The sequence below is a fragment of the Euphorbia lathyris genome, chromosome 10 (assembly GCF_963576675.1).
Source record: "Euphorbia lathyris chromosome 10, ddEupLath1.1, whole genome shotgun sequence".
NCBI lineage: Eukaryota > Viridiplantae > Streptophyta > Magnoliopsida > Malpighiales > Euphorbiaceae > Euphorbia > Euphorbia lathyris.
The window spans coordinates 56,266,827-56,338,915 of record NC_088919.1 but is presented as its reverse complement, the minus strand read 5'-3'; the positions used below and the strand labels follow the sequence as shown (position 1 = coordinate 56,338,915).

The window sequence follows — 72,089 nt, the reverse complement described above, 5'->3', positions numbered from 1 at the left end:
TTTTTTTACGAAAAGTATTTCTTAAGCCTATCAAGATTGGTAGGTTCGGAGAACTCCATGCCGTCCATAGTAGCAAGCTTCACCGCCCCCTTGCTCAGGATCTTCTTCACGAAGAACGGTCCTTCCCAGTTTGGCCTAAACTTGCCCCTAGGGTTAGTGTGCGTCATTCGGATCTGTTTTAGCACCATATCCCCTTCTTTGATAGGGCTGGCCTTGACCTTTTTGTTGAAGGCCCGGGCCATCCTTCTTTGATATAATTGCACATGGTAAAGAGCCTCCATCCTTTTCTCGTCCACCAACGCCAACTGTTCATATCGCTTCTTCACCCATTCCGTCTCGGGAATCTCTGCTTCTACTGCGATTCTCAACGATCGCTTTTCAACCTCAATTGGGAGAACGGCCTCTGCCCCATATACCAAAGAGAACGGTGTTGCCCCAGTAGACGTTCTAACCGTCGTGCAATAAGCCCATAAAGCGAGCGGAAGTTGCTCGTTCCAATTCCGATGCGACTCCACTGTCTTTACGAGAATCCTCTTAAGGTTCTTATTTGCGGCTTCTACTGCCCCATTAGCTTGCAGACAGTATGGAGAAGATCTATGATGCTCGATATTGTACTCCTAGGAAAGACTTTTTACTTCTCCTTGAAACTGGACCCCATTGCCCGTGATCATGTGATGAGGCACCCCGAACCTGGTGATTAGATGCTTTTCAATAAACTTCCTCATCTGCTTTGATCCCAGCTTACTAAACGATTCTGCCTCTACCCACTTGGTGCGGTAATTAATGGCAACTGTGATGAACCTGTGTCCATTAGATGCATTAAGCCTCACCTCGCTGACGATATCAATGCCCCAAGCTGCAAACGGCCAAACGGGTGCCAACATGTGTAGTTCCATAGCTGGCAGGTGGTTATAATCCCCGTTGATTTGACAACCATGGCATTTCTTCATATATTCGTTTCAATCTCTTTCCATGGTGAGCCAATAGAAGCATTGCCTTACGATTTTCTTTGCTAATATTGCTCCTCCCATATTGGCTCCACAAATTCCTGAGTGTACTGACTTCATTGCCTCACGGGCTTCTCCCTCGTCCAAGCATCTCAATTGTAATCCATCGGTGTGCCTTTTGTAAAGCAAATCATTGTGGATGACGAACTGATGAGCTAACCTCCTGATCACAGCCTGATCCCTAAGTTCTGATTCTGCTGGATAAGTCCCGTTTTTCATGAAATTCACAATTTCGAAGTACCAAGGCTTCTCGTCTACTCCTAACAACATTACATCTTCATAGCACGGTTTGTGGGACCTTTTTAGCACCAAAGGCTTTGAGGCAAGATTCCGTGGATTATCCCACACCGACACCAAGGTGGCCAAAGCATCCGCTGCTTGGTTCTGTGCTCGGGGAATGTGATAAAAGCGGCACTCGCTGAATCTCTATGCCAACCCCTCCAGCTGGTCTAGGTATGGGCGCAACCTTTCTTCCCTTACTTCCTAGTTTCCTTGTGCTTGTTTGATAATCAGCTTTGAGTCGCCCCAGATTTCAACGTACGATGCTCCCAATGCTGCTAAAGACTCTAACCCGTGACGCACGCTTCATACTCGACCGTATTATTAGTGAGAGGGAATGATAACTTCTTTGCCATTGGGATCCTTTCTCCTTCTGGCGAGATAAGTAACACTCATACCCTTGCTCCACTTAAATTAACTGCGACGTCGAAGAACATTTTCCACGGTATAACCTCTATGGCGCTCAAATGCTCGTCGGGGAAATCATAGTTCGTCTCCTCTTCTTCCGCACTTAGGGGCTGATTGGCCAGAAATTCTGCTACGGCTCTCCTCTTGATAACCTTCTTCGTTACATATTTGATGTCGAATTCTGACAGAAGCAACAACCATCGGGCCAGCTTTCCGATTAAGGATGGAGTTCGATACAAATACTTCACGGGATCCATCCGGGAAATAATGATCACTTTGTAAGACTGAAAATAGTGTCACAGCTTCTTCGTTAGGCATACTACTGTCACGCATGTCTTTTCGATCATATTATACTTAAGCTCGTATTCCAGGAACTTCTTACTCAGATAATACACCGCATGCTCCACACCGGTGTCCCCTTCCTGGGCCAACATTGCTCCAATGGATCGCTCCTCGATCGCTACAAAAAGGAGAAGTGGTTTTCCGAGTTTAGGCGGCCTCAAAACCGGTGGAATAGTCAAATAGGTCCGGACACTTTCCAACGCTTGCTGGCACTTATCGTTCCAAACCGTGGGTTGATATTTCCGTAGCAGCTTAAAGATTGGTTCGCAGATTGTGGTGAGTCATGTTATGAATCCACTGATATACTGAACCTGCCCCAGGAATCCTCTCACTTCTTTCTCATTCTTCGGTGCCGGCATTTCCTGTATGGCTTTCACTTTATCGGGATCCACCTCAATCCCCTTGTTACTGATTACGTAGCCTAGGATTTTCCCCGACGAAACGCCAAAGAAGCACTTCTTCGGGTTCAACCTTAGCTTGAATTATGCGATTCGGGCCAAAAACTTCTCAAGTGCTACGAAGTGCCCTTCTCTTGTATCCGAATTGACCATCATGTCATCCACATAGACCTCCACCTCTTTGTGTATCATGTCGTGGAACAGTGCCGTAGCCATTTGCTGATAAGTTGCCCCGGCGTTTTTTTTAACCAAATTGCACTACTCTATAGCAACATGTCCCCCACTCAGTAGTGAACGAGGTCTTTGCTTTGTGCTTCTCGGCCATCTGAACCTGCATGTAGCCCATGAAGCCATCCACATTCGTGTGCAAGACGTTTGATGCTGCACTGTCGATCAATACATCGATGTGAGGCAATGCGAATTCATCTTCAAGCCTTGTTGAGATCTCTATAGTCGACGCACATTCGCACCTTACCGTCCTTCTTTGCGATTGGCACTACATTTGCCACCCACGGCGGATATTCAATTACTTCGATGAAACCTGCCTCTAACTGTTTCTTCACTTCTTCCCTGATCTTATCTACCCCTTCTGGCCTCATGCGTCGGAGCTTTTGCTTTACGGGTTTAGCATCGGGGTATTTTGGAATACGGTGAGCTACGATGGATTTATCGGTTTCAGGCATGTCTTCGTACGTCCAAGCAAACACTATTTCGTATTTTTTTTTTAATTATTCTCTCAAATTCTTTCCTCTCTTCAATAGTTAATTCTTGAGCAATTTGTATAAGTTTAGGATTTTCATCCGTGCCAAGATTGAAAGTTGACATTTCTATTGTATTGATTTCAAATGTAGGCATGTTATATGAATGAGAATGCATGGAATGATCAGAATCAACATCAAGCAAGTAAGAAAAATCAGAATTCATTTCATTGATAGTATTGGTGAGTACATCATCAGATTCAAACAAAGCGGTAATCTAGTTGTCATCAACAGGGTTCTCGAGTTTCTCATAAGTCTTAGAGGTACTGGGCTCATCCACCGCTCCCACAGTGGCCTCAATAGTGATCACCTGCTCCTCAGCATTCAGGTCAAGCATCATGATCCCCTCTATGAAGCAGCTTGCCTTTCCTTTGCCCTAGTCAGTAACATCGTTGAAGATCTTAAATCCGGGCAGATTCTTTCCCTCGGTGCCTCGGCCCGACTCTACCATTACGGCAATTTCCGACTCGTCATCAGACTCATCCCAGATATGGATTGGATCTTTCTGATTGATACCTTCCTCTTCCGAGGAACTTCCCCAGATATCCACAACAATCAGATCCATCACGTGAGGGACGTTCGGATTTACGTAGGAAGGGTCCGACGATCCATACCGAGCCCATCCTATAACCTAATCATAATCCTTCAAGAACACCCTACTCAACCTCTTTGCCACAAGTGGAATAGCACCCTTTCGGATGCACATGAGTTGCTCCTGATCGCTCAAGGTGACCTGACGTGAAGCATACTTGAACCTCCACCTTCTTGCGTAATCCACAAATGTTTCTTCGGGAAATTGCTTGATCCTTTCTAAATCTTCCAACGACCCCGTCCACGGAATGTACATCTCATACCTTTGCACAAAGGCCTCCATGAGGGACCCCCAGTCCCCTTTTGTCTTTGCCGAGAGCATTCGGTGCCACATCAAAGCTTCTCCTATGAGTGTCTTTGGAAAATGCTGAACCAACTCACTTCGATAGAGTCCCGCGTCAAACATGTAGGCACGGAAACGGTTTACATGATCGATGGGGTTCTCATCTCCCTTGTACTTAGCCATGGTTAATACTGCCTCAGGTGTCTCCTCATCGAGTGACTCAGGCATTTCCTCTGGATGTCCCCATGCGGTGAATTTCTTGATGAATCTCTTAGTCATTTCAGCCCAGTTCACCTTAACATTCATCGGAAGAGACATATACCACACCAGCGATTCTCCTGCCAACGAGTTGCAAAACAAACTCGTGATTTCCTCCCCTTTGAAGCCCAACGGCCCCATCACTGACAAGTAGAAGTGCAAATGCTCCATAGGGTCTTTGTTGCCGTTATACTTACTAACTGCTGGCAACGGGCGCTTGATGGGCCCAACCTGCATTGCGCTACTTTCTGCCGCTCTCTCTTTAGCCTTCTTATACTTTTCCAAGAATAAACTTGCCAATTGTGACCAATCACCCTTGATGGAATCAAGCAAGGATCGGAACCACTCCAAAGGCTCGCCTATCCACGAAGGGTGGAACCACTGAGCGATCTCATTAATCCCAAACGGTTCAATAAACATAGCACACATATACTCATACAAGTGGACCTCAGGGTCCTCCACCCCACTGAATATCTTTAACTCAAGAATAATTCTCCGAGATGACCCCTGCTCGGTCTCTTCGGTGTCATCTTCGTCATATGGCGCTCTATCGCCCAATTCCTCATCTATCATCTCGCCCGCTGTTTCCTCTCCCAGAAAAGACACATACAATCTGCTTCCAATCGTCATTTTCTCATCGGAGTCCAACAGCTCCTCTTCATCCTCCTCAAAGGATTCTACCACCGTACTCTCCTCGAGCCCGGATTCGATCATACTTACCCTATGATTAGGAAATGGATTACGCCTAGTGGAAGGGTTTGCTGATGATGGATCAGCTATTTTTTTCTCCTCAATCAAATTTTGAATCTCATGCTTCAACCTCTCACAGTTCTCAATAGTGTGCCCGTAGTTGCTATGGAACTCACAGTACCCCCTAGCTTGCATCTGAGGAGTAGACGGTGCTTTGCCATTAGGAGTGAGGGCTTTCAACAATCCCCTTTTCTTCAATCGTTCGAAAACTTTTGCGTAGCTTTGATCAAACTTGGCGAACTGCCTCTTCTCGATAGTGTTAAGTTCAAGCACTTTCACTGCGGCTGATTTTGTACTCGCACTTGGCCCTCCGGCACTATATCCAGACTTCGTCCACTTAGTGTAAGCTTTCTTCGGCTCTCCATCCCCCTCAACTGTCAAGGCACAACTATACATCTGATTGAAATCGGTAAAAGGCATATACCGCAGCTCATTCTTAATATACGGCAACGTGTTACCAACTACCATTCGGATCTGATCCTGCTCAAGCGGCTTCTGCTTCATGATTGCCGCCTTGGCTCTCCACCTCCTCACAAAATCGAAAAAAGACTCACCAGTTTGTTGCTTAGTACTCTCCAGCTCCTTCAGAGTAACCTCAAGCATAGTGTTGAAACTATATTGGGCGATGAATGACTTTGCCAACTCCTTCCAATCTCTCTTCGTCACCAGTGGCAACGCATGAAACCATACGAGGGTCGCTCCCTCCAGATAGGTATTGAATAGTCCCAGGACTTAATCCTCAGTTAGGATCGTATGCTTCATTACTGCGACATACTGATTCATGTGAGCCGTGGGATCCCCGGTTCCATCGAACTTCTTCATGTTCGGGAGCCGGAATTTCAAGGGCAAAGCCGTTGCCGATAAGCAGTTCTTCAAATTATAAAAGTCTTGACTCCCGGAACTTTCCCCACGCAGATCCTGCACTTCCTGAGTGATGTGCTGCTTCCACTCCTCTTCCTTAGCCTTCTCTTTCTCAAGCTGTTTCTGGATATAATCCTGATAGTCATCCTCGTTCCCGAAGCGGGGACCGATGTTCACTTTATTCTCAGCATGTTTGCTACCACTCTTGTTATCCTTCAATGCTAGCTCAGCGAGCTGGGCCAAAATTGCGGCCAACTGATCATTAATGTTGTTCACAGAGTTTTCTAATTCGGCCACCTTTTCGTCGGTCGCAGACATACTGGCAGAAGACTGAGTATACTCGGACGAAGATGATTCAGAAGCCACAACTGCCGATTCGGAATTGTCAATTTCTAGCTGATCAAACTGCCTGACTAGCCGGTTACTCTCGCGAAACCACAACCGCTTAATGATGAAGTCTGCGTGAACGGTATCCATTAGTATGTATGCATGATTTTATATGCATGATTCGTGGTGTGTGCGTTTATTATTTATGGATATATAAGATAAGAAGAACAAACGTTAGTCTAATTACACGTATCACAACATCTCTCTTCCACCCTTATTCCTCCACACACTCGATGGTCCAAGTCTCTTTCCTAGGATTTTGGTTTGGGGCTCACATTGCGGTCCAGGGGACGCGTGACGCCGTCGATTATTGCAGAAAAAGTAAATCATCCATCAGACAATACAGTTCGTTTTGACATATCAACGTTCAATGACTAAGATATCGACCAAATGGATTGTCCTTTCGAATAACTCGTCTCTTGTTATTTCGCGAGACGCATTAGTTCGGGTTTTGACTCCCTTTGAACGCATCTCGGATTTTAGACGTGGTACGAGTTATCTTTCAGTTCAATCATTCGTTATTGACAATGACTCATTCCTTTTTATTCGCGTGGGTTCATGTCTCGATTTTTGGATTACAACGGGATATTTTGGATCTATCGAGAGACGCAACCACGTGTTTGTTTAGTGATGAAATTACTTTTTTGGATTTATTTTAGGGAACGGACTCATCGCGTAACGTGTTTGTTTTTAGCGTCAAGAATCTGTTTGCTCATTTTTGCTACGTGAAAAGACGGCGAGTCTTATTCGAGCGCACGATAATCTTTCGGCTAGTAACACTCTTTATTTTCTTCCAATTTACGGGATATATCATCCTAGCGTGGTTATAGAAAATCAACGTTTCGTTTAATCGCATGCTTATTCGAATCGGGGATATTACCGTTCTTTTCATTTAGGCACAAGTTAAGCAAACACGCAGATCGGGCCATATTTCTTGTAGCTTTGGTAACGGTCAAAATGATCGAGCCATTAGTCAAACCCACAGTCTCGTCCATATGGTGCATTCATGCGATTTAGCTTAATTCGGCTTCGTGATTTTTAAGCGGCGTATACACCAGTTCGAGGCACGTATTTAACGGCATTGGTTCATTTTCTTTAACTACTCTCGGGATTGACATATATCGTAGATACGGAATAATTTTGGTCGTTTTTATTTTCTTAGTCACTTTTGCTGATACGTCCATTTCTCCTTAGAATAACGCAAGGTGTAACGTAAGAGCTCGTTTTTCATTCGGAAGAGACGGGCCACGTTTATGAAACTCTTTACGTTACAACGGGGTCGTTCAAAATAGAAATGTTTTTCGTTTTCGTTTTGTCATAATCTCGTTTTATCCCAACGTATTTAAAGAATGTGAATAACGACTATCGTTAATATAGTCTTTTGAATCGAGATATAACTATCCTTAATACCAAAACGATTTGTACTAATACGTGCTTACGTCAAAACGTATTTCCTGAACATGTGCCTTCTTCGGGACACGGAAAGGGACCAGGTGGGTCGCACAAGTCCATTCATACGAGATGACTAAGTCGTCTTTAGTTCGAATCGTTTCGATGCTTTGGGGTAGTTTGTATATCGGTTCAAGAGTATATATTAACGTATCGTTTCATTTTCTTTACATAGTTTAGGATTAGATACGTATCATGGCAATTTGAAAACACGAACTGATTCATTCATCATGTCAAAAATAGTAACGGGTAATCCTATGGCAACTTCTAAGGCTACTATATGCTGACACGGCTGATCGTGGAACCTCACAGGACCGCACAAATTTGCCCCTAACGAATGGATGGGGACCCTTTGGCGCCTTACTGTAAGGGGGAACTTACACTAGCCTCTTTCGAGCGACGAATGGACTCTCGCTAGAGGTTTCGCGGAAATTACCCAAAAGGTTTGCAATAATGCTTATGAATGCATACGAAAAGAAATAATACGATCCATCCCCGTTAAGGGCTTAATACACGCCTTCCGGAATCAAATTTCTCGCTTCCCCAGCAGAGTCGCCACTTGTTAGACAAGGTGCCGAACGGCCTCACCCGGGCGGACCGGGGGGTGGACACCTCATGGCGACGCAAGCGGTGATTGGCGCCGAAAGCAACCAATCGTGGAATCAAGCTGCTCGGCAGGACCGGAGCTCGGAGTATGGAAGAGTCGCCACCCACGAATGGGAAAATGAACACCGATCCCTTGTGGGAGACCGGTGAGGGTTCGGGAAACTTAGGTACGAGCCGAGAAGGCTAGCTCCTTTCCGGAGAAAGGCTACTAGGCACCCCGACCTCGCCCGGTTATGAACCACCGGCCTCTTACTCAGCGTGTTAGGCGATAACGGACTAATCGCATATTTCTTTAAGTTTTTAATTCATTTGAAACCTTTTCTTTCTCGCTTTGAAAACCGTTTTGAGCATGTTATTGAAAGCCATTTTAGTAAAGAATCACCCATTTTGCATAAATTTAAAGTATACAGGAGATAGAGGGGGAGAAGAGAGAATTGATTTATTCACAGTGTGATTTTATGCTTTAGACTATACACTAACTCGAAGCTAATCTCACTCCCCGAAAAACGAGTTTATTTACATGGTTCGTACCTTAATCGCCGTTGGAACGATTTAGGTATGTTTCAAAACCCCGTTAATTTACATGACATCGACTCGAATCGCCGTTGGAACGACTCGAGCGTTTGAAAACGTTTGAACAAGAAGTTTTAACCAAAAACGTGATTAAGCATACAAGTTCATTCATTTTGTATAAAACTGTTTAGTTAGGAAAACGATTCAAAACTTTATTATTTACAATGAAAACGATTTTAATTACAAGGTTCACTTAATCCGTCGTTGGAACGAATTAAGGTTTTAAAACGTGATGTTTTAGGAAATCGTTTGAAATGATAAAAAACCTTTTATTTACACTTTAAGAATATCTAGAAAAACTTTAGTTTGAATAACCAAATTGAAATCTCTTTTTTGTGGTTTATTTTCCCCTTTTTCACTCAATTAACCTTCATTTTAACATAATCACAACAATTAACAAATTAAGCCCAAATTCACCCAACCAAATACATTTGAAATATATACATATATACAAAAAGGGTAATAATACTTATTAAAACAAAATAGAGAAGATAATATATATTAATAGGTAGAAATAGTGATGAAAATAATATTAGATATAATACATTTTTTTTATCTTAATTAAAAACATGTAAAAACGATGAACAAGGTTCATAAATAAGAAAATAACTTTTAACTCCAAATAGTTTTTACATAATAAATATATAGAAAATAACCCCCAAATGTACATCTAAATATTAATACTTAAAATAGTGTTTAATGAATCCAAAAATATTTATTAATTAATTACCCCAAAAGGCCCAAATAAACAATCTCCAAAATAATCACTAATATAGCTCAAATAGACTTAAAGAAATATATATATATATATATATATATAATTTTACAAAGCTAACTTAGTATAAATGATATTTAAATAGGAAAATAACTATTATACTATACATAATAAGTAGATTATTATTAAAAATAGTTAGGAAAACAAAAAGCATAAAGACTATATTTAATGTTCTAATATACCCCTATATACATATATGACCTCCAATTTAACGGGTTAAATGCACCATTGGTCACTCAACTTACATGGTTGTCTCAAAATAGTCACTGAATTTCAATTTGTCTCAATAAAATCACTGAACTTTGACCTTTATCTCAATTAGGTCACTCCGGTCATTTTTCTGGTCTGAGGTCGCCGGAATGATGACGTGTCCGACATGTCATCTTACCGGAAGTCAAAACTTGGACCAAAATGACTCCATTTAATTTTTTACCTATGTGAAACTCTAATAAAAACACTAAATTATATATTTTATTTATCAATAATTGTCTTTAAACTCATCAAGAGTAATCAAATAATATTTATATAAACAATAACAAAAATCTCACGCATATCTACCAAAACAAAAAATTTGCTAAAAAATAACCCCATTGAATAACCTTCTGACTTATTAAGTCACGAAGAGTTTTTTACACAAAATATCAGCAAAATAACCCAGCAAAATTCTTCTATCTGCTCAAAATTCTGCCATTTAGCAAAATAACACACCATTAAACCCACCATTATATATGAAATCAAACCCACCATTATATATGAAATCAAACCCAAAAGCTGAAAAATCACGGTTTAATGGTGGTTCAGTTCCTTCTAATTAATTATTTAATTCACAAATTATATTCCAACAATCACATACCAGTTGTTTGGTTTTTTTCCATCGTTTCCCCCAAAAACTTAAAAACCGAACTTCACCAACGGAATACTTGAAAGCAGTGCGACGTTGGCTATCAGAACTGACTGGCGTTTGGGAATGGAAGAATATGAACAAACTTGAGGGGCGGAATACTTAAAAGCATTCCAGTGTTGGTGTTGGAATCGTAATGGTTAGGGTGAGAAGAGGAGAATGTTCTGGATTTTGAGAATGAAGAAGTCTAAGGGTTTTTCTTTCTTTTTTTGAGAATCTAGAATTAGAATTTTAAGTTATCGAATTATTGTTAATTTGATTTTAACTCTAATTATATTTAGATAATTTTGGAAGAGTTAAAAGTTAAAAAAAAATTTCATAAAAAAGACATGTGGCAGCCAGTTGGAAGTGACGTGGCAGCCACGTGTCATTAGTAAGATGACATGTCGGACACGTCATCATTCCGGCGACCTCAGACCAGAAAAATGATCGGAGTGACCTAATTGAGACAAAGGTCAAAGTTCAGTGATTTTATTGAGACAAATTGAAGTTCAGTGACCATTTTGAGACAACCATGTAAATTGAGTGACCAATGGTGTATTTAACCCCCAATTTAACCCAAATATATCTATAAACACAAATAATGTACTAATAGCCCATAAACCCCCAAAATCATTTATCAATTAGTTATTTCAAAAAAACTAAACAAGCAAAACCTATATATATATATATATATATTTTTTTTTTTTTGGTAGAAAAGGAAAAGAAAAATGAATAACAACAAACTACCCAGGAATTAGCCTAGGGAAGCTAACCCCAATCCTATCTTCTAAGAGAAGATGAGAGATGAAACTAGGGGAAACAGGAAGGGTAGTAACGCCTAACGTCCCTTCATGGCCCGCCGCCGCCAAGCGATCAGCAACACGATTCTGCTCTCTAAAAATGTGTCTGAACTCTACGAACTCAAAGGAGGAGCAAAGCCTTATAATAGCTTTGATGAGGTTGCGACTGTTAAGACCCATAGAATGATTCTCAGAAATCATTTTGATTGCTTCCAAATTATCAGACTCCACAGAGAGCCTCTTAACACCCAGCCTTTTAGCAAGATTGATTCCAGTAAGAATAGCCCAGAGCTCCGCAGAAAAGGAAGAACCCAACCCTAAATTCTGGGAGAACCCAGAAAGCCAGACGCCCCCTACATCTCTAAGCACACCTCCAGCCGCAATCTTACCGTTACTGAGGCAGGAACCATCAGTATTCAGCTTCACAACCCCCTCTCTTGGCCTGCTCCATCCCACGAGATGGACATCACAACACTGAGAGGCTCTGGCAAGGGACTCTCCTTTGAAACTATCGATAATAGAGAAAAGTTTTTTCGAGAAGAAATCAGCTAAGTTTGTCATAAAAACAGTTTTATCTCCAAAAATCTCCTCGTTTCTCCATTTCCAAACTTGGTGACAGATAATAGCAAAGAAAATGTCACCATGCTCCATGTATGGAAGCAACTTTCCTCTAACACCATCAGAGAACCAGTCGACCTCAGAATGTGCCATGAAGGAAGAGAAAATATGGTGTGGGAGAATTTTCCTCCAAACCTCTTTACCATTAGAGCAATCTCTAAGAGCATGGCACAAAGTCTCAACATGGCCTCTGCATCTACTGCAAGCTCCAGAATCAGCCAAGTGCCTTCTGTGCCTATCCGAATTAGTAAGAAGCCTGTCCTTAACGCCCAGCCACAGGAAACTCCTAATACGGAAAGGAACTTTAAGGGTCCAAATCGACTTCCACACATCCGAGGGAGGATCAGATCTAAAGAGAGAGAAAGCTTCAAAGGCCGATTTGCAAGAATAAACTCCATTGTTAGTCAGCGCCCAACAGTGCCTATCCAAGTCTTCCTCTTGATTACTCACCTTCACTCCCCGCATTCTAAGGAGAGTCTCAAGGCTAAAGAAAGTATCAAACTTTGACCAGATCCAGTCCCCTTCCGAGTCAACCACATCGGCAATCCTCCAGTTGCGTATATCACTAGGCGGGGGGGAAGAACACACCTCAATTAACGGTTTATCCCCAATCCAGTTATCAAACCAGAAACTAATGGATTACCATTCCCCACCTCCAGGCCAACTCCCGAGCAGAACTCATCAAACACAGCACTAAGTCCTTTCCAGAGGAAGGAACAATTAGCAACTCTCTCTTTCGGGCCCCCGAAGATTTTGTCTTTCCGATACTTACCACAAAAGAGGCGAACCCAAAGAGAGGAGGGGTTTTGCCACATACGCCAAAGGAGTTTCATTAATAAAACTTTATTATTGTCCTTTGCTTTCCTAATACCCAGACCCCCAGAATCTTTAGGCTGGCAAACCTCACTCCAAGGCACAAGATGGATCTTCCTGCCCTCCGCAGCTTCCCCCCACAGGAACCTACGGTTAATCTTGTCAAGATCATTAAGCACAGGATCCGGAAGCTTACAAGCCTGCATGATGTGATTGGGAGCAGCACAATTAACAGATTGCATTAACGTGAGGCGGCCAGCGAGAGACAGAGTCTTGGCTTTCCAAGTGGCACACTTCGAATTAGCTTTATCCAAAGTCTCTTTGAAGGAGCCTTTAGACACACGCTCACTATGGAGGGGAACGCCCAGATACTTCCCAAGAGAATCAGTAAGAGGAATACCTGAGAGATCACTTAATCTCTTACAGACTCTCTGATTCATATTCTTAGAGCACATCATCCTAGATTTCTGGATATTAAGCTTCTGCCCAGAGGCCGAACAAAAACAATCCAGAATATCCATAATGACTCTCAACTGCTCCTCATTACCCTCAAGAAAGATAAGGACATCATCTGCAAAGAATAAGTGAGTCACCTGGGGACAGAAGCTGTTGATCGCCACAGGGTGGAAACTCCCATTATCAATCGCATCCTGAATCAGGTGAGAGAGCCTCTCCATAGCAATAACAAAAAGGAAAGGGCTCATAGGATCCCCCTGACGGATTCCTCTGCCCGGGGAAAATTCCTCCGACATATCCCCATTGACCATAACTTGAAACACAGGAGAAGAAATACATACCTTAATTAAACTTCTCCAGCTGTCCGGGATTCTAGCTCTCTCAAGGCTCTCCATCAAGAAATCCCAATTAATTCGATCATAGGCCTTCTCTAAATCCAGCTTCAGAGCCACAATGCCTTTCCTCCCCTTCCTAATCTTCATCGTGTGGACCATCTCTTGGGCGATCACCACATTATCCATCATTTGTCTACCAGGCACAAAGCTACCCTGATTCTGACAAATGATCGCAGGAAGAATGCCACGGATTCTATTAGCCACAATCTTTGTAACAGTTTTGTAAAGAACATTACAAAGACTGATAGGTCTCATATGCAAAAAGGAAGAAGGCTTATCAATCTTAGGAATCAGAACCAGGAGGGTTCTATTAACCAGCTCAATATCCTTCGAACCACTGAACACCCCCAAGACAAAATTATAGATGCCTTCCTTCACTACATCCCAATGCTTATGGTAAAAGCCCGCCGGAAGACCATCAATCCCAGGAGCTTTAGAAGCCCCAATGCTGAAGATAGCTTGGTCAATCTCTTTTCGGGAAATAGGTTGAAAGGCCTCTTGACTACAATCCTCACTGATTAAAGGAAATGTAGCAATAGAGTGAGCCCTCTCCAAAAGAACAGGTTCCTCTTTGAACAGCTCTCTGTAGAAATCCAGGGCTAAGTTTCGAATAACCTCATCTTCATAAACCCAATCACCATTAGAATCCTTAATGGCCTCAATTCTATTTCTCTGCCTTCTAATCAGGGTAGAGAGATGGAAGTATTTGGTATTACGATCGCCATCTCTAATCCAGGACTTCCGAGACTTCTGGAACCAAAGGAACTCCTCCTGCCTAAGCACAGCCTCCAGCTCCTTCTGAAGGGTTCTGAGGAGGCCCTCAAGGCTATGATCAAACCTCCCCTCCAACCTGCGTTGAATGCCCTCCATCCTCTTTAATAACTTGTTCTTCCTTCTGATAATATGCCCAAACACATTCCTATTCCACCCCTGCACCTTATTCCTGAACCCTTCAGCAGCTTGCAGTACATACGAATGAGGTCTCCAACTCTCATGAACGAACTCTTTAAACTTAGGATGGGACTCCCAAGCCAACTGATACCGGAACGGTCTCTTACCCCTAGGATGCTTACCTCTCAAAAGTCTAAACAAAATAGGACAATGATCCGAATGACGGAATGGGAGGTTCAACACAGAGCACTCGGGGAAGGAAGTTAGAGCTAAAACATTAGCGTAGACTTTGTCCAATCGAACAAAAGTATTATTACGCTTCCAAGTGAATTTATGACCAGAAGCCCCCAGATCGGAAAGCCCACATAAATTCATACTATTCTTGTGATGCAGACAGCGATTAACATAATGATTGGATCCCCCTCTCTGATCACTCATAAAGGCGATATCATTGAAGTCACCCGCCACAAACCAGGGCTCCGAAATGCTGACACTCATAGAATAGAGAACCTCCCAGAGCCGTTTTCGATTAGACAAGATAGGGTCAGCATACACAAGGGTAATAAAAAAGGGAGTATTGCCGAAAATACTCACTTTTACAATGAATGAACTGCTTATCCATGCTAAGAATATCAAAATGAATCCGATCTGGCCTCCAAAAAAGCCAAATCCCCCCAGCCCGGCCAGTTGCCTCCGATCTAACACAATGCCAGTTCTTAAACTTCTTAACCACCTCATCTGCTTTCTCACCACTAATCTTAGTTTCCAAAAGAGCAAAACAAGATGGATTAAACTGCTTAATAAGATCATTAATATGGATACGGGTAGCCTTGCTAGCCGCACCCCTAACATTCCAAAATAACAAATCCATAGAAAGGAGGACAACTGACCACACCCCTACCCTAAGCTAGGTATTTACTAGGGGCTCCTGAGAGCCTTACCGAGGTACCCCCGGGCCCCCTCTTATCTGGAAACGCCAAAGTGTTAAGGCCACTTTTTTGTTTTCCTTTAAGCTTTTTCATATTAGTTTTGTTAACTCCCATAGATTTTCCAATCCCAGGATCAATACCAGGAACAAGAATACTAACCTCATTTGAATTCTTCATCCTTCTAGCTGCAAGGGTCAGGGTCCCCCCCTGGGCTTCATCCTTAGAGACAAAAAGCGGGTTCACAGATTCAACCACCTTCTCGACGGGATCTACAGACTCCAATCCTGGAATACTCTCATCCATATGATTCTCATCTTGGTCTGACTCTTGAACTTCTTCAATCATCAGGGCCCCAAATCTGGACCCAGGCAAGGCTACTGAAGAAACCCCAGCCTCCTTTCTAGCTTTGAGGACAGGCTTCTCCTTGACATTTGGAATAACAGTAGCTTTAGGAGAAAGGGACTTAGAATTTGTGTTGATATCAGGAGGACGATTGTGAACCACTGCAGGTTGATTCCTACGTCTAGCGGGCCTCTTTGCCACCATCCAGGGACCAAAGTTCCCTTCATACCCCTGGTTCCCTCCAGTAATCCGCACACTACTCTCAACCCTCTCTATAACAACCCTCTCCCTTTTAGGGCAACCCTCCTGAGAATGACCATACATGCCACAATCATAACAGATGTTATGTAAACCTTCATACTCAATAAAGAACACTTTATCCTGAACACAGAACTTAGAAAGTAAAGGTTTAGCCAGATCAACATCTATACATACCCTAGCAAACTTACCCCTAATGGCCCCAATTGTAGTCTTGTCCACATGGTGGACCTTACCAACCAAACCTCCTATTTTACTCAGAAAGTTTTTTAATTGTAAGTATTTATTTTTTATTTTTTTATATACGAAATATTTATTGTGTTATTAATATAGTTACAAAAATTAAAGAAGCTATTTCAATTTATTGATAAATTTATTTGGAAGACCTGATGTCACAGTTAAATAACAGTCAAACCAATCTTTTCAAATTTTCGATAGCGCGGGGATAAAATTGATCTTGTTTGGAAACGTTAGGATTAAGTTTGGACTATTTCATACATCAGAACTAAATTTGCACTACTTGAAATATTAAATTTATACGTATATTTAATCATTGTTCATATTAATTTATTAAAAAATAAAAAAACTAATTTCTAATTCATATTAATTTATTAGTTTGAACTATGCTTACTTTGTTTTTTTCACCATTGAATGATGATGAACTTTGACAAAAGTAAGCTCATCCAATGATAGAAAAAGATAAAATAAAACTTAATTGGTCAAAAACAAAATAAACATAGACACGTAAAAAAAAAAAAAAAAAGACTAATAAATTATTTATCGTAATTAATAATAGCATTTGAAAAATAAAAGATGATTTTTTTAGCTGAACTTTGATCTAAAAGAAAAAAAGAGAAAACTGAAATTAAAAAACATAAAAGAAAGCTAGTCCACTTGCTTAAAAAAACAAAAATAGCCTGATCCACTTGCTTACCATTACGGCGCATAAGCAGCCGTAATGGTTAGGAACTCTGCTTTTTTTTGCAGAGTTACACACCATTACGGAGCATAAGCAGCCGTAACCTCCCTGCTTAAAAACAGCCCCTTTCTTTGAAATATTTCTTAACCAATATTCGATTTAGAATTTTTTTTCCAACTAACACCAAATTGGCGTTTAACCCCGATAATCAACAGCTCTTCCCCATTTGTTATTCTCACTGGAAGCTTCATCTTCTGCGCCGCTTCTCACTGTCCTTCACCAGGTATGTTTCTTCTTCTTGCTGCTGATCTCGATTTCTATTTACTATTCTGTATTTGGGTTAATAATGCTTGATTTCTCAGAATCCTAAATCTGTAAAACCTAATCTAATATTTGATTCCTGACTTAATTTCATGCATTCTTAGTTTTTTTTTTTTTTTTTGCTTAGAAATTAAATCTTTGAATTGGTTACCATACATTCGTTTAAAGTGTAGCAGACTAGCAGTTATGTAGTCATGAGTACGTTGGACTTGATATACTCAATGTTGAGTTTCTGAATATGGTTTCGTTGGACTTGACAGGTGATAATAACATACATTGCTATTCAAGTCTACTTTTCTGATCATTAAGATTCATTTAGAAATACATGGTATTGCATACATTCATTTAGAAATCCTATTATTTTAATGGTAATTTTGATATTTAATTTTGATATTAGGTCTATTTCATTATTATTTAGTTTCGGTTACATTTAGTTTGACTACGGTAAATGTATCATAATTTTATGGTTTGAAACTGAGTATAGAATAGAATATATTTGTTTCAAATGTTCAAAATGTCAGATCCGAATGGTGCTTCAAAATGTCTAAATCTAATCATACGGTAATGTTTGCAACAGTCTATAGAATAGACTATATTTGTTTCTTGCCAATCAATGCTGTTTTACATTTTGAGCTTTCTATGCAGATGAGCCAAGATTAACTAGCTGCAGTTCCTTACAAACAATTCACTTTTATTGAAGAATATAGACAATTTTGATGAAAGATAAGGTAGTTTTCTATCTGATGGGTAACAAGAAGGATAAGAGTGCGTCTTCATCTTCCAAACGAAGGAGAAGTGAGTCGGACGAGTCCGAATCAGACTCGTATTCCTACTCGGATGACTCCGAGAGTTGCGATTCGTCCCGGAGAAGGAGCTCTAGCTCCAGCAAGCGCAGAGAACGGAAGAAGAGCTCTTCGAGAAAGATCACTGAAGAAGAAATTGCTGAGTATCTGGCGAAGAAAGCTCGTAAAAAGGTATATAATTGCCTGTTCAGTTTTAGAAAATAAGGGTTGCTTTCTGAAAAAATTTGAAAAATTGGAATTTGGTGTTTAGTTCAGAAAATGACTGGAAATCTAATATATCTTGTTTTCTAATTCATTATATTATGTTTTGTGACTCAACTGTTCATTTCTTGTAATTTTTGTTTTGACAGATTGGGTATGTATATGTGCTTCAAATACTTCAACTTGATATTAATTTGAATGACTTACTGAGTAATTTAATTTAGGGTAATTAATTTATTAGTCCCTATATTTTGACAAAACACACTGTTTAATCCCTGTATTTTCAAAAACACACTATAAGGTCCCTAACTTTTTTCTCAGTTAACTGTTTAGACCCTAACGTTTTTCTCGGTGAACTGTTTAGTCCCTAACGTTAGACTCTCATGAAGATTTTGTTAGTCAATTTGGATTTGCATTCTTCTTTTCTTTTCCTTTAAACTCTAATACATCTGAAATCAACTTTGAGTGTTTTTCTTCTTGATTTTCTTCTTAATCGTTCAAATTCGTAAGCATTGGGTCTTTTCTTTTTCTTGTTCTCCATACAAATAGCTTCTTCTTCTAAATTAGATTTTCTCTTCTAAAGTTTGAAGGTAAATAGTAAATGGTAATTTAGTCATTTTCGAAGTCATAAACGATAAAAAAATCTAAGAAACAGACGGAAGGACTAAACAGTTCACTGAGAAAAAGGTTAGGGACCTTACCATGTGTTTTTAAAAATACAGGGACTAAACAGTGTGTTTTATCAAAATATAGGGACTAATAAATTAATTACCCTTTAATTTAATATGCGCGTTTATAAAGTTTATTGCAATAAAAAAAAGAATTCCATTTGATATTTAGAAAATGAAAACTAAGAAATGAAAAACGGATAAACTAAGTATGTTTTCTGTTCTTTTAGTTCTCTATTTGGAAAATGGAAAATCAGAGAACTCAGAAATAGAAAAGAAAATTGGAAGATGAGATGAATACGGAATTTTCCGAAGACAAACACTACTAAGGTTTCTTTTTTATGACATGTGGTTTTGATTTGTGCAGGCCATGAAAGTTGCGAAGAAAGTGAAGTCTATCTCTGGCTATTCCAAAAATAGTTAGGAAAACAAAAAGCATAAAGACTATATTTAATGTTCTAATATACCCCTATATATATATATGACCTCCAATTTAACCTAAATATATCTATAAACACAAATAATGTACTAATAGCCCATAAACCCCCAAAATCATTTATCAATTAGTTATTTCAAAAAAACTAAACAAGCAAAACCTATATATATATATATATATATACATGTAATTTTTATAAAAGCTAATTTAGTGTAAATGATACTTAAAGGGACAATAAATAGATATATAATGAACATTTATTAGTTATATACTTCCAAAATAATTTTAATAAATATATTACATAATTATATACATATATATACAAGTATAAATGTTAAAAAGTTAAGAAAGGAGGATTAAAAAGACATTTTTACGGATTCCAGCAGCTTTACCGACGGAAAATCCGTCGGTAAACTGCTTTTAGTAACAGAAAAGACAGAATTACAGAAACAGCCCCAAACTTTTCAGATTTATTAAAAAGCTTTAGATCTAATCTATTCTATCATTTTTGGCCTCCGAACTACCCAAATCGGGTCATAGTCTATAACGGAGACTCCCAAAACGATGTTTTATTTTAAAACGTTAATTAAAACATTTTCTAAATCTAGATCTACAACGTTTTAGTCCCGAACTACCCCTAAATGGGGTCACGGTTCGTATTGGGACATAAAACGAGGTTTTTATTTTAGATCCAAACTCAAGTATTTGTAGAATGAAAACAGAAAATTAATTTGACAAATCTAAACAATAAAAGTGCAATAAAAGAGTAAATAAAGAGATCTACATAACCAAAATGCAATAAAAGAATTAAATGGGTCTAGTTCCTCGGATTATTACCTCTTCAATCGGTAATGGGATCCAAATCAAATCGATTGATTGTGTTTTGAGTCGGTTTTTTGTTGTTTTGGGAGATTTCGGGTCTCGTTGAATTTTTCCAGGGGTTCGGGTCCAATTTTCTCCTTTTTAAATGCATTGGGCTCCATCCTATTTATAGGCAAATGGAGCCCCAAAATTAAAGTTTTTTTTTACTTGGAGCCTAAGGGTAGGCTCCAAGCAAAGCTAAATTAGCTGACTCTTGACTTGGAGCCAAGGGTAAGCTAATTTGGCTTAATGACTCATTATTATAATTATTATACTTATTATAATTATTTGATTTAAAAATTTTTTTTTTTATAAATTGTAAAGTAAAATTGCACTTGGCATTGGCCGAATGCCAAGTGCAGGGGGCTGGGCCTAGGCGGCCCAGCCCCGTCACGGGCCGTCCAACGGCCCGTGACGTAAATACCGGCCCTCGACGGGGCCGCGTTTATATATACTAAAAAAATAAAAAAGTTTAACTAAATAAAATACATCTAAAAATAACCAAAACTAAAAAATGATTTTTATCGAAAATGATTTTCGTCAAAACCGATTTTATAAAATTAGCTTTTATAAAATCGATCTTTTTACAAAACCATATATATTTTTTGGATTGCTCAGATACCAAAATAAAACCCTCTATCGTCCCGAGATTTTATTAATAATAAAATTAATAAGAAAAGGGCGTGAAATACCCCGAACTCGGCGAGACGATTTAAGATTTCACTCGCGGAACCGATTCGATTTCCGAATTCGATCAAACCGGTCTCCACGGTTCCTTCGAACAACGTTTTTTATTTATTATTTTTTATTGACTCATCATTTATTTCAATCGACTGATTTGGATCCCTTTTTATAATTTTTCTTCATCGGTCCTCCGACCCCGGTGTCTACAAGGAGGTAGCTTGCCCAGTTTTGCCTTTGCTCGGCGTAGTGACCTTGGTGGTTTCAGGCACAGAAGTTTGCCTGGAGGGTTCATCGGAGCTGGTCTTAGGGTGACCGGCACCGGAGATGTTGACGGAAACTCTAGTCAGCTTTGAGAGTCTTAGAGAGAGAGAGAGAATGCTTTGCCAAAGAATTCGGTAAGTGTAAAGAAAAATAAAAAATGGGGATTTACCCATTATTTATAGCGATGAAGTGTGGATCTTATCGAATCCATGTGTCAGTTTTGCCTTGGGATTGTTAACCGACAAAGATCATGGCTTTTATGACACATTCGGTGCATACGTCATCCTAGGTGGCTATTCGCGTGCTTTTGCATTTAATGCAACGGATCTAACACTCAGCGTTTAGAATACTAAGCGTTTTATATTCTGAGTGGTCAGTAGTATATGAAAGGATGATTTCTCAGTTTGAGTTTACTACTCGGTGTGCATATTTACTCAGTATTGATATGTTAAGTACTCAGCATAACAATCACTCAGCATGCATTTGTATAAATCATTCAGCATTGCAATTCACTCAGCATAAATTTATATTTTTTAGAACAGGAATTTACTGAAGAGGATTAAACATACCAATGGCTTCTCTCAGTATGCTGAACTGTTCACGAGCCAGTGGCTTTGTGAAGATATCAGCAAGCTGCTCATCCGTTGGGACGTAGGTCAGCTTTATCTCACCTTTGAGTACATGGTCTCTAATGAAGTGATGCCTTATGCTGACATGCTTCATTCTGCTGTGTTGAATTGGGTTCTTTGATAGATCAATTGCACTTTTGTTATCGCATTTGACCTCAATTGTCTTTGTTTGAACACCATAGTCTTCAAGCTGTTGCTTAATCCATAGGACTTGAGCAACACAGTGACCAGCAGCAATGTACTCAGCTTCAGTGGTAGACAAGGATACTGACGCCTGCTTCTTGCTGAACCAAGATACAAGACAGCTTCCTAAGAAATGACATCCTCTAGAGGTGCTTTTCCGTTCTAGCTTGTCTCGACCATAGTCAGCGTCAGTGTATCCAACGAGTGTAAAGCCATGAGTGTTGGGATACCATAAACCTCAATATAACTTGCTGTCTACTGACTTACCATTCTCGTCAGCGCAGAGGATAGTGTCAGTGCCCATAGGAGTGGATATTGGCTTGCAATTTTCAAGATCATATTTCTTCAATATCTCCTTGGCATATTTAGCTTGACTGATGAAGATGCCATTCTTTCCTTGTTTGATTTGAAGTCCAAGGAAGAAGTTGAGTTCTCCCATCATATACATTTCAAACTCAGTCTGCATTTGCTTGCTAAATTCCTTGCACATTGACTCATTAGTATCACCGAAAATAATATCATCAACATATATTTGAGCCAGCAGGGTATCTTTATCCTTTCTCTTAATGAATAAGGTTGTATCAGCTTTACCCCTGACATAGTTTCTAGTCAGCAGGAAATTGGTCAGCCTCTCATACCAAGCACGTGGTGCTTGCTTGAGGCCATACAGAGCCTTTTTGAGTTTATAAACGTGGTTTGGGAATTTAGGATCCTCAAACCCTGGAGGTTGATTAACATAAACTTCCTCGTTTATAACTCCATTAAGGAATGCACTCTTAACATCCATTTGAAACAGTTTAAAGTTCATGTAAGATGCATATGCACATAAAATCCTAATAGCCTCTAGCCTTGCCACTAGGGCAAAGGTCTCACCGTAGTCAATACCTTCTTGCTGACTGTAGCCCTGAGCTACAAGCCTTGTTTTGTTTCTGACTACGTTTCCTTGCTCATCCAGCTTGTTGCGGAAGACCCATCTTGTTCCAATGGTCTTCTGACTCCTTGGATGTGGCACTAGCTCCTATACATCGTTTCTTCTGAATTGATCAAGTTCCTCTTGCATTGCGCTCATCCAGAATTCATCTTCCTCAGCATCAGCGAAGTTCTTAGGTTCATGAACTGAGATGAAGGCTACATTGCTGAGGTACCTCCTGAGTTGGTTTCTTATCATCAGGGTATTCTCAGCGGCATCAAGGATTGCACTCTCTGAGTGCCCTCTTGGAATCCTTATCTCTTTGGGTAGATTGATGTCTTGTATTGTCTGTGTTTCAACAATCTCTGCAGGTGAAGACTGGTCAGTGAAAACAATATTTGGTTCACTTTTACCTTTGGTCAGTCCTTGAGGGAATGACTCAGCAGCTGTATCTTGATCAGCGGGTGCTGAGTGTGGATCATCCTCGATCAGCATCAGATATCTTCCTGCAGGGTTAGTTTCATCGAACTCAACATGTACTGACTCTTCTAAAACTTGAGTTCGTTTATTGAAAACTCTGTATGCTTTGTTGTTTGTTGAGTAGCCTAAAAAGATAGCTTCATCAGCTTTTGAGTCAAACTTAGCTAGGCTATCTTTAGTGTTTAAAATAAAACATTTACAGCCAAAGGCACGAAAGTATCCAATGTTGGGCTTTCGTCCTTTCCAAAGTTCGTAGGGGGTTTTCTTTAGTTTAGGTCTAACAAGAGCCCTATTAAGAATATATCACGTTGTGTTAACAGCTTCTCCCCAAAAGTACTTTGGAAGCCTATGCTCACTCAGCATTGTCCAGGCGATTTCAACCAGTGTTCTATTTTTCCTTTCAACAACCCCATTTTGTTGAGGCGTTCTAGGAGCAGAAAAGTTATGGTCAATGCCGCTGGCTTCACAGAATTCAACAAACTATTGGTTTTTTAATTCTCCATCATTATCACTTCGGATGTGAGCCAGTTTTAGGTCTTTATCATTTTCAAGTTTTCGAACCAAATTTGAAAATGTCTCAAAGGTCTCATCCTTGCTACTCAGCAAGATGACCCAAGTGTACCGAGAGAAGTCATCTACAATGACCAAGGAAAATCTTCTTCCACCCAGACTCAGCGGCTGGACTGGACCGAAGAGATCCAAGTGTAGTAATTCTAACGGACGCTTAGTTGAGACAATGTTTTTGCTATGGAAAGATTGTTTGGTTTGTTTTCCAGCTTGGCAAGCGTGGCACAATTGATATTTTTCAAATCTATGTTCAGGCAGTCCCTCAACCAATTGCTTTCTTGCTAATTTGGCCAGGAGGTCCATGCTTACATGACCAAGTCTCATGTGCCATAGCCAGGAATTTTCTTCCTTTGAAACTAAGTATACAGTTTTTGAAAACTTTTTCTCTAAGTCTAGCATAAAGACATTATCAATCCGAGGGGCAGTTAAAATTAACTCATTTGTTTTTCCCTCGTATATTTTACATCTAGTAGCATCAAATATAACTTTTCTCCCATTGTCACATAGCTGAGCTATGCTGAGTAAGTTATATTTGAGTCCGCTGACTAGGGAGACTGACTCAATAGTAGGATTACCTCCGATGGTTCCTGACCCTACTATCTTACCCTTTTTGTTGTCTCCAAAACTTACGCTTCCTCCTCGTTTACGCTCAAATGTGATGAACTGAGTTTCATCACCAGTCATGTGCCTCGAGCATGCGCTGTCAATATACCACATATTTGACTTCTCAGCACACCTCAGGCTTACCTGCATTGTAACTAGTTACTTTTAGGTACCCAATTCTTTTTGGGTCCTTGCTTGTTAGGTTCAACAGGTAAAGCATCATATTTTATTTTATGGCGGCATACTTGGACAGTATGGCCATTCTTTCCACAGAAGTCACAGCTGACCTTCCGTTTAGGATTTCTCACTGACTGGTCAGCACCCCAGTGCTGAGCATGGCAGCACACCTTTATGGTGTGTCCTTTCTTCCCACAGAAGTCACACTGGACATTCCGCTGGGGATTCCATCTCTGCTGACCAGTACTTCGGTACTGAGCATTCAGAGGAATATTTCTTTTGTTTTGAACCTTTAGTTGGTTCTGGATATTTGTGACGTCCTTTCTCAGTTTCTTTGAATCTGATTGGACTTCAGAGACAGACTTATGTATGATCTCCATATTATCATGCAAAGTTGAGTTGTCCTGAAGAAGGAATCTGAGGTCACTTAGCTTGACCTCTTCAACCTCGTCACAGCGCCTGCTGAGTGCTCTAATTTTCTTATTACACTTTTTAACAAGTGTATAGAGGTCACTCAGGGCATTACCCATTTCGTTTCTGAGCTGGGAAAGTGATATTACCTCATTTGATTGCTCCTCATCGTCAGATGCAATGGAGGGGTCAGCATGCTCAGAGACGCACGGCTCAGCAAGTTCGTCAGCCATGAAGCATATCTTTGCTGACTCGGTGGCCTCAGCTTCTGTTGATGAAGACTCATCACTGTCGCTCCATGTAGCCACCATTGCCTTTTTGCCGTTCTTCTTATCTTTCCTCAGCGTAGGGCAACTTGACTTGATATGCCCAGTTTGATGACATTCAAAGCATGTAATGGGCTTTGAGTTGTCTTTCTTGTATTTGCTGTCGCTGGACTCAGCTTTATACTTATCAAACTTTCTGTAAGGCTTCTTAGAATATTTGTCATTCTTTCTGAATAGCCTTTTCATCTTCCTTGTGAACATAGCCATCTCCTCATCATCTGTTGAGCTCCCATCAGTGGAGTCAGCTTTCATGACAAGAGATTTCTGCTTCTTGTCTTCAGACTTTTCCTTCACCTCGAAGTTTTTCATTGATATCTCATGGGTCAGCAACGAGCCGATGAGTTCGTCATATTTGTAGGTGGTTAAGTCCTGAGCTTCCTCAACAGCGGTCTTCTTTGCTTGCCAGTCTTTAGGAAGACTCCTCAGTATCTTTTTGACTTGTTCTTCCTCAGTGAAGATCTTCTCAAGTCTCTTGAGCTCATTGATGATGTTGGTAAACCTTCCATTCATGTCAGATATACCCTCATCATTGTTCATTTCGAACAGCTCGTACAGTCTCATCTGCTGGTTCACCTTGGACTCCTTTACTTTATTGGTTCCTTCGTAGGTGACCTCCAGCTTCTTCCAGATCTCTTGCGCCGACTCACAACCTGAGATTTTATTATATTCTGCAGCATCGAGCGCACAGTGAAGCATATTTATAGCCGAAGCATGATTTTGTAGCTTCTTGAGATCATCCTCTGTCCATTTGGCCTCAGCTTTAACAACTGTTTGGCCAGCCACAACTTCGACAGGTACAAATGGACCTTGGACTATGGATAGCCAGGCACTCATATTTGTAGCCTGAATGAAATTTTTCATCCTATTCTTCTAGAAGGTGTAGTTAGACCCGAAGAATAGGGGAGGCCGAGTAATGGACAGCCCCTCAGGTAAGATCTGAGTTGTTTGGTTTCCTGGGAGAAACTGAGTGCTGTTTTCGCCCATAGTGGGGATCAGCTCAAGGTGGTTAAACCTTTTACAGCGAGCTTTTAAGCTCTGATACCACTTGTTGGTCCCTTATAACGTTACAAGTATAGTTCCAAGGGGGGGGTTAGGAACTATTTAAAAAAATTTAAGCTAGGACAGACTTCTTTTTCGTGAGAAAAAGGTTTGGACAGCGGCGCTGAGTGAATAGCAAGATACTGGCTTAATCAACTAGTGACTAGGTCAGTTTCTTTACTTGAGTCAGGAGATAGCACTTAGAGTCTATTCCTGAGCTCGGATATTCAACCCGCACAACTCAGCTTGACCTCTTTACTTGGTCAGTTTTTGTTTAAGCAAGCAATAAATATATAAAGGAGTTAAAGGTTAGAAATATATTACTCAGCAGATTTATCCAGGTTCGGCCTTCAAGCCTACGTCCTATCCCCGGAACACGTTCCGAGATTTCGAATTCTCTACTGAGCTCTTTAACGGTAGAGCATCAAACCTTTTACAATCTTAGCAACTGAGTATAACAAGAGTACCTTCCTCTATACCTCTACTCAATCCTAATCTCTCGCTGAGTACTATAACCGAGTACTCGGCCTCTCCTTTCTAATCTCTAGAAATGATAAGTGTTTGTCCTAAACAATGATTGCTAAGACACCTTAGATAATTGAATAATCATTCTAGACTTTTACACAAAAGATATGAAATTTAGTGTAAGATTGCTTTGCTTTTGCTTGGAGAACTTTGCGTAGAAATTTGGTCAGCGTAATGGCTTGATCAAGTTCTCTATTGAATGAAGCAACTGATGGCACTATTTATAGAGACGTCTGAGGCATTGGTCATTTCGAATTTCGAAATAACCGTTGGAGGGAAACGACTTCCTGTCGTTGTCATCCTGACTTGCTCAGAGCTCTCGGCCAATCAGATTTGAGTATCTTCTGTCCTCGGTCAGCTTTTGGTCAGCTCGGCAGAGTGTCTCTCCATTTATGGTAATGTCAACTAGACAGCATACTGTGTCTTCTGAACTTTACCCAAAGTAGAAATACTTTGTCTGGAAGTTGTTCTTAGCCAGCTGCTGTCTTGTACTGTTTGTCGAATCAACTCAGCAGCTTCGTTCCGAAGTTGTTCCTTGAAGGTCTTCTAGATCCTTCTCTTGCTGAGTTGCGTTTTGTACATAACGACAGCGTTTAGACATACGCGGGCCGAGTTGCCTTAAACTGTTTGACTTGGGCTTTGACTTCCGTATTGGGCTTGGGCCTTTTAATCTTGTGTCTTATAAACAATTTAACTCAACATTGAACCAACACATTAGTAGAATAAATCAAAGCATTTAAACTTAGTGTGTTTAGAATATGTTTTTAATTATACTTAAACAATTTTGTCAAATCAAAATTATGTGGAAAGATGTTTCAACACATTTAACTGGGCTTTGACATATGAAATTGGTGTCAGGTCCGGTCCAGTCCTAGTCCGTATAAACCTGCTAGGAATTGGACGGACTTGGGCTATATGAATTTTCCATCGGTCCGGCTCGATATACTCTCTATATATAAAATAATTTATAAATATAAATTAATTATATTTTTATGAGATGATAGTTCCAGTGAAGATGATGAAAAAACTGATAATGATTCTGAAAGTCATATTGGTGCTTTCGATTTATAAATAACTATTTTTTTATTGTTATGTTGTAATTTATTTTGGATTTGATGTTTTGATAGACAATTAGTTTATTAGAATTTTTCCAAACTTATTAAGTATTGTGTTGTATGTACTATTCTTTTTATTAAAAAAAAGTTGGTGTAACATTTTAATTGTATTTTTTTTTTAATATACAAATGGGTTTGGACGGACGGACTTGGGATTCATATTTTAGATCCGAGCTCAGCCCGAACCCGACTCAATTTATTGCGGACTGGGCTGGGCTTAGGCTCATCAAGTTTTATTAAAAGCCCGATAGGCCCCGACCCGAGCCCGGCCCAGACCAAGGTCTAAGCACATGAAAGCTTTTATCATGCAGCTTAAATACACTCACAATGCTACTGTACTTGCTATTTTCTTTTCTAATGATTATCTCCATCAGTTGTACAATTTTTCATGGTAAGGTTTCATAGATATGAAGTGGTCCAGGTTTTTAAATGCATTAAATTGGTGTCCATAAATGAACCGTTTTACTATGATTTTCAAGAGTAGTTAGTTAGTAGGAAAATTTAGATTCTGTGATCCCTCTAGTCTTATTAATTTAAAAGCAATTAGTTCCATGTACTATTATCAAGTAACCCTGTTAAACTCTTCAACTTTATTACAGAATGCTTCCAAGATTCAGATATACAGATTGCATTCTGTTTTCATGTGGGAGTTCTAGATATAGCATAAAAGACTGGGTTGAATGATTCAGACATACTTGTTTAGGGACACTATAATCTAGAAGCAATGAAAACAGAGAGGAAGAGGGAGCGCGAGTGTGTTTAAAGAGAGAAAAATAGAGGGAGACTGAGTGTGTTTTGAAAACAGAGAGGAAGAGGGAGCGCGAGTGTGTTTAAAGAGAGAAAAATAGAGGGAGACTGAGTGTGTTTAGAGACAGAATGAAAATAAATGAAGAGAGATGTGAGAGATGGAGGAGATGGTGAATTTGATATTTTGCTTTTGTTTTGCAGTTTGTTTGTGATAATTAAAATAAATAAATATAAAGATAAAAACAGCTTTTTACCATTTGACTTTTGACTTTTTTTAACACCGTTAATCGGTTTGGACTGAATTTGCTAACGGAATGAACCACGTAGTTTATGTTTGAAAATTGTCCAACCCACATGATTTATTTTTAAATTTTTTTTTTGACAAGTGATTTATTTTAAATTAATTATGCTCTTGATTGCCCTTTTATATTGTATGATTATTTATATATAACTATTACACATATGCTTTATATCATGATAAAAATAATTACATTAATTAGGTGAAAATTAATTTATTTTATTCCTTAATTGAGTTTAATATCAACAAAAAAAATGTAAGATGATGACTATATTAATGAGGTAATAACTTACAAGGTTGTAAAAAACTAGACGTGACTCGAATGAATAAAACTCTTGGAGATCCATCGGAAATTAATTGAGGATTAATTGAAGATTGTATTTTGTATTTTCTTATTTGTGAACAAATAAAATTATTATATAAATATAATTAGAATATGATTATACTATCTAAAGATAATAATATAAAATGATTTGTGATATATATCCTGAAAAAGTATAAAAAAATAATATTTAAATAACAATATCATTGAAACGCTTGAAACAAGTAAAAACTAATGTGCATAAGTAATATAATTCACCAAAAACTATGAAACAATGTCAACAATGTCCTTAAAAGTTTTAAATCAGTATATCATGAAAACAAGTAGCGAACACAATTCATCAACAACCATGTTCAAAAGTGAATATAATAAATCAAAATAATAATAAAATATGTTTTTGTTCTAGTCGTTGCCTATGTAGCCAAAAAATGGTAAGGGGCCAAAAAAAGTATCTAGAGAGTCTAAACGGAGAATATTGAAACTAATTTTTGATTTTGAGCGCCTAGACGAGGCTAAGGCAGTTCATGGAGCCATTTTCTTAAACATTGATAACCTATAGTAAAATTAGGGATAAAATACAAGATTAGTCCTATAGTTATTTTTTTTTTTTTGGTTACATTAGTCCTATAGTTATTAAGAAGATGAATTTTAGACCTTACATATAAACCATACAATTTTCAAGCCTAATATTTTACATAGGCTTAATCCCTTTCAAGCCCCTTAAGTTGTCTCAATATTGCAACTGATCCTCCGAACATAGACTTGTGACAACTAATCCTCCAACTTATTTATTTGAAACAAATAACCTCTTAAATAGGTTATTTCGGGAGTTTTTTTCCCTTTAGTTAATGTATCAGTAGATTAGTTAGATGTAGCAACCGAAATCTTGAAATCTTTTATTTCTGGTGTAATATTATGTTGAATGTTTTTTTTGGGTTTAGGACTTATTTATTCTAAATAAGCAACTTGAAGAGTTATTTAGTCCAATTAAGCAATTTGAGAGGTTATTTGTTCCAAATAAGCAAGTTGAGAGGGTTAGTTGTCATAAGTCTAAGTTCGGGGGTTAGTTGCAGTATTGGGACAACTTGAGGGGGTTGAGAAGATATTAAGACTTTTACATATAGAGTAATTTTAAATCCATTGAAAAAATGTGGTAAGGTAAATTATATCTATGATGCCTAAACTTTAACGTGGTTCATATTTTAATAATTTAAAAATATATTAATATTTTTTTTATTATCTCTCCTTTCTAATTTTTTTTTATGAAAATTTAATTGAATAAATCAAAGCATAACGGCATCATTACAAATCGAGTCTCAAATACTAATCGGGCAATTCTCAATGAACACTATTGGAGAGATAATATCCCTAGCCCAAATTGCTAATTTGTGAGCAGACACATTACCTTCCCGGTGTATAAACTTAAAGGTACAGCAAGCAAAACCCGCACTAAAACTAAGAACATCCTCATATAGAAGACTCAAGGAAGCCAATGGTGACCGTTTCCCGAGTATGGTACCATTAACAATTTGGGCATCAGACTCAATGCAGATATGTGTGAAGAAGCAATCTCGAGCCATCATCAGCCCCGCTATCACTGTCAGAAGTTCTGCTGCCTCAACCGAGTTACACAAATCAATCGGAACACCTGTCGATACAAGGATCTATCCCTCCTCATCCCTAGCTATCAGTCCAATCCTTGTGATAGGGCAATTTTCCCAAGTGAAACATTATAGTTAATTTTAATGATGCTTCATGGAGGAGTATACCAAATCTTGTAAGGATGAAGAACCATAGAGTTTGAGACACGTATTGAAGAAATGACAGAACACGCATAGCCACCACAACATGCATGTTGTCAAAGCAAAATCAGAATTTGTTAAACGATCAAATCATACCTGAAGCTACGAAAATGTGTCTGACGCCTCTATTTTATCGACCCGAACTGGTAAGTCAGTATTTTTCCATAACTACTATTTAATACTTTTAATATATTTTATTTTTAAGTACATAAATTAATCAACAACATTAAATTACTAGTACATATTTTATTTTTAAGTACATATATTAAGTTACTAGTATCCATCTCTCTTCATTATTAATCCATCCAGCAACATTAAATTTTAGAAAATCAACAAATCTATCACCTAAGCAGGTAAATTCATTTAGCCACAATAATATCATTAGTACTATGACAATAATGTGGACTTGTCAAATTGGTTTTGAATTTTGTAGTCTTATAAACTAACCGTGGTTTTTACTTGGTCGGTGACTGATTGAGTGAATTTGGTCCGTCGTCATTAGATCTAGGAAGTGTGAATCTAGGCTTTAAGATTATTTTAATCTCTACCACATGATTTTAATAAACTTCAATTTAACGGTGATTGACCAAATTCACTTGGTCAGTTACTGACTAAGTGAAAATTACTGAAGAAAAGAATACATAACTCGACAGTAATTGGGTATTTTTTACACCGAAATCATATTTATTCAATGTCATTAAGCCTAAGGTCCACCGACCATCAAAGTCCGTTGGAGCAAGAGCCAGCCGTGGGCATAAGCTAAAAGTGTGATTGACTACAGTCCATAATTAAAAGGGCAGGGCCGGCCCTGGGCATAGGCCCGGGGTGCGCCGGCCTAGGCCCATGGTTAGAGGAGGCCCAAAAAAAATTAGCCTTTATATGTGTATATGAAATTTAATTTTTTTTAATATAAATAGTGATAAAATTATATAGGAGGGCTGATTTCTTTCCGAAACTCATTGATAAAAAAAATTAAAATGCCTATTTTGTTAGTTTTTTTATTATTAAAGGGGCCTTATTACTTATTTTGCCTAGAGCCCTAAATTATCAGGACCGGTCCTATAAAAGGGGTCCATAATTTTCTTCTAAGTATATATATAAGGAGTAATTTTTGTTATTATAAATATATTAAAATCATTCAGGCTTAAAAGTTCCCTAAATAACATAAAAAATTCAAGCCTAAATTTTATTTATCAGTATATATTTTTAAATTTTATTTATCTTTTATTTCGTCTATGACTCATAAATTATTAAAACCGACACACTGATTAGAGCCTAATCACATGCAAAACACAAGCTATCCAAATATTGCATATAATGTTGAAACTTGAAAGCAAATCTATACTATATATAATTACGGAAGCAGAGAGAAATGAGAAGAAGTGTTTTAGAGGTCTTTTTGATGAGTTGTCAACGTAGTAAAAAATCAGATTAAAAATATTTAATTAATTAAAAATAAATATTTAATTAATTAAAAATAACAAATTTATATTTATAATATATTAAATAATTACTAGCCTATTAATTAAAATAATAAAAGAAAGCAAGAGTTACGGGAAGATGCAAAAACACAATGCAAAGGAAATCCAAAAGTCACAAATAAACTTCTATATAAAGCATGATAGATAGTATTCCACCATTATATTCATTGGTCACGATAGATAGTATTATATTTCTGAAGGTAAATATTCGATTTTTTTCATATGTTGTAGTTATTTTGTTCTCAATTATGTTGTTGTTTTATTTTTATTAAACAATAGTTGTTATAGTTTTATCTTTCAGATTCATTTCTGTTGTTACCCAGGTTCTATACCTCTCACTTTTTTATCCATGTTTTCTTTTTTATTTGTCTTTTTTTTCCAAACTGATAGCTTCAATTGAAGAAATCCGACAGAAATAGAAGATGCATGAACAACTAAAACCGGAAAACACAAAAGTGTCAAAAATTACAAGAAATTCTTATGTTTCTCAAGGTAATTATTCGATTTTTTTTCATATGTTGTAGTTATTTTTGTTCTCAATTGTGTTGTTGTTTTCTTTTTATTAAACAATAGTTGTTATAGTTTCATTTTTCAGAGATGAAATTCTATTTCTGTCCTTACTCAGGTTTCATACCTCTCGCTACCTTATCCATGTTTTCTTTTTTATTTGTATTTTTTTTAAATGACTAAAATAAAGATTTTGTAAATTTGTATTCTTTTTTAGTATATGTTGCTAGGTGTTATCGGTTCGATTGCTAACTCTTAACTAAAATTTAGATTTTCGGCTTTATATGAACTCAATTTTTGCCTTTCTCAATTGTGCTGTTATTTTATTTTTATTAAACAATTTTTGTTATAGTTTCATCTTTCAGAGATGAAATTCCATTTCTGTCGTTATCCAGATTCCATACCTCTCGCTACCTTATCCATGTTTTATTTTTTATTTATTTATTTTTCAAAATGACTAAAATAAAGATTTTGTATATTTGCATTCTTTTTTAGTATATGTTCCTAGGTGTTATCGTTTTGATTGTTAACTCTAACTAAAATTTAGATTTTCGGCTTTTTATGAACTCAATTTTTAATTTTAATTGAAGTTAGATTAATTTTTCTAATTCGGAACATGTTGAAATCCACTCATTTTTTTAGTTTGAGTTTAGCTAATTGATATGGATTGTATTTTTTTATTTTTATGCATTTTGGTACAAAGAGATATAAAGTTTCACACGATAGTTGTTCATTGAAGTTTGAGACATATTAAATAAAATATTAAAGAGATATTGGAATATTATATATACTTACAATGAAGTTTATTTCAATATAAATTATGTTATATTATTATTATTATTATTATCAAGAAGTTATTTTTTTCCAATTTTCTAGACAAGGAGATTGTAAGCGTCTAATACGCTTGATAAGATGTTTATTCTTGAAGAATGTGGATTATGCTAGATACGAATTCAAAATCAAGGTAAATAAAAATAAATTTTGATGCTCAAAATCCTAAAAATGTACATTAATTATGGATATTGAGATAATTGCTTTTGCAACATTTGCTTATATAATTTTTAACTATTATATTATGGTTCGTACAAAATTGTTAGTATTTCAAGAGATTTTAACAGATAAAAATGAAATATGATCATAGGAGAAATTATTGAAAAATATTAATTAAGAAACTATTATTATTTGAATCTCTTCAAATTCTCAAATGTTGAGCATAATGATTCTAATTGATATAATTAATTTCACATATTAATTATAAAACGTTTTTTTTTTGTACTGAGTGGTTACAATTGCGATTTAATTCTATTTAACTAAAATTAATTTATGGACTTAATATTTTATTAAGAAAAAATAAAATGTTTAATTAATGGGCAAAAAATATTTTCACTCTCCTCTTTATACGCTTATGTCTCGACATTCTCTCTTATTTTCAAAAAAAAAAACCCGAGAGGAAGATGTTTCTCTCCTAATTATCTTTTTCGTCCCTTCATTTTTTTTTTCAATTCTTTTGTTCGTTTTTCTTACTTACAAAATTCAAGAATATATAATTATTAGAAAATATTAATGAAGTCAAATAAGTGATATCTGCGAGTATGCTGATATTCTATATAGTGAAAGAATGAAGAACAAATTGATCGAATGTCTTGATGAGATATTACGAGATGAAAATAGGAGAAATCATCATCTTAAACTGATTCAATTAGATATATTGGGTTATTGTAGCATAATGAATAATTGAATTCGAATACTTGGTGATCATGAAATTCCATCAACCAAAATAATTATCATCAAGATGAATTTGTGACTAATTCTTACGAATTTTATTTTTTATATGTAACATATTGAATTGATAAAGTTTCTTCATATGCAACATTAGAAAAGTATTGATTGTAATAGTTTATAGAATAATATATTGATGTTGCTTCCATTTTAACATAGATTGTAATTTTTTTGTATCGTAGATATAATATTTAATTTTAATTGTAGTTTAATTCAATTTTTGTTTAACCTATATTGTAATTCTTTTGTATTGTAAATATAATATTTAATTTTAATTATAGTTTAATTCAATTCTTGATTTTTTATTATATTCTAATATATTTCCTAATTAATCTGCTATTTTATTATTGTTGTTTCACAGAATATTTGGAATATGAAAATGTATTAAAATTTCTAAAAAGTACAAATCATTGAATTTTGTAAAAATAAATAAATCATTCATCTTTAGTTAAAATTCTATAAATCATTGAATTATCATTAAAAAATATATATTAATTTCAAATATACATAATATAAATTTTTTTCATAGCATGATATAAAATTATTTAAAAGTAAATATATCAATTTATTTATTTATCTAACTTATATAAAAGTTTCATACCTCGTGCATCGTACGGGTTTTCGACTAGTGAATCATAAAATCAGAAGCATACAGTCTAAAAGGAGAAAAAACTCTACTATTTATACAGGTCGTTAAAAACTATAGATCCAAAGTTCGTGTTGTGTTGTTAATTTAATTGTGTATAATTCCTACTTTTACAATTAAAAAAATATAAACAACACCAGGTATGTGATTCAGGTGATTAAAATACTAGATTAGTTTTTTTTAAATAATACTGGATCAGTTTAACCATTTAGCTAAGGTTTAAATCCTAGAGATGGAAATATAGTTGTGATTAAAATATTTAGTGGGAGAGTTTTGCTTTTCGGAAGAAACCTATTCAGCTAGAATCTGGATTAGTCAGTGCCGGCCTAGGATACTCGATAGTTAGAAAAATAAAATAAACTAGGGTAAAGTTCAAATAAAACCTCTGTGGTTTCACTAATTTTCAGATAAAGGACTATGATTTACTTTTTGTCAAAATGAGGATTGAGGTTTCACACTTTTAATAATGCTATTAAAACTATCTTTAACGACCTGAAAATGAAAATTTTCAAGAATTAAAGTTGTTCAATGCCATATTTTCTATGGAACTACATTTTCGATTTTAGAAAATCATCTTTTTTGGAACTTTCTCTCTCTAAATATTAACTTTCACTCTCTTTACCAAATATCATCTAAATAATCTTGAAATAAAAAAGTTGAAGAATTAAAGTTGCTTAGAATATTAGTAGTTTTTAAAATATGTCATTTTTGAATTCGTCAATGGTGATTTTAATAGTATCAATCGAAAAAGTCATTATTTTGCTAAATTTGAAAACATCAGTCCTCGTTTTGACAAAAAGTAAACCACAATCTTTTATCTGAAAATTAGTAAAACCACAGGAGTTTTATTTGAACTTTACCCAATAAACTATCCATATTATCATTTTTTCGAATTTTTCATTTATTTTTTCATACACTGATATACAAATGCATCAGTTGAAGTTTTTTCATACAGCAACAACTTTAAGAAATCTATATACTAATTATAATTAAAATCCTTTAAATCTACCTGATTCATAATTTGATTTTAACCTAATTATCATAGATATGTATTCTATCTGTTTCGGTTACGTTATGGATGAATAACAATTCTAACCCGATTATTAATTCCAACATATACGATTTATTTTTATATAGAAAATATAATTACTACACAATCTATAGAATTAATAATTGACTAATTTGTTACTGATTAGGTTAAAAATAGAAAATCTTTCAAAAAAAAAAAAGGTTAAAAATAGAAACATTATGTTTAAATAATAAATCATAAAGTTAAATGTTTACACTAAAAAAAAAAATATTATTTCCCAACACTTTAATAGCAGCACTTTATTTAAATGTAACTATTTGAGTATTATTTTGGATTAAATATTTATCAAGCTCAGTCCACTTAAAAACTAATCCCTAACCCTAACAGGCCAATTCCATGTCATCCATTCTTCACCCCTCTTCTTCCTCTTTCCGCCGAACCTCCATCGTTCTCTTCTTCTCCCAAACCTTCGTCATCGGCTTCTCCTTTTCTTCTTTCATCTTTGACATACGCGTTTTTATCTTGTCGTTTCTCTCATCTATAACAGCTCTTTACCTCGCGTCGAGAGTTTAGGAAACTGCAAAAATGGTGACATCGTTGATGCAATCTGATCTTTCAAATGCCCGTAATCTAAATTGACTAGGTTACGGACGGGCCATAAATTGATCAGTAAATGGGCCCAAGTCCCGTTTACTACATATACCCCTACACATTTGGTTAAGTAAATGGTATTAATTAGAAGTAAAAATATTATTAAAAAGCGATGAAGTAATAAACTAATTGAAAAAACTCTTAAAACTAGCTTTTTCAAAATTAGAGATTTGAGCCCAATAAACTTTTTCAATCTATTTTCACCAATCACCACGTTTAGAGGTTTGACCAATAGAAACTTCAAAACCTCAAATATCTCTTCAAATATATTTTTTGCCAAATAAAGCAACTTTAAGTAAATTGAGAGAAGGTGTTAGGATAAATTATATCCATGGTACATGAACTTTTAGGGTCCGTTTATTTTACCTGCCGTTTGCTGTTTTCTATTACGGTTTGTTGTTTGCTGTTTGAAAAGATTGTTTTTCCAAAAAAGTAGGATTCCCTGCTTTTACAAAAGAGTAAATTATACAAATGGTACCTGAACTTTACCCTAGTTCACATTTTGGTACCTAGATTACATTTTGTCCCAAAAATATATTTGAATTGACGATGACCGGACAATTTTGTATAATTTACCGGTCAATGGTCGGTCAATGCGAGTTTGACAAGTAAATTACATTGATGGTACCTGAACTTTATCCTAATTCATACTTTGGTACCTAGATTTCATTTTATAAAAAAAATACATCTCAAGTAAAGATGACTTAATATTTTAGTACATTTAACCGATCAGTGATTGGTCAACGCGAGTTTCACTATTTTAAAATAAAAATTGAGACCCATTATCAATGTTATCAGGCTCAGATCGGACTGACCGGTCGAACTGGCAAGAAGACCGGTTCAGTTAATTGATTGCTCAACAGACCGAAGAGACACGGGACCCAGTGTAACCATATGTCTCTAACATTTTGTACGCGGGATTGAAATTCATAGGCGGGCTGGTTTGAAAAGAATTAGGCGGGCCGGTGTGGCGCTGATGATTTGAAAAAACAAAAGTCATCAGGTAAAAGGAGCTTATTATAGGGCGGCATTCGCGTCGCCCACGTCGTGCGGGTGCGCCCCTAACCCGGTGATTAATCGATTGCACCCCCTGTGTGTGTGAGAGCCTTCTCCCTAGTAATTGGTTAAAGCTTTGTAAAGCCCTTTTACTTATAAGCTAGTTAAGTTTTCCATTTCTTTCCTATATGGGATGTGAATGCTTAATTTTCTTTTATTTTCTTCCAAACCATTTCAAGTCGTTCACTTTGAGTATCAATTTCTCATTCATCACTTGTCCGTTTTGAGTTTATAATATATTTTTAAAAAGATCTCATGGCATAGAATACGTTGATATATTTCAATTTTTTCTGAACTTAATTTATTCGTTATATATTTAGGACTCAAATTAACAAAAAATAACAAATCAAAAGTTGTTTATAATTTATTTTGGATATATAATGTATAAAAAATAATTTTAAAATAATTATATATATTTAATATATATAAATATTATTTATTTATTACATCATCCGGTTCGACCAATCCGAGTCATCCGGTCCGATCAAGTGACCCGTGACCCGGTTATCAATCCGGTTTGATGTCCGGTCCGGTTCTGATAACGTTGCCCATTATACACTCAATTAACATAAAATTACAATACTACCATTTTAGCTCTCTCTCTTTATCTCTCTATAATATCTATATATATTAAATGACAATATTGTAATTTTATGTTAATTGAGTGTATAGTGAGTCCCAATATTTAGTTCAAAATAGTCAAACTCACGTTATCCGGTCACTAACCAATCAAATGAACTAAATTTTTCAGTCACCTTTATTTGAGTTATATGTTTTTAGGATAAAATAAAATTCAGGTACCAAAGAGTGAATTATGGTAAAGTTCAGATACCATTGATGTAATTAACTCATAAAACTCGCGTTGACCGATCATTAACCGGTAAAATATACTAAATTGTACGATCATCGTCACTTCATATATATTTTTGTGACAAAATGTAATCTAGGTACCAAAGTGTGAACCAGATAAAGTTCAGGTACCATTAGTGTTATTTACTTTTTTATAAAAAAAACTACTTTTCACTTACAAAAGGCAAACAGGAAGTGTCTAACCAAACACCAAAAACTCTCATTTTCAAAGTAAAAAGGCAAATAAAAAATCGAAAAACAGCAACCAAATACCCATTAGTATTATATGATTTTAAAATATTAAAATTATATCGATATTTTTTATATTTCGCTTTTAACTTTAACAAAACTATTATTTTAATATTTTAATAATATTTTTTATTTTAAACAGATATATTAAAAAATTATTAGTATCCATCTTTTCATCATGAATTTCATCTAGCAGCATTAAATTTTAGAAAATCAATAAATCTATCACGTAAAATTTCATCTAGCAGCATTAAATTTTAGAAAATCAACAAATCTATCACGTAAGCAATTAAATTAAATTCATCAAGCTGCAATGCCATTAAGCCTAATTAAGGTCCAACCATCAAAGTTCACATATAAAACATATGTTATCCAAATATTGAATATAATGTTTGACACTTGAAAGTAAATGGCTTAATACATCATTTGCTCCCTTAATTTATCCAAAAATCTTGATTGACTCTCTGAATTTTCAAAGTGTCCTAATAGCCCCTCAACTTACATAAAATGTTCAGTTAGTTTTCTGAACTTGCGTAAAACATAATCAATTAATCACTCGGTTGTAAAAAAAATAAGTTAAATGAGGAAGAATTATTGCACACATCTTAAAAAAAGTAAAACGACCAAGATCGGGGTATGTGATTCTAATATTAGAAAAAACAAGTTTTATAATTGAGCAAGTAATAACTTCTTTTTCAATCTACTTTTGAATTATGTAATAACATTCTAAGATGCGTGAAATACATCTTTCGCATTTAACTTACTTTTTTTGCAACCGAGTAATCAATTAATTATATTTTATGTAAGTTTATGAAGCTAACTAAACATTTTATGTAAGTTGAGAGGGCTATCGGCATACTTTAAAAGTTTAAGAGGTAATCAATCTTTTTGAACAAATTTAGGGCATGTATTTACCCAAAGTAAATCATAACATACCATACCATATAAAAAGAGGCCTACATAATTAATTTATTAGTCTTAGAGTGAGGTTTGTCAGCCCAAAGATTCAGGGGGTTTGGGCATTAGGAGAGCTAAGGATAATAATAAAGTTTTATTAATGAAACTCCTTTGGCGTATGTGGCAATGCCCCTCCTCTCTCTGGGTTCGCCTTCTTTGTGGTAAGTATCGAAAAGATAAGATCTTTGGGGGCCCGAAAGAGAGAGTTATCAATTGTTCCTTCCTCTGGAAAGGGCTTAGCGCCGTTTTTGCTGAGTTTTACTCGGGGGTTGGTCTGGATGTGGGTAATGGTAAGTCCATAAGCTTCTGGTTTGATACCTGGATTGGGGATAAACCTTTAGTGGATGTGTGCACTTCACCCCCGCCTAGTGATATCCAAAACTGGAGGTTAGCCGATGTGGTGGACTCTGAAGGGGACTGGGTTTGGCCTAAATTTGATTCTTTCTTTAGCCTTGAGACTCTCCTTAGAATTAGAGGAGTGAAGGTGAGTAATCAAGAGGAAGACATGGATAAGCATTGCTGGGCGCTGACTAACAATGGAGTCTATTCTTGCAAATCTGCCTTTGAAGCTTTTTCCCTTAACAGGACTGATAATCCCTCGGATATTTGGAAGACCATTTGGTCCCTTAAAATCCCCTACCGCATGAGGAGCTTCCTGTGGCTGGGCGTTAAAGACAGATTACTTACTAACTCAGATAGATACAGAAGGCATTTGGCGACCTCTGGAGCTTGCGGTAGATGTAGAGGCCATGTTGAATCGTTGTGCCACGCTCTTAGGGATTGCCCTAAGAGTGAAGAGGTTTGGAAGAAAATTCTCCCTCATCATACTTTCTCTTCCTTCATGTCCCATTCTGTGAACGACTGGTTCTCAGATGGTATTAGGGGAAAGTTATTGTCTTATATGGAGCATGGGGACATTTTCTTTGCCATTATCTGTCATCAAGTGTGGAAATGGAGGAACGAGGAGATTTTTGATAATAAAGCTGTGCTTTTGCCTAACTTAGCTGAGTTCTTCTTGAAGAAACTCTCCTCTATTATTGATAGTTTCAAAGGTGAGTCCCTTGCCAGATCTTCCCCGAGTAGTGATGTCCACCTCGTGAGCTGGAGCAGGCCGAGAGAGGGGGTTGTGAAGCTGAATACTGATGGTTCCTGCCTCAGTAATGGTAAGATTGCTGTCGGAGGTGTTCTTAGGGATGCGGGAGGCGCCTGGCTTTATGGGTTTACCCAGAATTTGGGTTTGGGTTCTTCCTTCTCTGCGGAGCTCTGGGGCATTCTCTCTGGGATCCAGCTGGCGGTTATGCTGGGTGTTAAGAGGCTTTCTGTGGAGTCAGATAACTTGGAGGCCATCAATATGATTTTGGGTAGTCATGTCATGTGTCTTCATAGCCGCAACCTTATTAAAGCTATTAAGAGGCTTAGCCCCTCATTTGATATCCTTGAGTTCAGCCACATTTTCCGGGAGCAGAACCGTGTTGCAGATCACTTGGCGGCGGCAGGCCATGAGGGGGTGTTAGGTGTTTCTACCCTTACCGTTCCCCCTATCGCTCTTTCTCCTCTTCTTTTAGAGGATAGGATTGGGGTTAGCTTTCCTAGGCTAATCCCGGTGTAGTTGCTTGTTTTGCTTTGCTTTCCTTTCCTTTTCTACCAAAAAAAAAATTAGTCTTAGATATTACATTAATAGTCATTTTATTTTGAAAAATAACTTATAAAGTCATTTGCTTTTAATAAAACTAACTACTTGTTCCATCTCTATTCATAAATTTTATAAAAATGACAAATTTATCCTTATATCATTAATTAATTTATACCTAATGCTCCCCCAACCTCTTTACTTATCCAAATTGGTCATTTTACCCTCCAACTCATTGAATGTCCTATTACCCCTTTACTCCATAAAACTTAAAAGTGGTATTTCTCACCCCTCCATTTTCATTCCCGAAGGTTAAAATTGACCGGTGTAAGGAAGCACTTGAAGTCTGACTTCTCAAATGCTACGTGTCAAATTCAGTCAATTTGTTTTTACAACTCAGCAGTTATATTTGAAAATATGAAAATGACCATATTATTGAGACTTTTACACTTCCTCTTTTCATCGTTATTTACAATCTGCACTTTCTCTTTTCATTTGAAGCCCTAAATTCCTTTATCAAACCATTTGAAATAACTACAGAAATCATCACCCTGCAATTAGAGATTGCATAACTATCAATTACAGATTAACAACATAAATCTTCACCCTGTAAATGTTTCAATTAGAGTAACTATCAATTACAGATTAACCATATAATTTTCCACATTCACGAGCTTCATGTATTTGTTGCACACACACAAAAAGTTACTGCCACGTAGGATCATAAGGGGTGAGAAATATCACTTTTATGGAGTTAATGGGTAAATAGGACATTCGATGAGTTGGGAGATAAAATGACCAATTTGAACAAGTTAAGGGGGGGGGTGAGAAATACCACTTTTATGGAGTTAAGGGGGTAAATTTAGTGGAAAATCAGGAATGGGTTGAGTGTTAATGCTTGGCGTGAGCCATGGCTCAGAGATGTTGATCAGAAACGACTTCAAACTCCATGTATCGAGGGATTGGAGAATCTGAAAGTGTGTGATTTATTCATTTTGCATACCACCGAATGGGATATGGAGCTGATAGAGGACAGTTTTGAGGATCAGGATGTCCGGGGAGATCCGGCAGATTAGCAGATTCAGGAATGGAGGGGATCCAGATTGTTTGATATGGCACTATTCACCGAATGGAAATTACACAGTTAAGAGCGCAACCAACGTGCAACCAAGAAACTCAAACTGAATTTCCATATACGGGTCACTGGGAACAGGAATTGTATGTGGAAGGCCGTTGTACCACATAAAATTCGCTATTTTTCATGGAGACTGCTACGAATTACCTTCCCACTTGTGAATCTTATAAACCGTCGGATGCCAATATGCAGTTCATATGTCACGTGCAAGCAAGAGTTAGAAGATCAATGGCATGTTATGGTGGAGTGTGAATGGGTTAAGTCTGCTGGAGCGGCTGGAATGACAGAAGCGGTCTGCTGCTAATCTTCAACGCTTGGTGTTCGAGTTGTTGGCGGATGCATCGTCTAAGGTTCGTGGGAAAATGCTGATGCTTCTTTGGTGTATATGGTAAGGATGCAATGATAAATTATGGAAGAATGTTATTTTGTCTTTGAGTCAGGCGTGGAGACATGGACTGGAGATTCATGACAACTGGCTCAAGTCTAGGAATGTTCGAAACTCGAACCCCAATGGTCATGCAGTTCGCCATTGCAACAAATGGCACCGTCCCCTGCCCAACAAACTCAAATGTAATTCTGATGCAGGCTTCTTCCAAAACATGGATCGCCTTAGTGTCCGTGCAGCGATCAGAGATGGATCAGGTGCTTTTGTGGCAGGTCGTTCTGCCTGTTCCGATGGTACTTTCACGGTCAAGGAAGAATAAGCTACAACATTATTAGAGGCACTATTATGGGTGTCGAGTTTGGATTTGGAAGAAGTTATATTTGAAGTAGATATCAAACTCGTCTTTGATGCAATTCAATCTCCAACAGTGATTAATTCAGAGTTTGGAGTCATTATTAGTAAATATCAGCTCATTTTACAAAGCAATTACACGTACTCAGTCTGCTTAGTCCAACGACAAGCTAATGAGATGGTCCACGTGTTTGCACAATCTTCTCATTTTTCATCTTATCCTGTTTATTTTAACACTTTATCGAGTTTTATTCAATCTGTAATGTGTCCTATTTGTGCAGTTGAAACTCATTTTTCATATTGTCCTATATATTTTTTTTTGATGGGGCAGGTTTCCTATATTCAAATCGCTTAATTTTTTTTTTGAAATGTCGGTTAGCGTATTTTGTTATTATCTCAAATATTATTAGTTTTTGTTTGTTTCATGATTCATGCTTGTGAAGATGTGTCGAATTTTTTTTGAATATTTAGGGACCAATTTGAGTTTTGTCTTCAGTAAGTATTTAGTAGTTTCGAAAACGACACTATTATTAAATTATTACTGTAGTACTAGTCACCAGCCATCTTAATTTGAACAAAATATATATACATATTTTTTACTAAAATATTTACAAATAACGTGGTTTTTTTTGGAATATAATGATTTTATTTTTCACAATTAAAAAACTTAGGAATACATTATTATTTTACGGACAGATTTTGACATTTAATGTGATATGATGTGAATAGGTCAAATATATGAATACAATAGTATTAGTACTGGTTCCATCGTATATAATGTCACATTATTTTAAGGCCTGATGGTTCCTCATCGAATAAGGTCTAATGTTTGTCCAAATTGGTCATTTTACTCTCTAACTCATCGAATGTTCTATTTACCCATTTAACTCCATAAAAATGATATTTCTGACCCTCTCAACTTGTTCAATTATCCCCTCAACTAATCGAATGTCCTATTTACCCACTTAACTTCATAAAAGTGGTATTTCTCACCCCTTTATTTTCATTCTCGAAGGTTAGAATTAACCTGAGTAAGGGACGCGCTTGAAGTCTGGCTTCTCAAATGTTACGTGTCAAGTTCGGTCAATAGCATACCTTCAGATTAGTCGTTTCACCACAATAGCATACCTTATCGCTTGTCATGGCAGGATTTGGAGTTGAAATTTCCAAATTAATGGAAAAGATTCGAATCGTAGATGAAGAACAAAACACTTAACCAATAAATCAAGTAATAAAGGAAATAGAACAGGAATGGAGAAGATTATATTCAACAGGAATGAAGAAAAAAGAAGATGAATCGGGAAGGAAATAGGAATTAAGGATCTGGACGTTAGATTTTAGGGATTTTTATAAAAATTTTTTGTTACCGTTAGTGTCCAATTTTCCACATCCACGCGCTTCATGCATCTGTTTCACATACACATAAAAAGTTATTGCCGCGTAGAATCATAAGGGGTGAGAAATACCACTTTTATGGAGCTAAAGGGGTATATAGTACATTCGATGAGTTAAGGGGGGGGGGGGGGTTAAAATGACCAATTTAGACAAGTTAAGGGGGTTGAGAAATATCACTTTTATGTAGTTAAGGGGGGTAAATAGGACATTCGATGAGTTGAAGAGTAAAATGAGCAATTTGTATAAGTTAAGGGGACTGGGGGAGCATTAGGCCTTATTTTTTAAATTAGTAATTGTGATATGGGATAGGGTAAGGTAATTACTCTTTTTAATATTACCGCCGCTGAATTTCAATTTTTAATGGTATAGCCTCTGAACTTTACACTTTTTTAACACATGTGGCTATTTAACGTCTCAAAACAATCGTTGACGGTCTCAAAATAAAAAATTTAAAAAGTTAATGATATTCTAAGGAATTTTAATTCTCGAAATTTTTTTTTTTGAGATCATTTAGGTGTTGTTTGGTTAAGAGAGAGAGTGAATTTTTAGAGAGAGAAAGCTCTAAAAAGGTGATTTTGGAAAATAAAAAATATGATTTTATGGTAAATGTCATTCTGAACAATTTTAATTCTTGAATAGTTTCATTTTGACACCGTTAATGGTTATTTTGAGGAGTTAGTTAAAGTTGAGCGTCACCCGTGTTAAAAAGTGTAAAATTCAATGATCAGACCGTTAAGAATTGAAGTTCAATGACCACATTATTAAAATAGATAAGTTACCCTAAAGAGACCACTATTAGTCCTAATTCACTATTGAACTTCTTCAAATACATATGTATCTTCATCTAAAGTAAGGTTGTACGAAGTAATGAGAACCTTCAAATTGGATCGTGTTAGAGAGAATAACTACCCGAACACGTGGACTAATGAGAGACATTTAGAATCCACTTCAGAGTAGAATCTTTGATTCACGCCTAGAATTCAAGATTATAGTTTGAGCATATTACAAACTGTCTAAATTGCATCTGTCATTCAGGAGCTGACATTTGTCCACAAAAGAAGCTAGAGCGCACACTTTAAACCGACTACCAGAATTGCCCCTAACACCTTATAAATGGAATATGACGTCACAATCAAGGTACAAGTCAATCACAATTCTCATTCAACTGCTTAGTTCTCTCATTTCTAAACTCTACTAACTCAAGCATCATAGTGGGGTCGTCGTTCACCGCCTCACCTTGATTTTTTTTTAATCTTACCATAGGTATAGAAAGGATTCCACCATCGTCGGAGCACTATTACCCATATTCAATCATGTCAAATTGATACGATGAGCGTGGATCGAACAAACACGCAACCATGGCGCATCTTGAAATACAATGAACCCGTTGTTCTCGTGACAAATACTGGAGCCTAGAATACCTTTAAACGGTAGTGACAATGTATTAGGGCTCTATCGAATCACTTTTGACCTTGATAGAGAAGAATGCTTGAGTATTTAAAATAATTTTAAATACTTTTTAAGAGTGTAAAATCCACCAATTTCTTTAATTTGAACTAATTAATGGGTATAATAGTTAAGGTCCCTCCCACATAAAAGGAAAGACAAAATCAGGCCATCCTAATAAATTCAACTGTAATGTTGAAAATCAACAGTGTTGAGGGCGTAAATTTAAATCTAATAATTTAATGGTAACTAATTAAATTTATTTAATCAGTGAGCCACGATATAAACACTTACCATATATTGCATATCTTCTCAAATCACGAAAAAAAATAAGAAAAAGGTTTATAATTTGTCCAAAAAATTTAATTGGTCTATGAACTTTTAAAGTATTCCGATTGCCCCCTCAACTTATATAAAATGTTTAGTTAATCCCTTAAATTTGCATATATGGGAAATGCCCATAGGTTCAAAAATACCAATCCGTTGGACGAATGCTGACTCGCTGTGGGACTGGGACTGATGACGTTTCTTCTCCTTAGTTCTGAAAAAACAGCCAACTCCGTTGAGGAGTGGATTCGCACTGAAGCGCTGTCGTCGTTGCGCAAAGCACCCTCCCATCTCTTCTTCCCAGTGAAAGCTAAAGGCCGATCTTGATCAAATGTGAAGATATAATAATATACTAATTCAAATTCAATGATTTTTTGGATTGCATACATCGTTAGAGCAATTCGGCCAGTTGACATGGACAAATAAAAATAAGAGTTTATTAACTAAGAGAAAAAAATTGAAAAGTAAAAAAGAAATTATAGAAATTAATTTTCAATAGGTTCTTCCAATCTAGATCTTCTCCTCTACAATTTCGCGATTTCCAGCATCAGAATCTCCAAATTGATCTTCTCCTGCAACACCAAAATCCATTTCCAACAGATTCTTCCAAGCTCGATTTCTAGCTTAGAAAAACCTAATGGAAATCGATTTCAGTAATTTCTTTTTAATTTTACTCTCTTTCCTCTAGTAAAAAAACTTATTTTTTTATTTGTCCACATAGAAGTAAAAATGTCTACATCAGCAGGCTGAATCCCTTAACGACGTTTGTCGTCCAAACTCAATGGAAAAGTTAAATCCATAACAAAATCAACGATTAAGGGTTCAATATGGAAAAACAATTTATCAGGACTTGATCCTTAAAACAGGTAAAATTCAGGATTTAATTATGCTTTTTGTCCTTTAAATTTATCTCATTCTAACGCTACAAAAATTATTTAAAATGGACCCTTTTGTCTTGTTATATTATTTTTTCCAAGGTACCAAAACAAATGCATGTGGTTTGGAGGATTTGCCATAGTTTAGAAGTTTGTGATCTTAGATATGTAATTTGTGCGGCTTGCAATTAAAGGACATATGAGTGAATCTGTAAGTAAAAAAATACTTGTAATTTAGTTAATTTGTAAATTCAAATCTTATATATGAGATAATTATAAAGTCAGTCCTTATAATTGTTCAAAATTGATATCTTCTAGACTAAATGATCACAATAATAATTTTGACAGAATGCCTCAGTTTACAAACTATAAGGAACACAAATTTAAATTTACAAATCGGTCAAATCATACATATTTTTTTTTTTTTTTTTATATTTCCCTTTATTTTTTTAACAACTAGTATTAGAGCTAAGTTATTATGGAAGCAAAGATAAACAAAATAATGGAGAAATAAAATGAAAAACTTTCTATATACGATGAAAATGTATCTACTGGTATTTGACACAAATTTTTGAGGATTTCACTTTCAAACTCGTAATCAATATAGTCTAAGGGTCCGTTTGGTTTATCCGTTGCTTGCTGTTGGAAAAAACTGTTTTTTTTTTCCGATAAACAGAGATTCTCTGCTTTTGTAAAAAGCTACTTACGTATAAAAGACAAACATGAAATCTCTAACCAAACGTCTAAAACTCTTATTTTTGAATTGAAAAGACAAACAAAAGGAGAAAAATAAACAAATATCAATCTACAAAACGTGATTGCTATTCTTTGATAACTACAGGGTTAGATTTATTTATTATCCAAAATTAGTACAAGTGTATTATAATTTATCATTGCAAGTGTATTGTGGGAGTAAGTATGACTCTTTTAAGATAGCCATTATCTAATTAGTAACGTGTATGAATGGATTAACGAAATTTCCATTGTCCATGTCTACTATCTAGCAAAATCACAGCCAAAGGAACGAGTTTGATAGAATCAGCAGAGAAAGAAGACCATGTTGAGTTTGACTCTAGTCCGACTTTGTGAAATGACTTGAGATGTGTTGGATAAGTGGGAGCCATTAATGGTGACGGTGAAATACCATTAGTTTTAACGTTATTTTACTTATTCCGTGAATCTGAAGCGTAGTATTGCCCCTCTTTTTGGATCCAATGTCGCTTTGGCTGCCGATCCAGACGGAAGACATTCTACAACATCTCAAATATTTTTTTTATTATTTAATTCTTTATACGATCATCATTGTACTATTTTTTTTTCTAAAAAATACATATTTCTTAAAAATTTATTCTTATTTTTTCATGTGTTTCTTTCCTTAATTAAGATTTCAGCCCAATATATATGGGTTTATTGGTGATGAGCCGAGAAGAATAAAAACGGTTTTAGTTCATCAAGGGTCCATTTTATTCGGGCTTTTTACACAAAAATGACATTAATTATAAAAATTATAAAAACCACAATTAGGTTCAAATTACAAAACTTAATTCTAACTATGTTATTAAGTTGATGGATTCAAGATGGATTCCTGATGTTCTTAAAGATGGAAGTTGTTGGAGAATTGATGATGGAAGAACTGTTAAGTTGATGGATTCAAGATGGATTCCTGATGTTCCCTGCAATCGTCCTCTTTACTTGTTGAATCAAACTCCATCTAGAAATGTTTCGTGTCTTATTGATTTTGATTCGTTTTGTTGAAAAACTGATTTAATAAAGTTTTACTTTTCAGAGGATGTTGTTGCAGCAATCCTTAAAATTCCAATTAGTCGACAGACTGGTTCTGACTCTCTTTTTTGGGTTCATTCTAAAAATGGAGAATATTTGGCGAAATCAGGGTATAAGGTTGCTTGTACTGCATATCAGTTGAATTCCGTTGTTGCTTCTACTTCATTGGGGCCTCATCAGTTTTGGTATTTTTTGTGGAAGGTTAAAGCACCTTCAAAATTTATCCATACAATTTGGTGTGCTGCAAAAAATATTCTGCCTGTTTTGACAATCTTTTGAGAAAAGATGTTAATGTGCAAGGTCTATGTTGTTTCTGTGGTTTCCATTCTGAAACTTTAATTCATCTGTTTAAAAGTTGTACGGGTACGAAATGATATTGGAAGCAGACTAATATGATTCATCCTGTTTATAAGATGGCTGGTAAGAATTGCTTGGATTGGTTCTCTGGTGTGCAAAAGTTTTTATCAAATGAGGAGTTTGCTTTTTTTTTTGTGGTATGATTAGTTTCATTTGATTTGAAAGAAATCAAATTGCTCATGGTAAAAAGTGGATTGGGGAGTTCAAATTAGTTGCTGCTGTTTGGGATTCTATTTTTGGATATGCTGGAAAATTGAGGGATTTATCTCCAAATTCTTATGGTGGGCCTAGTGTTGCGGTTGAAGATGTAGGAAAAGTTGTTGGTGGCTTTGATGTTAATGGTTCTTGTTTGGCTACTGTTAGTGGAATTAATTCCACTATAATTTCTACTAATTTATTTTGTGCAGGTGGAGCTGTTGGCTTTTCAAGTTCAATTAAGGTTCCTGGTGCAATTGAATTTTCAGCTTCGATGTCCACGGGTAGAATTGGTGTTTCTGTACCAAATTATGTTTATGATGCTATCAATTATGGAAATTCTTATTCAACAGTAGCCGATCAAAGGTTTTTTCCATCCGAAGCGGTTCAAATATTATTATCAAATGATAATATTCAAATGATAATATTCGTTCAAATTGGTCACGTCCTGCAGTTAATAATTTTAAACTTAATTGTGATGCGGTTTTTTCGGCACAAACATCTATTGGATCTTTTGGAATGGTGGTGAGGGATTATAATGGTTTGGTTTCTATGTCTGGTGGAGGCCCAATTGGTACCACGTTATCGGTCTTGCATGCAGAATTATTAGCGATTCTTTTTTCATTGCGTGTAGTTCGGGATTGTGGATTCCAAGATATTTTGGTAGCTTCTGATTTGATATCAACTATACAACTGCTTAAAGAAGAGATAATTTTGTCAAATTGGCTTGGGGTGATTTTAGGCGACATTTTTGAAGTGTCTCGATACTTTGCAACGATAGAGTTCGTTCACGAGAGACGACAAGCGAATTCTGCTGCACATATTTTGGCTGCTTGGGCTCGTTCTCTTTTAAATATGGAAATTTTTATTGAAGATTTCCCTAATTGTGTTTCTAATTGTATTCAAAGTGATATTTTCTCTTTTGGTCCATAATATATGGTTTTTTATCAAAAAAAAAAAAAAAATCTAACTAAAAATAATAACATAAAATAAGTGTGTTTTTATTATTTATAAAAAATAATAAAATAAGTATTATACTCTACTTTATTTCTACCAAAAAAAAAAATTATACTCTACTTTATATATTTTAAACCTCAATTTATAAATTCTAACCCTAAAAAATATATCCTATTTCTAATCTTTAAAATATATTAAAAATAGTTTTTTTTGGTTTCACATAATTCAAATAAGAATTTTATATATAGTTGTAAATAATTTTAAAATCTATATTTCCATATATTTCCATGTAAATTTCCCAAAGTTCCAATAGGGATGATGATGGGCTTTGGGCCGTAAACCCTTGCCCACGAAGCAAAGGCTGATTTGCTGTTACTTCTTATTGGGCCTAATGATTTACTTAGGGAAAATTACATAGAAATTCATCTCTTCCAAACTATTTACAACTATATCAAGTTATAATTTTGGATTATGTCAAACTAGTAAAATCAGTACTTTTAATATATTTTAATTATAATTTTGTAGTTAATTATATTACATGAATATCGTAATTAAATATAAAATTACAACTAAATCATAGCATCAAACTTAATTTTTAATATGTCATTATTTTCTATATTTTATGATTTTACATCATAATTTAAAGATTCTAGACTCCAATTCATAAACCATAAACCGCAGAAAATATATTCTAGACTTTTAATTTATAAATTCTAATCCTTAAATATATTAAAAGTACTGATTTTAACTAGTTTGACATAATCCAAAACTATAACTTTGACATAGTTGTAAATAGTTTTTAAAAGATGAATTTCTGTGTAATTTTCCCCCTTTTTTTTTATAACATATATATTTATATATAGAAGCATAGTCTAATCCTTTACATATAATATAGAACTTTTTTAAGTTACAGAGTATTCTTTATTTTGTTGAAAAGGAAAGAAACAAAAGAAAACCAAGCAGCATTTTAGAATAGACTTGAAGGCTAGTCTATGGGCCTTGAAGTCTTGGATTATAGGTAAATCAATGCACCTAAACTATATTACTGCATTTCTTATTTATACTATATTCTTTTTATTTCTTATTATACTATATTACCTATTAATATATTAGGTTACTTTGTAATTAAGCACATGCTTTTAATCTTTATATCAATTCATATTATATATCTTTTTAGGCTTAATACATACCCAGCCCAGCCCCCTAAAGTTGTCCATTTTATTCATTTAACCCCTTCAACTTAAGGGACATCCTTTTAACCCCCTAAACTCCAAAAAAACGCTACTTTTAACCCCCTATCATCCGACGTGGCATTGACCTAGTCAACGTTTGTGTCTCAAACACAGGAGGCGCGTGGGAGGATTTTGTTCTTGCCTCCAACGGTAAAAAAAATGCATACAACCCCCTAAAGTTGTCCATTTTGTTCATTTAACCCCCTCACCTCACGGGACAACCCTTTAACCCCCTAAACTCCAAAAAAATCTTAGTTCCAACTCAAGTACGGGCATTGGAGATAAAGAAGATTTAATTGGTGTCTTTCTAATTTTTAATTGGTGCTTTTTGTGGTCTCAATCCACGTTGAAATTGTAAAAAATGCTTTAACTTTGTATGAATTATGACCACGGTGTATATAGATACAGTGGAAGGCAATACAAAGGAAGAGTTAAAATCTGATTTGATATGAAGTATAGAATACAGTGGAAGAGAAGTGATAACTAAATGATATTTATAGCAATTTTTCAATATTAACGACTTTCAAAAGAAGAAAGTAGGAAAGAAAAGAGCAAATTATACACACGGACAACATTATATCTCGGCAGTCTAAAATATGGGATTAAAAGTAGCGTTTTTTTGGAGTTTAGGGGGTTAAAGGGGCGGCCCGTGAGGTGAGGGGGTTAAATGAACAAAATGGACAACTTTAGGGGGCTGGGTAATTCAGGATACACACGTGTCACGCGCGTGATACACACGGACAACATTATATCTCGGCATTCTAAAATAGGGGGTTAAAAGTAGCATTTTTTTGGAGTTTAGGGGGTTAAAAGGATGTCCCTTAAGTTGAAAGGGTTAAATGAATAAAATGGACAACTTTAGGGGGCTGGGTATGTATTAAGCCATCTTTTTATAGTATAACCTTTTGAGAAGCATCATCATTGTTGATAAAAAAAAATCAATAAATTTTTTAAATTTAAATTTGAAAGCATAATAAAATGAATTTAAAATTAAGAGGTTTGTTTCATCAAGAAAATATAATAATTAAGAGGCTAGCATGCATGTGTTATATTTGATTAAAAAAGAAAAAGAAAAGAAAGAATATGCTTAATAAATTAAGTTTTTCTAAAAAAAAAAGTGCTACTAATATTTTAAAATTGTTTAAAGTGATATGATACTAATATTTTAAAATTGTTTAAAGTGATATGATTCTCATATTATGTAACAAAATACGATTGATTTTGAAGTAACGATGGAACTGAAGTGTCACTTCCTCCTTTTTTAGTGATAAAAAATTTAATATATTAATTTTAATTTTATTATATATATTTATCTATAAAAAAGATTATTTTATCCGTACTATATCTAAGAGTTCTACAAAATTTAAATTAATACCTAAAATCTTTCTAATTCTCTACACATCTATATATAATATAAAATAGTAACGATAGAACTGAGGTGTAACTTCCTCCTTTTTTACTGATAAAAAATAAAATAAAATATATAATATATTAATTTTAATTCTATTATTATATTTATCTACAAAAAAGATTATTTTATCCATACTATATCTAAGAGTTCTACAGAATTTAAATATATAATATAAAACAGTAACGATGGAGCTGAGGTGTCACTTCCTCCTTTTTTACTGATAAAAAATATAATATAAAATGTAATATATTAACTTTAGTTATATTATTGTATTTATTTATAAAAATATTATTTTATCCGTACTATATCTAAGAGTTCTACATAATTTAAATTAATCCCTAAAATCTCTCTAATTCTCTGCATATCTATATCTAAAAGTTCTACATAATTTAAATTAGTCCCTAAAATCTCTCTAATTCTCTGCATATCTATATATAATATAAAACAGTAACGATGGAGCTGAGGTGTCACTTCCTCCTTTTTTACTAATAAAAAATATAATATAAAATATAATATATTAACTTTAGTTATATTATTATATTTATTTGTAAAAAGATTATTTTATCTGTACTATATCTAAGAGATCTACATAATTTAAATTAATCCCTAAAATCTCTCTAATTCTCTGCATATCTATATCTAAAAGTTATACATAATTTAAATTAATCCCTAAAATATCTCTAATTCCCTGCATATCTATATCTAAAAGTTCTACATAATTAAAATTACTCCCTAAAATCTCTCTAATTCTATGCATATCTATATATAATATAAAACAGTAATGATGGAGCTGAGGTGTCACTTTCTCCTTTTTTACTGATAAAAAATATAATATAAAATATAATATATTAACTTTAGTTATATTGTTATATTTATTTATAAAAAGATTATTTTATCTGTACTATATCTAAGAGATCTACATAATTTAAATTAATCCCTAAAATCTCTCTAATTCTCTGCATATCTATATCTAAAAGTTATACATAATTTAAATTAATCCCTAAAATATCTCTAATTCCCTGCATATCTATATCTAAAAGTTCTACATAATTTAAATTAATCCCTAAAATCCCTCTAATTCTCTGCATATCTATATTCTATATAAAACAGTAACGATGGAGCTGAGGTGTCACTTCCTCATTTTTTACTGATAAAAAATATAATAAAAAATATAATATATTAACTTTAGTTATATTATTATATTTATTTATAAAAAGATTATTTTATCCGTATTATATCTAAGAGTTCTACAGAATTTAAATTAATCCCTAAAATCTCTCTAATTCTCTGCATATCTATATATAATATAAAACAGTAACGATGGAGCTGAGGTGTCACTCCCTCCTTTTTTACTGATAAAAAATATAATATATTAACTTGAGTTATATTATTATATTTATTTATAAAAAGATTATTTTATCTGTACTATATCTAAGAGTTCTACAGAATTTAAATTAATCCCTAAAATCTCTCTAATTCTCTGCATATCTATATCTAAAAGTTCTACATAATTTAAATTAATCCCTAAAATCTCTCTAATTTTCTGTATATCTATATCTAAAAGTTCTGCATAATTTAAATTAATCCCTAAAATCCCTCTAATTCTCTGCATATCTATATTCTATATATAATATAAAACAGTAACGATGGAGCTGGGGTGTCACTTCCTCCTTTTTTACTAATAAAAAATATAATATATTAACTTTAGTTATATTATTATATTTATTTATAAAAAGATTATTTTATCCGTACTATATCTAAGAGTTCTACAGAATTTAAATTAATCTCTAAAATCTCTATAATTCTCTGCATATGTATATCTAAAAGTTCTACATAATTTAAATTAGTCCCTAAAATCTCTCTATTTCTTTGCATATCTATATATAATATAAAACAGTAACGATGGAGCTGAGGTGTCACTTCCTCCTTTTTTATATCATTAATTGTAATTATTAATTATATTTTTGTTAATATTTATATATTAAAATGAATCCGTGCATCGCACGGGTCAAAAACTAGTTGAAATATATATTACTCTAAATAAATAAGTTTAAAGAGCTAATAAATTACTCTGAGAAAGTTCAAAAGGTTAAAATGTCACTTTAAACAACCAATGAGTCACTTTAAGCATGTTTAGGAAGCTAGCAAGCCGGTATATAAATTCAAAGAATCAATCTACTTTATGAGCCAAAATTCACGAGACACCTGGTATATTAAGTTGCAAAAAATTTAAGTTAATAAATAAGATAAATTTTTTATTATTATTTTTGACACTTCCTTTGGACATTTCGGATTTGAAAAGTATACAACACATAACTATACATGCATCCCTATTGAGATAATACTGATACTAGTTTAGTCACCGTTAAAACTCATTGCCGCTGATGTAGTTGAAATCAAACCTCACATCTTTCTTCACAAACTCAATATGCATTGCAAACCGAACTAAATCCCGTAATAAAGTTTAAGAATGATTTTTTATTATTATTATTTGTGGAAATATATTCAAAATTTGAAGACTTAAAATTCCATTTTATTTTTATAGCATAATTCATAGACTCCATAGAAAAGGAATTAGATTCCAAATAGCATTAAGAAAGATAATTTGAAGTTCGCGTATAGAGTTTAGTCAAAAAGCTACATTTCCACTATCTCCTCTAAACAAAGCAAACCCATATGATATGAACTCCCCAAAGCTAAAAAGATTCCATCTTTACATGAATTTTTCACAATCTCTTAAAAATAATCAAAACCCTAAATCCCCAATTTCATTTTCAATTGTTCTTAGCAATTCTCCATTGATTTCAGATGGAAACCTCAATATCAAAAACAGAGATGATGAAGCCATTGTTCTTAAAAGCTGGGATTCCTTTAGCTCTATCAATTGCTGGTTTCATCTATGCTAAAATCACAGCTAGAAAAAACATAAACCCTCTTGAATCCATTGATGAAAACACTAGTTTTGATGAAGAGATAATAGGGTTAAGAAGCAAAATTGAAGAGGTGAAAAAGATGGAATTGGATTTGGGAAATCAATTTCTTCAATTTCAGGGATTGAAAGAGCTTGAAACTGTGTTAATGGAGGTCAAGAACATGTTAGTATTAGAAGCTGCAAATGTTGAGTTTTTGAATAAGGAGATTTCATCTGAGAATGGAAGGTTTCAGAATCTTGTTATTGAGTATCTTAGAGTTGTTGAACAGCTTCGATTGGCGAAACTCCGAAATGGGATGCTGAAAAGGAAGGTGAAGAAGATTGTGATGAAGAACATGAAGGAGAAATCGCGGATTGTTCGAGATAAGAACATGAAGATTGATGCAGCAGAAGAAGAGATACTGAGATTGTGGAATGATGATGAAATTAAGTCTGGTGTTGTGAAGAAATTGGAGGATAGAGTTGAGGAATTGCAGGAGGAGAAGAATGAACTTCTGATAAGATTGAATGCTGCAGAAAATTTTGCTAAGGTAAGCCTTGAGGTTGAATAATAGCTTTTATTATTATATCCCGACACAATGAAAACTTTATAATGGTCGGGGTCTATCTCGACCATTAATGAAAAACCGCTTATAGTTTTATAATCTCTTACTATTTATTATGTTTGTGTATTTATATACATGACGAGTTTATATTGTTTTGGTGTATTAAATATGGAGTACTATAAAATTTATCGGAAAGTGAGAAGTTTTTCGAGTAGAGGGGGCGTTTTTAGAGGAATGGGGTGTGTTGAGCACCCGTATTTTGCCTGAGGAGGAGCAGCATCATTACCACTAGAAATTTTATCTCGGCTCTGTCTCCATGCTATTATGTGTAGAATAGCTAAGATTTCTAAGAAGAAGATATCATTCATTTGATGCGAAATAAAAAGGAATATCAAAAATTCGAGTGACCAAAGCTGGAATAGCTACTTTGGAAGTAACAAATTCGAAAAGCAATGACTAAAATAGAAGATCGGAGTCGAAAAGAGGATTTTCTCACTTATTTCTCTCATTCAAAACCATGTGTGAGATTTTTTTTATCTTGCACGGCTCCTAAATTATAAAAGAAAAACAATGAGTTTTTTCTTTCTTTCTTTCTTTTTCTTCATTACTTTTCGTGCTTATATAAGAAAATGAGATCCATTCGATTTCTAAAAGGATTTATCCTTAGCTTTTTGACGAATCATTCATTAGTGATTATGAATTACCCATTTTTCTCAATCTTTTTCGACTTCTTGATTCCGTAGGAGCAAGTTAGAAAGATTGGGAAATAGAAAATTCATTTCAATAATGAGATGATAATCTTAGTTTGACCCTTTTGTCACAGATATATGCTCCTATTACACTCGTAGTCTCTTATGTATGAGAACCAACTACATAGCAATACCTATTAGTACTAGTTAGAGTCGGAATAAGTATAAGTAGCTACGTTGTTGAACCTCATAAATATCCGCCTATTGTTTTATTTATTTATATTTTTCCTTAATATTTTCTGTGAATTCCTCAACATGTTTGCTGAACTTTCTTTAATTCAATTAACAGATTGATGCAGAATGTGTAACAAAAGAAGAATACAATGAAGTAGTAAAAGAACTCGAACAATTACGCGAAGAACGAGCAACAGAAATCACAGAGTTCATATACTTGAAATGGAACAATGCCTGCTTGAAGCATGAGCTAATGAGGAACCATGAACAAGAAGACCAAATTGAGGGAAAAAGAGATCATTTGGAACTTGAAATGAATGGAAATGGAGAGAAAGAGTGCTTTGGTGCCGCAACAAGAAGCAGCGATGATCAAATGGTGTCTTACCAGTCTCAAACTGAGCAATCAGATAAATTATCGGAAAACAGAAGCAACCATGATCATGGTAATTCAAGGAGGAAAAAGTTCCTTCACAAGATTAAGAAATGGGTGGAAGGGAATGAGAATGTGAAAGTAAGAAATGAAGAGAAAGAAAAGGAAGATCATGCAATTCAAGCAAGGAAATCTTGTTCAAGTGCTTGATCATGAATTTCTTCAATTCTAACTTTAAAAAGTCATTTAGAGGAATAATAAATGTAATCTAACACAAAAGGAGTAACAAATTATGTAAAATACATAAGATTAAGATGAATAAGTGTAAATGACTTTTTTAAACAAAATAATTTAATTGTCACTTGAAATCCATCTCGGTTTGAGCAATGTTGGAGCTGGAAAGAGAGTCATGAGGTGCAATTGTAGCAATGCCAGACCTTCTTTTCAAGCAAAACCGTGGAAAGTCGTTTGAAACCACCTCTTCTAGTAGTGGAGTCAGAGAAGAGGATCTAGAGGTTTGATTACAGTATCCTTTTTTTAGGTGGAACTATACAGGGTCGCTTGCAACCATCCCAAGATGAATTTTGATAGTCAGAGTGTGTAACATATCCCGTGCACTAGTGGTAGAGATAAAAGATAAAAAGTGTTTGGTAGAATTTGGAAACACAAAAATCAATTAACATTCACAGCTAACAATAACAATATACAGCAACATGTGCATTAAACGGCCCTAATTCTAATTAGTACAATGATATTACATATAAATATGTAGCATAAATGATATTCACAATTATTAATTTCTGACTCCACAATATGATATACAAAGATAAATCATTTGACATGACACATTTTAACACGATTTTTTATTATTATATCATATGGACAATTCCAAAGATAATTCATGTGTTTGCGCTGATTTACAGATGAATATTTATGGTTGATATTGCCAATTTAACCGTTTGATAATTTCAAAATAAAAGAATACACGATTTAAATTTATTTAGTATCATTTTTATCGTGGAACCAGGTTTTTTTTTTATTTTCTAGAATATCATTTTTGGAGCTTTCTCTCTTTAAACGTTAACGTTTTTTCTCTTAACCAAACAATACATAAATGGTGTCAAAACTAAAAGTTAAAAAAATTGAAGTTGATAAAATATCATTTTGAGGGGTAAAGGCTATGCTTACTTTGTTTTTAACAAAGTAAGCCTTACTTTGTGTGTTTTCACCATTAAATTAATTTTCTAATCCATCATCCAATGGTGAAAATACACCAAGTAATGATACTTTGTCAAAAACAAAATAACCATAGAAGGCACCCATTTTGAGGTAATCAACTATTAAATTAGTGAAAAGAACTATATTATTTTTGAAATTATCTCTAAAATATATTAACGAGCGTAACAAATTTAACAACCACAAACATATTCATATTACCAATCAAGGTTGGTTTGAGCGGGTTAAGAGCCTCAAATAATTTAAACTAGTGATATTGGGTTCGAGTCCTAGTGTATGCAACAACTTGGATTAAACTTTTGCTTGGGGTTGATTTGAAGGATAAGTAGGGAGATAGGTATAGTTGAGAAATAATTCTAAAAGATGGGCTGTTTTTGGACCGTGGTTAAGAAATTGTTACCATTCCGGCCTATGAAGCACGGACACGGGTGCGGATACGGGTGCGGACACGGCAAACGACATTTTTAGAAAATATGAGACACGGATGCGGCAGAGACACGGCAAATTTTATATAATTAATTTATATATATTAGATATAAAAATATCAGTTTGATTTTATATAATTAATTTATATATATTAGCTATAAAAATACCAGTTTTTGAAGTTAAAAAGAAGCCATGACTCGACAAAGTACGAAATTCTAAGGGAGATACTGAACAAGAGATAGAAGAATCAAAATCCCAAAAAAAGAAATCGGTATCCCTAAAAAAGAAATTGAAACAGAAGAAATCGGAAGCAAAAGAAACAAGATGAGAAGAAATCAGAATCAAAAGAAACAGGAAGAGAAGTCGAATTAAAAAAAAAACAGGGAGGAGAAGGAAATCAGAATCAAAAGAAACAGGAAGAGAAGAAATCGCAATTGCAGATGATGAAGACAGCAAATCGCAATCGCAGGAGAAGACCTAAATGCGCGATGTTACGATGTACAGGTAAGTAAAAATAGGATTTTTTGGTAATTGGTCCATATATTTTTAAAGATTTAAAAAAACCCTAAAACTTTTTCTATTTTTATAATTTGCCGTGGGGACGTGTCCCCCCGTGTCCCATCCGTGTCCGATGCTCCGGCCGTGTCCCCGCCGAGTCCCCGAGTCCGGCGAGTCCGACTCGGCCACGGCGACCCCGGGGAAGTGTCCGTGCTTCATAGATTCCGGCGCACTAGGCGCCAGAATGGGTATCACTGTGCAAGTCAAACTTGCACAATAGAATACTTTTTGGAATAGTAACCATTTCGGCGCGTGTGGCGCCGGAATGGTCACTATGGGTGACTACCTGTCACCATTCCGGCGCTCCATGCGCCGGAATGGTTACCGCTTCAACTACTTGTTACCCATTCCGGCGCCTAGTGCGCCAGAATGGTTATGACAGTTAAAAACAGTTCCTCCTTGGAATTATTTTTCAACTACACCTATCTCCCTATTTATCCTTCAAATCAGCCCCAAACAAAGGTTTAATCCCAAAAACTTTGCTTAGAGAAGCATGTACCTGTACCTATAGGGTAGACCTCGCCATGGGCCGATGAGCCCGCCTGCCCGGTCCGAGCCCAGACCCATTTAGCCGGGTCTGGACACATAAAATTAGTGTCAGGCCTGGCCCGGCCAAAGCCCGATTAAGCCCGCCTGTTAAATGGGCGGGCCTGGGCTATGTAAATACTCGGCGGACCCGGCCCGGCCCGGCCCGTTATATATATATATAAATTTAATTATATAAATTAAATAAGTTCATATATAAATTTATAGATAGTTAAATAAGTAACCAGTATTACAATTTACAATTAGTTTGTTATATTTTTCTAAGACTTATTAACTATTATGTTTATTATTTTTTATTAAAAAAAGTTAGTATTTTATTTTAATTGATTTTTTTAATATAGATATGGGCTTGGGCGGACGGGCTTGGATTCCTTGTTTAGGCCCGAACCCGGTCCGACCCGATCCCAACTCTAATTAGTATGAGATTGCGCTGAGCTTAGGCTTATCAGGTTTTATCACAGGCCCGGCCCGAGTCCGACCCAGCCCATCCCATGCCGAAGTCTATAGGGTGGTTGACCAGCCTCGAACTGATTAATCAGAAAATTTATATAAAAAAAACATATTGCTATTTAAAAGAGAATCAATTTTTATGATAAAACAGAAAACAGCTGATATGTGGTTATTATTGGTATACTTATCTTCCTATTTTCTCCCCCTTTCTGAAAAATCTTCAAACTAGAAAATCAAACCTGGAAAACAGTTAACTTCTTCTTCTTCTTCCTCTTCCTAACTGCCACTCTTAATTAAGAGATGGAACTTTCCCTCTTCCCTTGCCATCAACACAACCCTTACCTAATCCACAAACCTCTTCTCTCCAATTCCATTTCCAATTCCAGTAATCTCTGCTTCTCTTTCTGTCTTTCACATTCTCTGCAACCATAAATGGTGGGTGAGGTATTCACTTCAAAGTAAACATTTTTTTTAATTGATTTTACAGGAAGGAAATCACCCAGAAGCAATTCATCTGTGATTCCATGTCGCTGTTCGTTGTCTTCTTCCTCAGATGAAACAATTTCACTTCCTTTACAAAACGATGGAAGGAGGACAATGTTTGCTTCTTTGTTAACAACTGGTTCGTTTATGTTTTTCTGCCTTTTCTCCTTTAAATATTTCAATGGAATGTACTTGTGCACATTGAATTTCTCCAGTTTAGCTTATTGGGTTTTGAAATTTGTATCTAGATTGAAGTTTAAAGGGTCCGTTTTGTGGAAAGCTTGTAATTTTTCTTGGGGTATTGTGGATAGCATGCAATAGTTTCTGATGACTTAATACATATGGAGGCCTCTGTACTTTGCTAAATAATCCAATTGGCTACTTGAACTTTGGATATGTCTAATTACCCTTCTCACCTTGCTAAAATTGATCAATTAGGCTCTTGAACTTGTTTAAAATGTACTATTGGCCCCCTGAATTCTCTTAAAAAGTCCCATTGGCCTCTTGAACTTGTTTAAAATGTATTATTGGCCCCCTGAATTAGCTTAAAATATTCCATTGGCCTCTTGAACTTGTTTAAAATGTATTATTGGCCCCCTGAATTCGCTTAAAATATTCCATTGGCCTCTTGAACTTGTTTAAAGTGATAGGTACTTCAACTTGTCCAAATCTCCGCTATATTCTGCTGCGCAAGAGTTGGAGGGTTAATCATGTGAGTTTAAGCAAGTTCAGGGGGTTAACGAGAGATCTCTAAAGTTAAGGGGTCAATTTGTGTATTTGGCGAAGTATAGGAGTTCCTCATGTATTAAGCCATTTCTGATTCTGTCCCCTTAATTGCAATTGTTTGGCCTTATATCCCTAGCTCCCCAAACTTGTCCTGAAAAATCCGATTACCTCTCGAACTTTGAGAACTACCGATTAGCCTTTTGAAGTTGCTTAAAGTGACATGATTAGCCCCCTAAGTACTACGTGGCATAGCAAGCGAAGATTTGGATAAGTTGAAGCACACATCAGTTGAAGCAAGGTCAAGAGGCCAATAGGTTACTTTAAGCAAGTTGAGGAGACCAATAGGTCAATTTAAGCAAGTTTAGAGGGACAATCGGCAACTTTAATCGGTTGTTTTCAAAGTTCGGGGGTGCAATCGGCTTTTATGGTCAACTTGGAGAGGCTGTATATGTATGAGGCCCAATTTTTTAGACTTAAATTCATGATCTCATTTTCCTTTTATTGTATTTTTGTTGAATTGCATTTTTAACTCAGCTGCTGCAATGCATGTCTGTAATGTGGCTGAGGCTGTCAGCACAAGTAGAAGAGCTGTAAGTCACTTTTTTTGTACCAGAGGGAATTATTTTTTTGTGTTGTATAATCTTAAAACGTTTCTGAAGCTGTAAATCTTTTCTTTCTTTACAGCTTAAAGCATCAAAAATACCAGACAGTGAATTCACAACCCTCCCTAATGGTCTAAAGTTAGTACATGAATCTCACAATTACATATACTGTACCTTTTCAATTCCTGCATTAAGCATTTGCTTTCTGGTATCCATTTCTTTTAAATACTGAAATTTTCGGTACCTGAATCTTAGGATAAAATACATCTATGGCTCCGGTTTTATACGTGTCATATATTAATATGGAGTGGACCTTTAACTATTAGCTCGAGCTTGATATGTTATCCGAGCCAGTTTGACCAAGTGGTCCAGGGTTTGATTCCTGGTAGCCCCATTTGTTGAGTTATTTGCAGGACATGGTAATTTGGGCCTGTGTTGTGAGCCCAGTGGCATTCGCGTGTGGGTCTGTGTCAGATATTAATATGGAGTGGACCTTTAACTATTAGCTCGAACTTTTTGTTCAGTTGGTTCCATGACAATATGTTACTAACATTATGACCTCTAAACTTCATTGCATGACATAAAATCCTTGAACTCTTACATTATTTAACATTAAAGTCCAAATCAAATAAAATCCACTAAAATACTAACGAAATAATGACCCGAATAAGTTTGACTACATTATTAATCTTTTTTTAATCCATATAACCATAAACTATGGAAAAATACCTACTTCCAGGTCATCATTTCATTAAATTTTTAACGGATTTTCTTTGATTTAGACTTTAACGTTGAATAATGTAAAATTTAAGGATTTTTATATCACGAAATGAAGTTTAGAGGCAGGGGCCATAGCTTTATTTTACCCTGAATCTTAGGTAAAGTTGGAAACTTGCATCTTTAACTTCCCTTATTGAAGGATAGTCTCAGTTTGAGATTGTTGACATTTTCAAGAATTTGGTACAAAAATAAATTAGCTTAATCATGTTAAATGCTGTTTAGTTTGTTAATTTCTGTTCTTGAATGATTATATGGTTGATAATTTTTATTCGAAACATGAACCGAAACATAGAAGCTAAACTAGGCTCTGATACCATGTAATACAGAGAGAATAACCGAATACTATAGCATCAAGAATTCAACTAGCTATGGTACAAAAAGAAAAAAAAAGGCTTGTTCCTTCTTTTCATAGTATATGCTGTTTAATTTGTTAATTTCTGATCTTGAACTAATTATATGGTTGATAATTTTTTATTCACGTATCTTTCTGTAATTTTATGAATTCTGATGAAAAGGGTTCTTCAGGTACTATGACGTGAAGGTTGGGGGTGGAACCAAGGCTGTAAAGGGATCCCGGGTTGCAGTACGGTTTGTGGCCTATTTCAATTTTATTATCCCTATCCCTTGTTAAAATCTAAAGATACATTGTCATTTTGGTTATTTATTACCTTAGAATAATGTGCTAACATATGTTATCCAATTAGGTTCATTATGTTGCCAAATGGAAGGGAATCACATTTATGACAAGTCGACAAGGACTCGGTGTTGGAGGCGGAACAGTAAGTTGCTTCACTGAACTTTAAACATCTAAAACAATTTTTCTTCAAAGAAATTTGTGAAAATGTTTGGATTTATTTATGATCTGATCTTTATTTGTCCTGAAAGTTGTTCCACTTGTTTGAATTGTTGCAGCCTTATGGATTTGATGTGGGTCAGTCAGAAAGAGGCAATGTCCTTAAAGGATTGGACCTTGGTGTTGAAGGAATGCGGGTCGGAGGCCAGGTGAGAATAGGATGTCAAAACGGTTATCCTGTTATAATAATGTTATGTAATCTATATATGATAGAAATAACACAAAAATGATAATCCTATCAAACGAGTTGTGTCAAGGGGATTGTCTCTGTAAATTGTGTCGTGTTAGAAATTGACAGCCCTAGACTCCAATGACTGCCTACTAATTCTAAACATGATACCAATGCTTACCAGATTTAAAGCTGATTATGCAGTCCTTGCTAGTTGGATATTCGTCGTGATCTTTAATATTTTTTAACTAAAACAAATGTTTTGCAGCGTTTAATAATTGTTCCTCCTGAGCTAGCATATGGAAGTAAAGGAGTTCAGGAAATTCCCCCAAATGCAACAATAGAGGTATAAAGTTTGTTTTCTCCTTAGCTATTAAGCTTATTTCGGTGTCATCTAATACGATGATAAAAAGGGAGGCCTGGTGCACTACGCGTCCCGGGGAGGGATAAAAAGCTTAACACTCCTCGTTCTTATTACTTTTTCAACCCCAATTATGAAATCCCTTTTCTCTCACTTCACACCTTGAAACAGACCGCTCTTACAGAGAGGCGCTGTCGCATCTTCCTAACCTGAAATGGCTGGGGAGAGGAAAGTTCTTTTTTAGCGTACTCCTGGGGACAGATCTAGGGGAGACGGGGTGGGGCCTGTAGCTCAGAGGATTAGAGCACGTGGCTACGAACCATAGTGTCGGGGGGTATAGTATACCCTGGCCCCTCCTTAGTTAGTTCCGTTATCTGGTCATAACTTGATGTCATTGACCTTAAAACAGGCAACATTTGATTTTTTAACTGTTGTTACCTTTGGAATTTACAGCTAGACGTTGAACTGCTGGCTATCAAACAAAGCCCATTCGGGTAAGTGGTTTGAGCCTAAGGTCATAATATTCGATGTTACTTTCGCAGTTTCTAACCAATTCATTTCTTTGTTTCTCAGGTCTGCTGTAAAAATTATTGAAGGTTAATCAAACTGTTGATCATCTGTTTAGCTTACACGAAAAGTGGATATCCGTCGAGATCCAAATTTTCACATGGATCATGCGAAGAAGAGACCTTTTCTCGTAAATGATAGCTCGGTCTTGTTACTGATCATATATTTGTAAGTGTGTTTATACCCGTTATAAAAAAATAATGGTTTTAGTCTATTTCTTGGTGTGCAGAATGTTAATGATCAAGTAAATATGTTAAAACACTTTTTATATAAGATGCGGTTATTTATCGTTAAGAACTTCATAGTATTCTCTTACGAATCCTTTGAGTATCATATTTTCTGTTAGATATTTCGTCTGCTCATACTCGTGTTTTTTGTTTGTAATTAATAATTGTGTTACAAAAGAGGTAAGAAGCATATGTTTATTTGTGCATTATCTTTGCCAATTCCTTAAGTGAATGATAATAGGGGAAATGAAAGTACAAAAATAATTCTCGTGGTTTTGTGTATTTGTAAGTCTCTCTATGTTTAAAAGTTCGCAAATGTAGATCTATGGTTTCATTCATTTGCGAAGAAAGACTTTTTTTTTTTTGCTAAAACCGTCCAAATTTGCCGACGTGGCAAACATTCAGAATAAAACTTCAACAGTTTTTCCAGTCCCATTTCTACTCCACCTAACATATAAAAACATTTTAAAGCCGAAAAACATAATATAACGACTAAAATCCCCGTTGTACACGCTTTTTAACCGTAGAGACATCTTTGCAAATCCACGAAACCACAAGGTTTATTTTTGGTCTTTTTCCCGTGATAATAACAGTAGTTTGAGTTTTCTTTTGGGATAGAAAATTGAAATAAATCATAGTGCAAAGGGCATTGATTTTATAGAATTCCCTTTTGAAGTATTTTAATAGATATTGCTCTATGTTGACAATTTGCTGCTAAACCATATTAAACAAGGAGAAAACAATAGTTAAGCCTTTCTGCTTTAGCTTTCTATAAATTACATCCTAGTTTACAGGATCTAACCACAAGTACAATAAATGCCGAAAGTTCGAATTTTTCGGATAGATTCCTGAAATTACTTTTCAAATTTTTACCAACTTTATTCTCTTTTCCTTGCTTTTTATTCACCCCATTTCAATTCCTTGTTGTGCTATTCTGAATTGCAGCTGTTCATATCTGCTCATTCAAGATGATCACAGCTAAACGTACTGCAGATTCGCCTTTCGAATTCGTTCTTACCTATGTTTGTTTTCTTCTTTTCTTTGTTCATTACTGTTGTCCTCAGAAAACCTGCCCAAGCTGTGGTTCTATGGAAGTTCCGTATCCTCTGAGCACAAACTCCGATTGTGGCGACCGAAACTATCATATTCGCTGTGATTCGCAGTCTCAGAAACTTTATTTCGATACCAAGAACGGAAGTTCTTACCTTGTACTCAGAATCATGCCTTCCTTTCAGCGGATGGTTGTGCAACCAGCACCATGGATGTCTGGCTTGTGTGTTACGCGAGATATGCTAGTGAGTGAAGGCCTTTGGTTGAACCAGACACTCCCTTTCAATGTCACTTCGTCTAACACGATTTTCCTCTTGAACTGTTCGCCTCGCCTTTTTGTGTCTCCTCTAAATTGCACTCCTTCTAGTCTTTGCCACAGATATTTGGAGAGCTCGGGGCATGTTGAAAAGAATCGATCACGCCAGTGTGCAAGCAGTCTTGACCCCTGCTGCACCTTCATTGCAGGCGGAATGCCCTCCGCGTATAAGATAAGGCTTCATAGTTCCGGTTGTACAGCTTTTAGAAGTATTCTTAATTTGGATCCGCGAAAGCCTGCAAGTCAATGGGAAGAAGGACTCGAAATTCAGTGGACTTCTCCGTCTGAGCCAATCTGTAAAACGCAGAATGATTGCTCCGGAGCTTCCAAATGTTCACCGGCTGGAAATAGTCTCTTTCGCTGCCTTTGTAATAGAGACTACAACTGGGATCATATTCGTGGAAGCTGCCGAAGAAAGAAGCTTAAAATGACAGCAAGTCTCAGTTTTAAGGCGTCAATAGGCGTAGTTTCATTTTTCTTTCTGGCAGCAGCGGTGAGTGTAATCGTTATGCATAAGTCCTCTGCTCGTGTTAACCGAGCAAAGCTTGCTAAAGCGCGAGAAGACATGTTAAAGTCGAGCAATGGTGGGAAAATTGCGCGAATGTTCCAATTGAAAGAGGTAAAGAAAGCAACAAACAGTTTCTCTAAGGATCGGGTTTTGGGGAGTGGTGGTTTCGGAGAAGTCTACAAAGGCGAGCTTAACGATGGAACTGGGGTGTCAGTTAAGTTAGCTAAAGTCGGGAACATCAAAAGCACCGAACAAGTACTCAATGAAGTCGGAATACTTTCACAAGTCAATCACAAGAACTTGGTTCGCCTTCTAGGCTGTTGCGTTGAAGGCGAACAGCCTTTGATGATCTACGAGTACATATCCAATGGCACACTCCATGATCATTTACACGGAAAGTCATCGATCTTTCTCGATTGGAGAAAAAGGCTCCGAGTTGCTCTCCAAACTGCTGAAGCATTGGCATATCTACATTCCGGAGTATACACTCCCATTTACCATAGAGATGTCAAGTCCACAAATATACTTCTCGATGACGATTTAAACGCTAAAGTTGCGGACTTTGGTCTCTCTAGACTTGCTCGTCCGGGGCTAAGCCATGTCTCAACCTGCGCTCAAGGAACATTAGGTTATTTGGATCCTGAATATTACCGTAACTACCAATTAACCGATAAGAGTGATGTTTATAGCTACGGAGTTGTGTTGCTCGAACTTTTAACGTCCCAAAACGCCATTGACTTCTCCCGCGATCAAGATGATGTCAACCTTGCCATTTACGTGAGCCAAAGAGCGAAAAATGGTGTCATAATGGAAGTCATAGATCAAAGGCTGCTCGGTAAGGATCCCTCGGATAACATATCGAAAAGTATTGAACTTTTCTCGGAGCTCGCCTTTGCCTGTTTACGAGAAAGGAAGGCGGATAGGCCTAGCATGAAAGATGTAGTTCAGCAACTAGAATGCATAGTTCAAACAGTAGATCAGCAGCAAAATTAATCATTTTAGTATCTTAATTACTAATTATGCTCTTAATTAGTGTGATTTGGTGTTAAAATATTATGTTAATGGATGTTTTAATGGCTTTTGAATATTCAAGAAGCTAAGTGGGTGAAATGATGGCAGAAAGAACATTGAAATGTTGAAATTCTGATTCCAAGGATGAATTTGAGTGGATTTAAAAGTTATGGGGGAAAGATTGGAATCTGATTCTTACTTTGTTTGTAAAGTGTGAAAAAAAATGTCTAAGAGATCTTTATTTGATTTCTTTTTAATTGTAGAAATATTCTATGTATATTTCTCATTCCATATGTTTATATGGTAGTGTTGCATATTCTTCCACCACAAATTCAAGTGGAGGAAGATTTTTTTTTATATCGTGTTTGTATTGTGTCAATTATCAATCCTAATCCAATTCAAAAATATTGTGTTTCATATTTGTGTCAATCTAATCGGGTTCGAGTTTGTCAATTATCATATTAGTTTAAAATAAGTCAAAATCTTAACTCAATCCAAAATATTTCGTCAAATTGTAATCGTGTCAATTCAAACAGTTCATTTCGTGTTCACAAGTGTTAATAATGGCATTTAAAAATATAGCGAGATATAATAACATTCTAAACATCTATATCAATTTTTAGATTAACAAGTTAACCATTAATACGATTGTTATGTTGGGTTCTTCTAATGTGTTCATTGGATACAAGTAATTTTATTATCTCTATTAAGGATATCTTGTAAAAATACGAGAGGTTATTGTTGTGTACCCGAGTTCTTCTAATTTTATTATTTCTATTAATGTAACATATAAAAATATGAGAGAATATTATAATAATTTTAAATATTCAGGTTCTTTAAAAAAAAATCGGGTTATTTTTAAGTTTGCATATTAGTTCTAACCTAAACCTAACAAATTTTAGTTTAATTTTGTGTAAATCTAAAAATCGCTCATTATTTATTGGCAAAAAGCATATTTAAGCCCTTGAATTTTATCTGTTTTAAGGATCAAGCTCCTGATCAATTATTTTTCCACATTGAGCCCCTGAACATTGATTTTGTTATGGTTTAGGCCCTTATTTAACTTTTCTGTCGAGTTTGGACTGCATACATCGTTAGGGCGATTCGGCTTGTTGACATGGACAAATAAAAAAAAGATTTCTTTGACTAGGAGAGATAAAAATTAAAAATTAAAACGAAATTATAGAAACTAATTTTCAGTATATTCTTCCAAACTCGATTTTCTTCTCTCCCATTTTGTGATTTTCAACATTAGAATTGCCAAATCGATCTTCTCATCTCCTAAACTCGAAAAAAAAGTTAAATAAGGGCCTAAACCATAACAAAATCAATGTTCAGGGGCTCAATGTGGAAAAATAATTGATCAAGGGCTTGATCCTTAAAACAGATAAAGTTCAGGGGCTTAAATATGCTTTTTGCCTTATTTATTTAATAAAGTACTAATCTATTAGTTTTGTGTTAGTTTCATGTCACTCCCTATAACAATTATGGCATATTTGTTTCACATGTTTGTTAGTGTTTTTTATTGTTACTGTTAGATAGCAGATATTAGTTGATTTTTCTATAAAAAAAACAGTTGTTTTGATTTTTTACCAAACATTTTTTTTGTTTCTTTTTTAGACTTAAAAAGCAAATGACAGTTCTGAAAAATAGAAACAATATATTTTGACAGTCAATATTAGGCCCTAATCTTTTAAAATTATTAATTAGTTTCTCAATGTATGATGAAACTCACGGGTGTTCTCTCTGCACTCTTCTCAGCCTTCTCCCTTGGGATTTCTCTGATCTCCTCTACAAAGTGGATCAATCACTCCAGATATTTTCACATTATGAGTTCCTTAAATTGGGATGCTTATAGCTTCAAAATTTTGAATTTGTTACTCTCTTATAGTCTCATATTGTATGAATATGCTCAATTGATTATTTGAAGTTTGAATTTCTCTTGAAAATTGAAATCAATTACAGTTGAGCGTTGAAGATTTAAAAATTGAATATGTCTTACTGCTTTTACGTTGCCCTTAATAGTCTCTTCAACGATGTCCTTTCCGAAGCCTTTTCTATTTAAAGGCTCTCAATTAGATCAATTTTTCTAATAGGATTTATGGGTGTAAATACTTCAACGATAGTTTTGGTAGATTGGTGAAGGTGAAGAGTGTAGTGGATCCACATACTTTCTTCAAGAATGATCAGAGCATCCCTACTATAGCCATAGGTATAAATTTTGATTGTAACCAATAAAATCCAATGGAAAATAAGAATTTAGTTAGATAGAAAAAACCGTCGTTGTAGTAAATAGATTTCATCGGTAAAAACTCTGCTTTTTTATAGTGTTTATATTCTTTGTTTGATTTTTTTTAATATTTACGATAT

At 35.5% G+C, this 72,089-nt stretch overlaps 3 protein-coding genes and 1 long non-coding RNA gene across 4 annotated transcripts; all 4 read left to right on the top strand.

Annotated features, from left to right (window-relative positions):
* Positions 1-17,045: 17,045 nt before the first annotated feature.
* Positions 17,046-19,521, top strand: LOC136209527 (uncharacterized). The gene is made up of 3 exons (XR_010677571.1): positions 17,046-17,312; positions 17,996-18,324; positions 19,390-19,521. It is a non-coding gene; the product is annotated as an uncharacterized lncRNA (long non-coding RNA).
* Positions 19,522-56,728: 37,207 nt separating this feature from the next.
* Positions 56,729-59,228, top strand: LOC136209140 (protein CHUP1, chloroplastic). The gene is made up of 2 exons (XM_066000522.1): positions 56,729-57,542; positions 58,596-59,228. The coding sequence occupies exons 1-2, from the start codon at positions 56,889-56,891 to the stop codon at positions 59,058-59,060; spliced, it is 1,119 nt and encodes a 372-aa protein (XP_065856594.1). The 5' UTR covers positions 56,729-56,888; the 3' UTR covers positions 59,061-59,228.
* Positions 59,229-62,225: 2,997 nt separating this feature from the next.
* LOC136208233 (peptidyl-prolyl cis-trans isomerase FKBP16-4, chloroplastic) lies at positions 62,226-66,907 on the top strand. The gene is made up of 10 exons (XM_065999028.1): positions 62,226-62,451; positions 62,554-62,688; positions 63,810-63,865; positions 63,960-64,015; positions 65,183-65,240; positions 65,362-65,436; positions 65,570-65,659; positions 65,948-66,025; positions 66,494-66,534; positions 66,614-66,907. The coding sequence occupies exons 1-10, from the start codon at positions 62,367-62,369 to the stop codon at positions 66,639-66,641; spliced, it is 702 nt and encodes a 233-aa protein (XP_065855100.1). The 5' UTR covers positions 62,226-62,366; the 3' UTR covers positions 66,642-66,907.
* Positions 66,908-67,782: 875 nt separating this feature from the next.
* On the top strand, positions 67,783-70,069 carry LOC136209392 (wall-associated receptor kinase-like 20). Its single transcript, XM_066000843.1, has one exon. It carries the CDS (start codon positions 67,803-67,805, stop codon positions 69,699-69,701), a length of 1,899 nt encoding a protein of 632 aa, XP_065856915.1. The 5' UTR covers positions 67,783-67,802; the 3' UTR covers positions 69,702-70,069.
* Positions 70,070-72,089: the final 2,020 nt, after the last annotated feature.

What these genes read in the sequence shown, in the direction of transcription:
- LOC136209392 (XM_066000843.1), top strand. Translation starts at nt 67,803, where the DNA reads ATGATCACAGCTAAACGTACTGCAGATTCGCCTTTCGAATTCGTTCTT.
- LOC136209140 (XM_066000522.1), top strand. Translation starts at nt 56,889, where the DNA reads ATGGAAACCTCAATATCAAAAACAGAGATGATGAAGCCATTGTTCTTA. An exon ending in CTGCAGAAAATTTTGCTAAG is followed by an intron (nt 57,543 to 58,595) that starts GTAAGCCTTGAG and finishes TTCAATTAACAG; the next exon opens with ATTGATGCAGAATGTGTAAC.
- LOC136208233 (XM_065999028.1), top strand. Translation starts at nt 62,367, where the DNA reads ATGGAACTTTCCCTCTTCCCTTGCCATCAACACAACCCTTACCTAATC. An exon ending in CAATTCCATTTCCAATTCCA is followed by an intron (nt 62,452 to 62,553) that starts GTAATCTCTGCT and finishes TTGATTTTACAG; the next exon opens with GAAGGAAATCACCCAGAAGC. An exon ending in TCGGTGTTGGAGGCGGAACA is followed by an intron (nt 65,437 to 65,569) that starts GTAAGTTGCTTC and finishes GAATTGTTGCAG; the next exon opens with CCTTATGGATTTGATGTGGG.